Genomic DNA, 60948 nt, shown 5'->3' on the forward strand with positions numbered 1-60948 from the left:
ATAAGGCTGAATAATAGTCCATTATATGCATATACCACATTTTGCTGAATGGATAAATCCATGGACATTTGGGTTGTTTCACCATTTGGTTATTGCAAATAATGCTTCTGTGAACACAGGTGTACACATATCTGTTCGAGTCCCTGCTTTCAATTCTTTTGAGTATATACCCAGATGTGGAATTGCTCAATCATATGGGAATTCTATGTTTAATTTTTTGAGGAATCACCATACTGTCTTCCACAGCAGCTGCACCATTTTACATTCCCACCAGCAATGCACCAAGGTTCTAACTTCTCTACATGCTCACCAGCACTTGTTATTTTCTGGTTTTTGATTGTTAATGGGTGTGAATGTGGACAGTTCTTGCTTGGGGTCTCTCAGGTAGCTGTAGTCAGATGGTGGCTGGGCTGAGATGGCTGCAGAAGCTGGGGCTGGTGGGCAGTGCTCCCTGAACACAGCCCCCATGTGGCTAGTTCTGGCTTCCTCATGGCACAGTGACCTCAGGGTAGTTGTACTTTTATATAGCTTCTGGCTTCCCCAAAGGGAGTATTCTAAGACACAGGAAGTGGAAGCTGCCAGTGTCTTAAGATCTAGGCCTAGAATCTGGCATGAGGTCACTTTCACTGTATTCTTTAGTTAAGTTCTCAGAAGTCTGCACAGTTTCAAGGGGAGGGGACATGGAGGCTACCTCCCAAGTGGAGGAATGTCAAGGAATGCCAAAGAATTGGTTCCCATCCTCAGTCGGCCCGACCAAATCATCACAGTGGGGAATCATGGTCTCTCATGAAGCTGAGTCACAGACCTGAGGTATGTTGGTTGCAGAGGATCCCAGATCCTCCTGAGGAAGTTCCCTGTGACGTGGCTTCAAGTGTATGCTGCAGTTTTCTTCCAGGTCTTCCCTAAAGAGACAGGCATTCACTGGAGAAGGGGAGATATTCATCCTTCCAGTGTGCTACTTAATACTGGATTTTGAGTTAGCACGTGTACTTGGATATTCAAAATGCCTTTGTTTCTCCTGCTTAAGGTAGGGGCTTCTGGATATTAGAGGACTGCAGGAGTTGTGGCCCAAGTCCTCACAGTGGGCTCACAGGTCTGCAGACATGCTAGTGGTTATTCCCCCATTCCTAAATGTGTCATTGGAATAGATGTCCTCAGCAACTGGCTCCTGCCATGTGGGGTGAGGGCTTTTATGGTTGGACAAACCTGGAGGAAACTTCTTCATTAAGTGAGTGAACCCAAAGCCACTCCCCACCCCTGAAGGGACAAGTCACCAACAGTGACTTGGAAAGTGAAGAAGCGCTGATTCTGATCACAGCCCCACTGACAGTCGCCTAAATAGCCTGTGAAGAAGGTAGCTGAGTCATGGGGAAATCACTGCCGGATTTACAATAATCAGGTTGTGGTTCCAACTGCAAGTGCTGTTATGGTAATTGTGGCTTCTCTACTGGAGCAACTGGCACAGCTTCTGGCACCTGTCATGCAGCTATTTATCCAGAAAATGTTCTTTGTCCATGACAATTTGCAAGGAGCAGGAACATATCAGCACTTTAGCTCTTTGCATAGCCTTGCAGAGGTTATCTTGATGTCCTAAGGAATGTCACCTGGTTCTTTGCAGAGGTGACATCATACTTTACAGACTGGGTTAAAAAGATAGGAAAGTACTGTCGTTAACAGTTGAATACTCATGTCGGATTGTTACAGAACTTTTCAAACAGCACATGAACCTTCAAAAAACTTTTGTCCTCACACTTGTCTTAGTTGGCCTCTCCGCAGCCTCTCACACTCTTGGCCACTCCTGCATCCTGAAGCATTCTCTTCCACTATTCTCAGCACACTTGGCCCTGCTGGTTTGCTTCTTGGGCTTCCAGGGGTCCTTTGTCATTCTCCTCCACAGATAAGTCTTCAATGTGGCAATTATATGTTGGGGTTCCTGTGCTTAGTCCTAAACCTCCCAATCTTCTCCCTTTGCTAATTTCATCCAGGTCCATGACCCAATGATCTTTGGCATACAAAATTTGCCAATAGTAGACATTTTATTTTCACACTTTTTGCACCCAGTTCTACAGTCTCTTCCTGAGTTTGTGGAATCCACCATCTTTGAGGCAGAAATATCCTCTCCTATAGAAACTTAAAACGTTATTTGTTTTTCCAGCCTTCCCTGCAGCCTAAGTATGGACACATGACCAAGGCACTGCCACGGTTTTTTTCTTTTAAGCTTTTTTTTTTTTTTTAAGACAGTGTCACTCTGTTAGCCAGGCTAGAGTGCCATGGCATCACCCTAGCTCACAGCAACCTCAAACTCCTGGGCTCAAGCAATCCTTCTGCTTCAGCCTCCCAAGTAACTGGGACTACAGGCATGCACCATCTTGCCTGGTTAATTTTTTTCTATATATATTTTTAGTTGTCCATATAATCTCTTTCTATTTTTAGTAGAGACGGGGTCTTGCTCTTGCTCAGGCTGGTCTCAAACTCCTGAGCTCAAACGATCCACCTGCCTCGGCCTCCCAGAGTGCTAGGATTACAGGTGTGAACCACTGCACCCGGCCTCTTGCACTGTTTCTTGTGCAAAAAGTATCCTTAGAGATGGCCAGCTAGACTTAACATCTTCTAATTCATCATTCCATTCCTGTCCTTCTAAATCTCCATGCTGGGTCCAAAGTCCTACTCCACTCATCCAGGGATTGCACTTTCTCTATGGTCTCAAAAAAGACACTTGAAACTTAAGTCTATATCCCAAAGATGAAAAGTGGCACAGTAGCAATTTCAATCCCTAAGTCTTAACATTATGAGCTTTCACCCATGGCAGAAAACTCAGATTTACGCCCACATGTAACCTCTTTGAGGATAAGCTGGACTTGGAACAGAAAGTGGTGTGGTAAAGAAGGAGTCCCAATTAACTTGTCCACTTTGTCCCCAAATGGAGGTAGGAAATCACTGTTTTAGCTCCTTCCCAGACTCCAAATTGCCTTCTTTTTTTTTTTTTTTTTTTTTTGAGACAGAGTCTCATTTTGTTGCCCGGGCCAGAGTGAGTGCCGTGGTATCAGCCTAGCTCACAGCAACCTCAAACTCCTGGGCTTAAGCGATCCTACTGCCTCAGCCTCCTGAGTAGCTGGGACTACAGGCATGCGCCACCATGCCCGGCTAAATTTTTCTATATATATTTTTAATTGTCCAGATAATTTTTATTTCTATTTTTAGTAGAGAGAGGGTCTCGCTCAGGCTGGTCTCGAACTCCCGACCTCAAGCAATCCACCCGCCTCAGCCTCCCAGAGGGCTAGGATTACAGGCATGAGCCACCGCGCCTGGCCAAATTGCCTTCTTAAAGTCAGGTCTGACCCAAGTGCAAGGCAATAAAGGGGGTAAGAGTTTAGGCTCTTGAGCCTGTCTGCTCTGGGTTTGACTTCCAGGTGTGTGGCCCAAAGCAGGTGGCCTAACATCTCTGAGACTCATTGGCCCAGTTTCATAAATGAAGAAGTTAATAATTGTCCCACCAGCCGTAGCTCTAAGTGAGAGAGATAACATAAATGAAGCTCTTAGCTCAGCTCCTGGAACATGGTTAATGCCAGCCAACTTTTATTGAGGACTTATCACCATCACCAGTAACTAACCAATAGACACAAATGGGAAACTAACGCCCAAAAAGGACGAGAAAGAAAAGGCGTAGAACCAATCAAGAGGGAAACAGTAACATAAACTTGCATGGTGCTTTCAGGCTTAGAGAGCACTAGCACAGACGTTGCCTCATTTATTCTGGTGAATATAGAAAAGAGGCAGAATAGGCACCATTATTCCCATTCTACAGGTAACAGAAACTGTCCAGCGAACGTGGATGTATTTGCCCAAGGCCATATGCCCAGGCAGCACAGAATCCAGAACTGGGGTCCAGATCTTCTGCCCCCAAATCTGCCAGGCTAAGTTGTTTCCCACTAAAAATTGTGAGCTCCCTTCTTCATAACCTTCGAGGGCCAGCTTTGTAACCAGCCAGCTCTGAAAGCACGCTCACTAGTGAACAGCAGCCCCCGGGCAAGGCCAGAAAAACCTTTCATGGGGAACCTCATCCTGGCTTCATGTCCTGCAGCTCTTCCGTATTCGACAGGAGACAGACAAGATCCACTTCAAATCTACCTGACACCTTTTCCATCCACCCCACTGGCCACCAGCCCTGCCCAGGGGACGGGAACTCTGGAACAAGTTCATGGAACCATTTCTTAAGAAAACTGGTGATTTTTGAGAATAGGTTAAATGATAATGAAAAAAGTCAAACTTAAAAAAAAACAAAACAAAACCCAAACACCACCAACATAGTAACTTAAAATACAACAGGGACTGGGTGTCTTTTGAGATTAAAAGTGAAACGTTTCTTAGAAAATGACTATTGACTTGATACCTGAGACTGCAGCACAATCGCTAGTCTGTGCCCTCCGGCTTGGGTCCTTTTTGACTGACGTCATAATGATTTGTGATCCTAATGTCTCAGAATGGAGTCACTCATATTAGGTGGCATTACGCCCACAGTAAAATTGCTTTTCTTTACTGATAAACGTATGTGAGCACTGAAGTCACAGTAAAGCTGTTTTTCTTCAAAGCGATAAATGTATGATAGACTAAGGCGACAGCGAACACACTACCGAGAATGCTAAAAGCAGCAAGAGACTGGCAGCGTCCGAGGTGCCTTTGGACTCTGCCCGCAGGAATCCTGAGCGGCTCCTGCCCGCTGGGCGCTGAGCCGCCCGGGGACTCGCGACCTCGCTCCGTCCACGTGCCAGTGGCGGGTCTCCCGAGCCTCCGGGGGCTGCGTTGCCCGCGACTCCTGCCCTGGATGATTGAATTGTGAGTGTCTGCTTGGCTGTGTGGGAATTGCTGGTTGGCTGTCCAGTCCCTGCGCAAGCACCTCCAGCAGGACGGTCAGTGAGCCCCCCAGCCCCCCGAGCCCGAGGAGCGTAACAGGGAAAATGACACCGGATTGACTCCTCCTAGACCTCACTGAAGCCTCCTAATTAAGACCCTACCTCTATTTCTCGCCCCTCTGTGTCACTGTGCTCATGAAAATAAGTCTCTTCAGAATACTCTCAATGTCATTGCCCTGTGTTCAAGGTCTCTGGCCTGGCATTCAAAACTCTACAGCTGTATCCCAAATTAACTCGCGGCTTGCTTTCTTACCCCTTTACCACACGACTGCAGCCACACAGCTCTCCCAGTGAGGGCCTCTGCTTAAATGGCAGAGTGTTTCCTAAGTCCTCTGACATTCTCCCCCTACTCCAAAAATCTGTGGTCAAGTACATTTGAGAAATGTTGCTTACTCTATCCCACCCTTAAGGAATTCAAATGCACATTGGTATATTAATCCTGCAGTAAAGAGCTATATTTAACCCTTTTATTCCCAGGGTCTCCCAAACTTACTTGACCATAAAGCCCTTTTTGCAGATAACACCTGCAGAACTGTTATTCCTTGAAACACTTTTTGAGAAACACTTGCATAGTGTTCAAATTTCCTTACCTTTTCTGGGCCTAAAGTGGCCAGTACCTATAGGATTATTGTGAGGATTAAAATGCTTAGCACAGTGCAGGGCACACAGGCTCAATAAATGGTAGCTTTACAAAATTTTTTTTGAAAAAATAATACATGCAACAAAGTGCACAAATCTTAAGTGAACAGCTCGATGAGTTTCCATATTAATATGTGTACACAATCATATAACCACCGCCCAGATCAGGGTATAGAACCTCTCTAGCACACCAGATGTCTCCCTCAAGCCCCCTCCTAATAATCCATAGCCCCTCATTATTCTTGCTTCTGTCATATGGAAGAAACCATAGAAATTCTGATCTTTTGTACATCTGGCTTCTTTCACTCAACATTATATCTGAGAAATTCACCCATGTGTTGCATGTAATAGTCCAGTCAATTGTATACCACAATTGTGTATACATTCTTGGGTTGTTTGCAGTTTAGGGCTGCTATAAACAATGCTGCTATGTACTTACTTACTCCTTATGGGTACATACCCAGAAGCAGAACTGCTGAGTCACAGGGTGGGTGTATGTTTCTGTTCAGTAGAGAGGCAATTGTCATGTTTACCACCACCCCTCCAAGGCACACTCCAACCACTGCCAACCTTTCCTTAACCACTGCAGGGTGACCAACCCTCCTGGTTTGCCCACGATTAAAAGGTTTCCTAGGACCTGGAACTTTCAGTGCTAACACCAGGAAAGTCCCAGACAAACCAGAATGACTTGATCACCTTACCAGCAGTCTACAGTGCACTCTCTTCCTCTATGTATCTTGATTGATCATTTGACACTTAATGCGAAATAGTATGGACTTTTTGGGTAGGAGTCTCCCCACCTACAAAGGTTTCTTGTTTTACATCTTTTACTCTCCCACAACACCCAGTAGCACAGAGCACTCTTCAGATATGTCACTGGGAAACACTCAGACATTATCATAGGAATATTTAGTTACGAGACTTAGACATTAAAAAACACTTCTGAAGTCAACTCTAAGCATGTAAGCAAAGCTATATACTTCCCATTTTTCAAATGAGAAAACATTCACAGAAAGGTTAGTTACGTTATGTTCAAGGTCACATGGCTAATAGGTGGTAGAAGTCAGAAGAAAGGAATTTTCATACAACTCTAGATATTCAAACCTTGGCTTTCTGTAAACAGGGCCACCAAGCAACAATGTAACAACTGTGAAGAAGTTAGATCAAGGATTAGCAAATCTGTCTCTAGACTTGAATATTAACCAGACACCATCATTCTTGCAGAATACCAAAACAATGTTAAGAACCGATGATGCAGGGCACAGCCCACAACCTGTGTTCTCTGAATAGTATTGAGGTACTACTGCTGCTGCATACCTTCCCTCCCTTATACCAGTAGTTAGTCCTAGCAGCACCTTAGAATACCCCCTCTACTGGGGGCGTTTTTAAAAATCATCTATGCCTGGACCGATTCCAGACTAGTTAACTCACAACCCAGTGGGTACGGGGTTGGGGGCCGGGGCTAAACTAAGTATTCTCTTTGGAACCGCACCAAGTGCTTTTAATGTGCAGCAGCCAAGTGCTGAAAAACATCATCCAATACTCTAGCCTTGTGTTATTTTATCAAGCTGGCATGGAAAAGGAGCATAAATGTGCTGAAATAATGCTCCCACAAGCTTGGTCTTTAGACCAAGCAATAATGGGAGACTCAGACTTACATGCACCCGCAACCAACCCCATGAGTGACCCATTTGTTTGGGTGAGGTCAAGGGTGATCAGCAAATAAAATTCTACCTTACTAAGAATTTGTGAGCTCACCATGCTTGTATACTTCTGGAGTTCAGCTTTTACTACTTTCAGGCCAGGTGGGTTGACAACTTTCTCATTGAAATGCTGGAAATAATCTTGGTGTGTGGCTCTTCAAAAGCCATTTTGAATAAAATTGGAACAATTTAGCAAGCAATTAAAAACTCATTAGAATCTTTGCATTACTTTCATGGCAAGCATAATGCATGGTAGGTACTTGTGAATATTATTGCAACATCAAATATCCCTAATTTATAGTTGACCCTTAAACTACATGCAGCTTTCTAGGTGATAGCTGTTGATATTTTCCATTAAGGCTTTTAGGAACTCACGTACTGTTTTATTTTAGAACTCTCAAAAACTTTTTGAAGGTGTTAGGCTTACTACCATTGATGTGGCTTCCAGGACATTATTAATAAGGTGCTCCTGCACTTAGATTTTCTTCAGTGCTTCCAAGGTACCAAATGAGCTGCAGGGAAGATGAGCAGACAGTTTAACACTTTCTGAAGTAATATTAAGCTTTACAGCACTAGAAATCTATTTAATTCCCTGTCATTGCTTCTAAAATGCATTTCAAATCTGTTGTCATTGGTAAAATGCTCAAAGTCACTGGAGAATTATTTTTGACTTGGTGTTTATGTACAAAATTGTCCAGTGAGACAAATCCTCTCCAGTGCTGAAGGAAATTAACATTTTGGCTTTTCAACTTAGTATCGATATTAAGTTAGAGCTTACAGTTCCCTGGGGTCTTTCAATCTTAGGGGTTTAGAAAGGCTAACAAGATTTTCTATTCCTTGTTTTTAGAAAGTCACATTGTCTTGGACACAGCTTTCCTCTAAATCACATTTTCTGTTCTTTTAAATAACATTTTGTTAAGACAAGTCACATAATTCTATATTACATAGATGTCTCTTAATTTGAAAAGCAGAATCAGCGGCTGTAATTTGTTATTTAATCAGTGTAAAACGCTTCTGTCCAGAATGTAATTGACTGTTCAGCAACTGACAGGGGAGGTTTCCGCCAGGCTCTGTGGAATGCAATGACTTGACTTGCTGATGGCGTTGTGCTGCAACAGGCGAAGAACACTCACCCCAAAGCTTTTCTGGAGAGGAGGCCGATATGACTGGTGAGACAAGTGTTCATACTATGAAATTAACTGCATGATGTCATGTGGAAAGATCTGAGAATAAAAAGCAAACACTGACAATATAAAGCTACATCATTTTCCCCAAAATATGAATGTTGGTCTACAGGTACTTTTCTATAGTATTTGTTACACCTAGAAGGCTTGAAAAAAGAGATTGTGTCTCTTTCCACAACCAGTTTTTGAAGACACAGAGGATGTGGAAAGTGGCAGGAATGTAGGAGGCTCTCAGAAGACACTGCTTTAGAGCTTGTGGAAATGTATGAATACCTCATTCAGCCAGCAGTTTTGATTCTATAGATTCTAAAGACAATCTCCGTAGAACATAGAGGTGGAATCATTTAAGGTTCACTCACGGGGTTGGTTGTGGGTGCATGTAAGTCTGAGTCTCCCATTATTGCTTGGTCTAAAGACCAAGCTGGTGGGGGCATTATTTTAGCACATTTATGCTCCTTTTCCGTGCCAGCTTGATAAAATAACATAGGGCTAGAGTATTACACGATGTTTTTCAGCACTTGGCTGCACATTAAAATCACTTGGTGCACTTCCAAAGAGAATACTTATGTTTATGTGAGTTAACTAGTCTGGAGTCAATCCAGGCATAGATGATTTTTAACAGCAGTTTATTTTTGCAGAAGACCAGCAAACTCAAAGACACAGTAATAGAAATTATCCAAAAAGAAAAAAAGATTGAAAAATGCATAAAACATCAGTGACCTGTGGGCAAAATAAAAAACAGAGTAACATGCATATAATTAGAGTCAAGGAAGGAGAGAAGAGAGAAAAGGTGGAATAGGAAATATCCAAAGAAATAAACTCATACAGTGAAAAAGTACAAAAAACTCCTTGCAGAATAAACATAAAAAAACCATGCACGCCGGGTGTGGTGGCTCACGCCTGTAATCCTAGCACTCTGGGAGGCCAAGGCGGGAGGATCGTTTGAGCTCAGGAGTTCGAGACCAGCTTGAGCAAGAGTGAGACCCCGTCTCTACTAAAAATAGTAAAGAAATGATCTGGACAGCTAAAAATATATATATAGAAAAATTAGTCGGGCATGGTGGCACATGCCTGTAGTCCCAGCTACCTGGGAGGCTGAGGCAGGAGGATCGCTTGAGCCCAGGAGTTTGAGGTTGCTGTGAGCTCCGCTGAAGCCACGGCACTCTAGCCCAGGCAACAGAGTGAGACTCTGTCAAAAAAAAAGAAAAACAATGGAAAGACACATGATAATGAAATTGCTGGCCAGTGATAAAATGAAACTCTTGAAGACATTTTTAAGACAAACAAAAGCTGGAAGAATTCAAGTGTCAGCAGACTTGTACCAAAAGAAATGATAAAGGGAGTTATTCAAGTGGAATAGGATATTAAATAGAAATTTGGACCTATACAAAAGAATAAAGAACACCAGAAATGGTAAATATGTTAATATTCTACAAGATATTTTAAAATCTTTTTAAAGGATAAAAGTTTATAACAAAAATATTAATAACAGCAACATATTGAGAGGTTTACAATATATATAAAGAGTAAAATATATGACAACCTTAGCACAAGGGGAAAAAAAAAGCAAACCTTAGCATAAGGATAGAAGGTGGGAAATGGGCCTTACATATAAGGTGATAAAATATTCTTAAATATTTGAAGGTAGTATAGATATATTATAAACCCTAAAGCAGGGGTCAACAAGCTCTGGCCACAGGCTAAATCCAGTCTGCTGACTATAGTTCAGAAGCTAAGAATGGTTTTTACATTTTGGAAAAGGGTGGGCAGGAAAGGAGATAAGAAATTATATATATCATACAAAGCCTGAAATATTTGCTATCTGGTTCTTTACAGAAAAGAGTTCCTGAGTCCTGCCCTAGAATAAGATTTCTCCACCCGTGGCACTATTGACATTTTGAGCCCTTATAGTGGGGAGTTGTCCTGTACATTGTAAGATGTTTAGTAGCATACTTGGTCTCTACTCAATAGATGCACCCAACCCCCAGTTGTGACAACTAAATAGGTCTCCAGACATTGGCAAACATCCTGGGGGAGGAGAGGGGGAACTGCCTCCAGCTGAGAACTACTGCATTAGAGCACAACTAAAAAATTTTTTGATTAAAAAAAAAAAGGGTATAGCTAATAAGCCAATAATAAAGATAAAAATGATTCCTTTAAAAAAAAACTTTTTAAACCCTCGATCCAAAAGAAGTCAGGAAAAGAGAAAAGGAGAAAAGAGATTTCTCAGATAAAACATAAAAAACACAAACCAGGAGGAGAAGATGGGCGAAAACCTACCTAACAGGTACAATAAACACTATCTCCATGATGGGCACACCTATAACCCTGACTTAAGCACTACAAAACTGATCCATGTAACCAAAAACATCTATACTCCCGTAATAATTTGAAATTAAAAAAAAAAAACAACCACAAACCGTAGGAAAAAATATTGATAAACTAAACTTGATCAAAATTTAAACTTCTGCTCCTTAAAAGATACTAAGAAAATAAAAAACCAAGCCACAGACAGAAACTATTTGTAAAACACACATTTGATAAAGAACTTGTATCTAGAATTTAAAAAAACTTACAGCTCCAGAAGACAACCTGATTTACCGGGGGGAAATACAGGCAAAAGATTTGAATAAATACTTTACCAGAGATATAGAAATAGCAAATAAGCATATGAAAAGTTACTACACATCATAAATACTAAGGGAAATCCAGATTAAAACCATAATGAGCTATCACTGCATATCCACAGAATACTTGAAATTTAAGAGACTGGCAATAACAAGTGTTGGCAAGGATGTGGAGCAACTAAAAATTTCTTATACTGCGGGTAAGAATGCAAAATGGGACAGCCACTTTGGAAAACAATTTGGAACTTTCTAATAAAATGTGCTCTTACTATATAGCCCAGCAATCCCACTCAGTTATTTACCTCCAGAGAAATAAAGTATATGTTCAGATAAGAACTTTTACCCAGATATTCTTAGCAACTTTAACCACAATAACCAAAAACTACAAACAACCCAAGTGGCCCATCAACTGGCAAATGAATGGACAAATGCTCAATATCCACACAAAGTCAATTAAAAAAAAAAACACTACTGACACATGAAACAACATAGGTGAATTTTAACAGCATTATACAAAGTTTGAGATCAACATAAAAGGCTATATGCAAAGTCATTTCTTTTATATGTAACTATAGGAAAGGCAAAACTCTCAACAGAAAGCAGGTCAATAGTTGCCAGGTCTAAGTGTTGGAGGAGGGGACTGACTGCAAAGGAAAAGGATTGAAATTTTAAAGGTGACAAAAACCTTCAAAATTGTGATTGTGATGGCTGTTACACAACTGGATATATTTGTTAAGATCCAGATGTTGTATACTTAAAGTTGGTGATTGTGTTTATTGTATCAAAAAAAAACTGATAAAAGCTGATTTTTTTTTTAAACTCAATAGCAAGAAGCTATTAAAAATAAGAATGGAGTGGGAGTGAGACTACATTTTCCCCGAAGTAATTACTAGGGAAAACAGCTTGCTACTTTAAGATGGCTGGGAAACAGTCCTTCTGGTCAAGTTTGATTGGGTGCGAGTGATTGGATCCTTGTAGCAGAATATACATTTACCTGGAGATTACTAGTGAGGAGTATTTAGGCCAGAGGATGGGCAGTAGACATACATGAGGATTTAGTATGAATCCAAGTAATTAGGGAAATAATGGATGATTCAATGGACAGTACCAAGAGAACTCTCTAGACACTTAGAGAAAAATAGTTCTATAACATACAGTATACAAAACCAAATTACAGATGGCATAGAAATATAAACAAGATTATAAATTTACTAGAAAACAATATATTTTTAAAATCTTGTGATAAGCCCTATGTAAACAAGTCACAAGATCCAAAAAAGTAGTTCTGACTACAATTAAAACTTAAGTAAAACAGGCTGGGCGTGGTGGCTCACGCCTGTAATCCTAGCACTCTGGGAGGCCGAGGCTGGAGGATTGTTTGAGCTCAGGAGTTCGAGACCAGCCTGAGCAAGAGCGAGACCCCGTCTCTACTAAAAATAGAAAGAAATTATATGGACAGCTAAAAAAAAATATATATATATATATACATATAGAAAAAATTAGCCGGGCATGGTGGCACATGCCTGTAGTCCCAGCTACTCAGGAGGCTGAGGCAGAAGGATCGCTTGAGTCCAGGAGTTTGAGGTTGCTGTGAGCTAGGATGATGCCACGGCACTCACTCTAGCCCGGGCAACAGAGTGAGACTCTGTCTCAAAAAAAAAAAAAAAAAAAAAAAAAAACTCAAGCAAAACAAAATACCATAAACAAAGCTCAGACAGCTCAAGAATATATTTCATACTTATAAGTATATATATTGATATGAGTATATTGCACAAGTATGTTACTTATTTATTTTATATATAAAAGGCATATATATACTTTTAGTATTAAAGGATTAAAAGCCACACTACATAAAACTCCTATACGTCAATAACAAAGTCAAACAACTCAGAATAGGCAAAGGATATAAACAAGCAATTTTCAAAACAATAAATATAGCAAATGATTAAATAAATCAGATAATAGTAATCAAACAAATAACAAATTAAAATGTTTTTTCATTCATCAAAGAAGCATTTTTAAATTTTAAATTGACAATATTCGGTGTTACAGAGCAACAGTCCCCAACCTTTTGGCACCAGGGACCGGTTTTATGGAAGACAAGGTACAGAGTTTTGTAACTGCCATAAATTCAAAGTCACACTTAGGACAGACCATAAGGACAGGACACATGGTAACCCACCCAACACAGAAGACCATCCTTTTCCCACATCAGTGTTTTCATCTCAAATGTCAAATCCACATCCCTCCAGAGCTCCCTCTATACTCCTTATACTAAGTCATCTGAGATGTTTAATTTTTCATGATTGAGGCAAAATGTATTCTACATAACTTAAATAAGAACATATTAGGCCTATTTACCAATAACTGATCACATGAATAAAAATTAATATAAGATTATATTTAAACTAAAATAGAAATGAAATCTGAAAAACTAGCATGCTATAAAAGGAACAAGGACGGTATTAACTTTACTTACCTAGCTACATTATCATTCTCTTGACACTCTAGCAAGTTATAAGAGAATATACAAAATCTAAATTTCAAGGTAAAGTAGAAATTCAATTGGAAAACTAATTTGATAAAAACAAAAACATTTGACGAAATGGTTTTTAATCAATATCTGGCTAAAGCTCATACACAGTTAATCAGCATTGCTTTATAAACCTTGCAACAGGATTTTTAAAAAGAAGAAAAAAAAAAACCCTACATTGGTCAAACCATAAATCTAAAATAAATCTTTCCACATTTAGTAGCATCTGAAAAATAAGTTATTATTTATTCAAATTTAAGAAACAAACATAACCACACTTAGTGGAAAAAATGTAATATTCTTCTGAAACACTAAAAAGATACCAAAATATTATGTGTTCTTCAAACGTTCACATTTGCTACATATGGCCCATATGGGTTTGGAAAAATATAACAAGATTCAATTTTATTTACTTGATCACTATAATTTTAATCAGTCACATATACTCTTAAGTCACATATACTCTTAAGATAGAAACACTTTAAAAGCTATGTTTTACAATATGATACCAAGAACATGTAGCTGACATAGGTTGTATAGTAATCATTTGGACTGTGTAACAAATATGATCAAAATACTGTTATGGTGATAGAAAAATACTTTCTTTTTAATCATTCACATTCACCAACAGTGAAAATGCTCTACATACACATTAGCTCCGAACAACACATTTCATTCTGTATCAAAGCTGCTATGCTATCTATTGCTATTTTGACGATTGCACGGTTCAACATAAAAATGCATCCCACTCAGATTCTCAATAAGTCTGATTAGGCAGATAACTTCCCAATCATAAAAGCAAGTATTTTAAGGCAAGTATTATACAAATACAGTGTGGAAATCAGACTTGCTGTAATTAGGATTAAAAGACAACTCTAAGAACACTACACACATGACACCTATTGCATTGTTATGCACTTGTCTTGCATTCTCAGCCTTTCCTTCTCCTCTCTGAAGTGCTAGATTAAAGTGTAACTACACCAGAAAGTTACTAACAGGCTTACTATGAGAGAACCATGTGTTTAAGAAAGCAAGCCATTCAGATAAGAAGTCTCTAAATATTTTCTATTCTATGTGTTTTTATGATCTTTCTTATAAAGAGAGAGTGCTTTACATGTAACACCTGCAAATAAAAATAAACCTGCATTTCACTCAAGCCCAATCAAATATATCAAATATAAAATACACACATAAAGCAAACTACAATGGCAGCAGTGATTCTTAGGGCAGCATGTATAAAATCCAATATTTTGCTATCTGTTTACATCATTGTGGTCAGAAAAGAAATGTGCCAAAACTTCCTTTCCCATTCCACTTAAACTGGTTCCCCACAATTCCAACAAACATTTCCTGTGACATTAAGTTGTCATCAGCTTCTGTGATCCCCAGTTCACTCAACCTCTTCTTCTTCATCTGGCCTTTTTGTGTGGAGGCAGCAACTAGTTCATTTATAATTTCACAATTTCCCTCAACTTGCTCAGAAAGATCAGCTCTTGCAGAGAGCTCCATTTTGCCAGCTGCACACTGAATCAGCTCTTCTAGATCCACTCTTTCAGTTGCATCTCCCTCTCCACTTGTCTGAATTTTAAACACTTTACTTTCTGGAAAAACAAACAAATTATAACAAATACAGTTAAATATATAAACTAACTCAACTAAAACATATATTTCTTACATCGTCTGTTAGAGCTTTGAAATTTTTCTGCCAAGGATTCCTGCTGTCATTTAACTGGATTTTACAAATTCTTTGCCAAAAGAATCTCAACAAGCAGCTGCCTTGCTCTTCAAGCTAAGGTTTCCTGACCCTCATACAGGATCACCAATTTTGAACTCTTTGTTTACCCTTTCCATCCCAGAATCTCATTCACACAGACAAGTTCTGGATATGCACTATCTGCTAAGCACTGTTTTAGGAGCTAGGATGCAAAGGTTAATAAGACAGTGCTACTTTTTTTATTTTTTTCCTTTTTTTTTTTTGTTTTTTTTTTTCTTTTTTTCCTACCTACTGTTATGAACATAATTGCTACTTTTTTTAAATGAACTCCTAATCTAGCAGCTAATTCTAGATGGGCCCCATGATCCCCACTGGTGTTAACTTTCATGATTGTTAATTGGCAAAAGGATTTTGCATTGTAATTTTGCAATGTAATTAAGGTTACCAATCAGTTTTCTCCAGCTGGTTGCAGAAGAGGAGGTCAGAGAGATTCGAAGCACGAGAGATTTGCCTTAAGGGAAGCACTCTGTTGCTGAGGGGGCCACGTGGCGGACCTGAGAGCAGCCTCTAGGAGCAGAGCGTGAACCCCAGCCAGCAGCCAGCAAGAAAACAGAGACCTCAGTCCTACAACTTAAAGGAATGAAATCTGCCAATGAATGACATTAATGAGTCTGGAAGCAGAGTTTTCCACCAGAGCTTACAGATAAGAATCCTGCCCAGCTGACATTTCATGCTGTGAGGAAATAACGAACTCACAGATATAACTGGAGCTTATCCTGACGGATGACAAGGACTACTCTTTAAACTGCTTTAAACTTTCATCACCCATATAGATGTTTAATGATTCTCTCTGACTGAGATTTAATAGTGATCTGTGTCATGGTTTGAAATTCACTAATTTTGACTAAGTTTGCTCACTGTTGCTGCTAAAGGCAGGTGACACGGAAGCATTTACTTCTACCAATAAAAAACAGAGCGAAACTCCACTATGCCCTTCAGCAAACACAGCCTTCAACCCGGCACGTTCATTTCCTCGCCTCCATCCTCAACAAACGCCAACAGAAGCCACCATTGCTGTCATATGCCCATCCTTGTTCTATACATGCACAGACACCAAGCATGACAAAAAGGGAACCGTATGACCACAGAAACCACACACTATCAGGGTTTTGAGTGAACAGTTGAACTAGTTGATCTTGAAAGTTTCTTTTACCTTGAGATTCTATAATGTTACGGCTTTACCAAGCTTTTCTCTCTCCATGCCCATGCATATTCTAGCCATTGTTTTTAAGGAGGGGAGAAAGATTCAGATCCTTAATCAGAGTTTAATGTTGAAATAAAGTAAATTAGATCAGTTTTTATACAAAAAATTACTAAATATAGCATACCTTCAGTTCCATCTTGGGCATTTTCTTGCAGGTCAGAGAAAATTGTAGGTTTCACTAAGACAACACCATAACCTTCATTATTATGTACGATGTTATTCACCATGGATATTTTGGGGATGTCATAATGCTCATCTAAAAAGTCCTATGACATTGAAAACAAATGTTTTAAGGAACTGGCATATTCAACACTGCCTGCTTTAAAAATCTTTTTTCATGCTATTATAAAAATAAGGTGGAAAAATTATGCTTATTAATATCTTGTAGCACATTTTGAGTTGAGTGACATAGTAGTCCTCTGTCATTTCTGCAAATCTATAGGCAACACAGTATTCCCTATATTATTAAAATTTATATACTGTTTATGCTTTTCAAAATCTGGAAACAGAATTCAACGTGGGAATTTAAGAAAGCATATTTTCTTAGGTGAAATCATTCTAACCTTTGCAAAGAGGGTGTTTCAGCAGATACTCACCTTAATGAGGATCCCTTCCTTGCAGTGATGGATCCCATTGTCAGTCAGGACACACTTACTCCCAGGGTATATTTCTATACCAGCACCCTATAAGTTACAATTTGAGATAATGACAATCATTTCTTAAAAGGCAGGACTATAGGAGGTTTATTACAATCACTTCCTAGCCTTTAACACAGTATAAATGTAGACCACAAAGGTAAAGTGTTTTTTTTTTTTTCTTTTTTTTTTTGAGACAGAGTCTCACTCTCTGGCCCGGGCTAGAGTGCCGTGGCGTCAGCCTAGCTCACAGAAACCTCAAACTCCTGGGCTTAAACGATCCTTCTGCCTCAGCCTCCCGAGTAGCTGGGGCTACAGGCATATGCCACCATGCCTGGCTAATTTTTCTTTTTCTTTATGTTTTTAGCTGTCCAGATCATTTCTTTCTATTTTTAGTAGAGACGGGGTCTCCACTCTTGCTCAGGCTGGTCTCGAACTCCTGCCTCAGCCTCCGAGAGTGCTAGGATTACAGGCGTGAGCCACTTCGGCCAGCCAAAGATAAAGTGTTTTATAGATAAGTTTTGTTAGGTATTTTTAATCAACATTTCGATTTGTTCCATTTCCAGAAAATTGTTGATCATTTACCACTTTCAAAAACCACACACACCCACGCAAACACTGGCTTAGAGCGTCAACATTTGATTCCTCTTCCATTCTCTTTCATTCTAGACAAGTCAGTTTTCTGATTCTGCCAAAAAAAAAAAGTTATTTAACAATCTTGTTCAAAGATGCACTTATGTAAAATGGCCATTCTCTCAGAGATACTCAATTAGTTGGAGAACAGAATTTGAGCTTAGTAAAATATTGGAATTTGAGGGTAGAAACAAGACTCATGTTTTTAAAAACACTCCAGGTTTAAAATACCCCAACCCAACTTAAAAATCACTTCTGAGTTAAACAATGGCCTCCACTACTACGCATGTTAAAATTAGAAGCTAGTTCAAGTGTCATTTAGACAGAATAATGAGAAAGATTCAAACATGGTCCAATTCTGTCACATCGTCCCCTGGCACCACATGGTACCAACAAAAAAGTAACAGTAATAGGAATAATTTATTTCCTAATGCTACGCGAGACCCTTTGGGAAGCAAAAATGATTTACTCAAACCTCTATAGTTATAGTTACTTAAGAAACCATTTGGAAATAATTTAATACACAATATCATAAATGAAGAAGAGTTGCTATAACAATTTATGACACATCTACCACATGTATTAGGTTGGTGCAAAAGTAATTATGGTTTTGGACCATGAATTTTAAATCATTATACTAGGCTGAAACACATCTTTATTAATTAAAATAGGAACCATTACAATCAACACATTTTTGCCAATGAGAAATAAGTTTGTTTATTCCTGTAGTGTAAAAATTTGTGCTTCGGGATTCAATGAACTCTTGGAAAGCATTTTCTGCATCCTGCTGGTTGTAGAAGCGTTTTCTCTGCAAAACATTGTTAAGATGCTTGAAGAAGTCGTAGTTGGTTGGTGAGAGGTCAGGTGAATATGGTGGATGAGGCAAAACTTCGTGGCCCAATTCATTCAACTTTTGACGCATTGGTTGTGCCACGTGCAGTTGGGCCTTGTTGTGGAGAACTGGGCCCTTTCTGTTGACCTATGCTGGCTGCAGATGTTGCAGTTTTCAATGCATCTCGACAATTTGCTATGCTCGCTTCAGCAGCACATATACTAAAATTGGAAGATACAGAGAAGATTAGCATGGCCCCTGCACAAGGATGACACGCAAATTCGTGAAGCATTCCATATTTAAAAAAAAAATCTGCTAAGCATACTTCTCAAATGTAATGGTTTCGCCAGGATTCAGAAAGCTGTAGTGGATCAGACTGGCAGCAGACCACCAAATGGTGACCATGACCTTTTTCTGGTGCAAGTTTGGCTTTGGGAAGTGCTTTGGAGTTTCTTCTCAGCCCAACCACTGAGCTGGTCCTTGCCAGTTACTGTATAAAATATACTTTTCCTCCCACGCTACAATCCAATCAAGAAATGGTCCGTTGTGTTACATACCAGAAGAGAAGGAGACACTTCAAAACAATGATATTTTTGATTTTCGGCCAGCTCATGAGGCACCCACTTATCAAGCTTTTACACCTTTCCAATTTGCTTCAAATGGCAAATGATCATAGAATGGTCGACCCTGAGTTCTTCAGCAACTTTTCGTGTCATTGTAAGAGGATCAGTTTCAATGATTGCTCTCAACTTCCGATGGCCGGCCACTGCACTCCTCATCTTCAAGGCTCTCGTCTCCTTTGCAAAACTTCTTGAACCACCACTGCACTGTACGTTCGCTAGCAGTTGCTGGGCCAATGTGCTGTTGATGTTGCCAGTTGTCTCTGCTGCTTTATGAACCATTTTGTTTTCTTCTTTTTTTTTTTTTTTTTAAGCCAGTCAAATTTAGCAGTGTGGGGTTGTAGACTAACCTTAGTGACACTAATGTTAATAAGTTCTGATAACCCACTATCATCGGACCAGTCTTTATGACCCATTTTGAACTCAAATAAGAAAATTGCTTGAATTTGCTTTTTGTCTAATGTCATTTCCATAGTCTAAAATAAATATAAACAGCAAGTAATAAGTCATTAGCAAAAAAAACCATAAAGGGAGAAATTGTGCATTAAAATGATGTATAACATAAACACATTTATTTAAGAATGTATTCCAACATCAAAGGGCAAATTTCAACAATGCTAAAACAGCAATTACTTTTGCACCAACCTAATATGTTAATTTTCTAGGAGTAGTAATATACCATGAGAAAACATTTTTTATTACTTCTCCCTCTACATATGACTGGACCATATGTACACACCAACCTAATTCTTCTGCGAAGAGGTTTTTAAAAATTTGCTAATTGGGCCCTCAGCTAAGAGATTTTCAGTTTGGGATTATGTGCAAAAAAGATTTCAGGATGACTACACTAAAAATACATATATAACAAAATAGTTAAAAGTAAATATCAAACTATCAGGAATCATGTAAAATTTAAAAAGGAGAATAATTTAAACCAGCTGTCACCTAGCAAATGATATATTCATAATCCAAATATATTATGAACAGATAATTTGGCAATTAAAAAGTAATTGAGGAGACTCTCAATTGAGCCACTTCTGGGACAATGGAGTAGAGTCCCTAATTCCTCGTGCTAGCTACAACCAAAACCATAGGCATTATACCAACAAAGCAGTAAGGTTCCTAGGTTTTCTTTTTGCTTCATAACCCCCAGACTTGGAGCTAACGAAGCTGACAATCAAAATTTAAAAAAAAAAAAATTAAAATAAGAAGAAAATCACAAGGTTAAACATTCAAAATTATAGGCATTCATTTGTAATCAAGTTCTTTTGAAATTGCTTTGTATATGGGCAGCTCTATGTAGCATACTTCAGGGGAGAGTGGCAGCCAGGATTTGTTTTTTAATGATATTTAATGATTTTTCCCTGGGAGTCAGCTAGCAAGATTATATATGTGGAAGTGCTTCATAAACTGTCAAGCACTGCTGGGAGTTAGCTACGCTCCCACCAAAACAGGTCCCAGGCAGGATCGCTGCAAGAGATTTGGAAATAATAGAAATAGAGAAATAATAGAGACAGAGAGTCAGGGGTCCTTCAGCATTCCCGTGAGCTGTGAGGCCCTGAGTGAAGTCCCGCATCAGTACTAATTGGTGCAGCAACTAGTTGCCAGTGGTTACAGATTTATGTGTACATGTCATTCATTTAGGTTTCAAGGCTCCCCAAAAGTTTCTAGAGTTCCCTTAATTCTATCTACGTGAGCAATCGGTTACAAAATTTTTCTAAGATAAACTTCTAAGCCCTAAGTTAAGAATACCTAGCTGAATATACAAGGTAAAGATAAAATTGTCAATTAGCAGAAAAGCTAAACAGAAATATAGAGGCTATATATTTCTTTATCTAGTTTCTCATCAACTGAGACATGTTGTCAGGAGTGAAGTAGGAACTGTCCTTGAGGCTAATTGGTTTCAGCTGCAGGTGTCTGCCGGGCTGGCATTCTTTGATCAGTCCTTAACCTGTGAACCCATGCCAGAGTTCTGTCTTACACAAGCATCAGGCGCTGGGCTGCAGGTCTTGAAATAGGCGTCGCCCTGCATATGCCCCTGACTGGTGAGATGCCCCTCTGTTGCTAGGCAGCTTCTGGTCTGTGAACTAACACGCTCATAGATTCCTTCAAGGCAAAACCCTGCAAAACTCCTGAACATTACATGTCTCCTATCTGCCAACAAAGCACTATAAAATGTGATGTGGCATCATCATTACATGTTGAACTCTTACTGAGTGTTCACCATGTGCTTATACTGGTTAGCTGAATGTTCTAGACATTTTTAATATCTTGTAAAATGAGTAAAAATTCTTAAAAAATCCTCATAACAAAAAAAAAAAAAAGAAGCTGACAATCTAGTCTACCAACAGATACAGACCAAAAAGCCCCAAAACACTGCTCTGTCTAGCCAGAGGACTAGGCAATCTAGAAAGACAGAAAACTAAAACTGTCAGACAACAATAGCTCTATTCCAGCCAAACACCATAGAATAAAAGTGGCCGCACCCCCACCTGTGCCAGCAAAGGTCAAGAGAGGACAGTAGACTTCCACTCTCTCAAGGTTATAACCAGGTACCCAACACCCCCACTGGTGTGGTGTCAGAGAAGGCCAAACAAGGAGCCAAGACTTTCACCCCCACGAACCAGTTATGAGGCATTCCCAACAGCAGTGTCAATGAAGACTACATGGAAAGCCTGGACTTGTACCCCCACCTGGCAACAAGGCACCTACCCCCTCTTCGCTAGTATGGTGTCAGAGCAGGCCTAGTGGAGATTCTGGACTCTCACTATTGCCCACTGGTAATAAGACCATCCTCATACATCAGTGTCAGTGGAGACCATATGGGAAGCTAGAACTCCCACCCCCACCCAGCAGTAACAAGGAGCTCTCCCATCAATGGAAGCCAAGGGGGAACTATGACTTCTACCTCCATCTGGGAGAAACAAGTGTTGCCCTCCCATCCCCCACCTTGTCTCCTCCTGTAGTAGTGTCAGAGAAGCCCAGTTAAAACAGAAGATCTAGACTTTCATAACACAATACAAAATGTCCAGGTTTCAACTGAAAATCACTTGTCATATCAAGAACCAGAAAGATGTCAAAGTGAATAAAGACAATCCATAGATGCCAAAACCAAGATGTCAGAGATGTTAGAATTAACTGACAATGATTTTAAAGCAATCATGATAAAAATGTTTCAACAAGCAATAATGAACATACTTAAAACAAATGAAGAATGCTCAGTGAAGAAATAAAAGATATAAAGAACCAAGTGGAAATTTTAGAACTGAAAATGTGATAACCGAAATAAAAAGCTCAGTGGATGTGTTCAACAGAAGAATGGAAAGAAAAGAGGGAAGAATCCATGAACTGGAAGATACAACAATAGAAGTTACCCAATCTGATAACAGTGAGAAAATACACTAAAAAAGAAAAGTGAACAGAGCCTCAGGGATCTGTTGGACTATGACAAAAGATCCAATATGCATGTCATCAGAGTCCTAGAAGGAGAAGAGAAACAGAGTGAAGCTAATACTTGAAGAAATAATGACTAAAAGCTCCCAAATTTGGCAACAGATATTAAATCTACAGATTCCAGAAGATGAGCAAATCCCAAACAGGGTAAACTCAAAGAAATCTATGCCAACATACATCATAATTAAACTTCGGAAAGCTAAAAAACAAAGCAAGTCGAGTGCATCTATGAAAATTTTACACCTTACCTACAGCAGAAAAAAACGTGATTGACAGCATCAGAAACCACAGAGGCCAGATGAACGAGGCACAGTATTATTCAAGGGCTGGAAGAAAATAACTATCAATCCAGAATACTATACCAAATGAAAATATTGTGCAGGAATGCAGAGGAAGTCAAGACATTCTAAGAAGAAGGGAAACTAAGAGAATTTGTCACCAGCAGACCTCCCCTAATAAAATGGCTAAACAAAAAATAAATGATAAAGGAAGGAATCCTAGAACATCCGAAAGCAAAAAAAGAACACAGTAAGCAAAAATATAGGTAAATATAATAGGCTTTCCTTCTCTTGAGTTTTCTAAATTATGTTCGACATTTGAAACAAAAATTATAATATTCGTTTGTGGTTCTAGGTGTATGTAAAAGAAATATTTAAGGGGGAACGGGGGAGGAAAAGAAAAAGAAGAAATATTTAAGACAATTATAAACAGGAGATGGTAAAGAGACATGAAGAGAGGCAAAGTTTCTATACGTCACTTGAACTGGTGAATGATGACACAGGTAAACGGTGATATTATGTACATATAATACCTAGAACAACCACTAAAAAAGCTATAGAGAGATATAATCAAAAACAAATGAAATTCTGAAAAATGTTCAGGTAGCCCACAGGATGACAGAAAAAAGAAAATCGAGAATGAAAAGTAGAACAAACAGAAAACAAAAAATAAAATAGCAGATTAGAGATTTAACATCAATTAAATGTAAATAGTCTAAATATAACAATGAAAAGACAAAGATTGGCAAAATGGATTAAAAATACGACCCATCTATATGCTGTCTACAACTCACTTCAAACAGAATAATACAGTCAAGTTGAAAGTAAAATGATAGGGAAAAGATATATTATACCAACATTAGTGAAAGGAAATCAGGTATGTCTGTATCAATAACAGATAAGGTAGACTTTGGAGCAAAGAAAATTACCAGAGACAGACAGTAATGTTACATAACGATAAACGTGTTGATTCTCTAAAAAGACACAGCAATCCTAAATGAGTATGTGTCAAATAATAGAACTGCAAAATATGTAAAGCAAAAACTAACAAAAAGACAAAAACTTGAAAAAGATAAACAAACAAATCCACAATTAGAGACTTCAACATTCCTGTCTTAATAATTGATAGAACAGAAAATCAGAGATATAGAAGAACTCAATACCTCTATCAACCAATTTGATCTAGTTGATATTTATAGAATACATCCACCCGCCTCGGCCTCCCAGAGTGCTAGGATTATAGGTGCGAGCCACCGCGCCCGGCCAACAACAAACTTCTAAACTCTACATGGGTCAAAGAATGAAAATACAACATATCAAAATGTGTGGAAGACAGCTAAAGCAATGCTGACAGGGAAATTTACAGCATTAAATGCGTACATTAGAACAGAGGAAAAGTCTCAAATCAAGAATCTAAGCTGGCCGGGCGCAGTGGCTCACGCCTGTAATCCTAGCGCTCTGGGATGCTGAGGCGGGAAGATCGCTTGAGCTCAGGAGTTCGAGACCAGCCTAAGCAAGAGCAAGACTCCGCCTCTACTATAAATAGAAAGAAATTAGCCAAACAACTAAAAAATAGAAAAAAATAGCTGGCATGGTGGCACATGCCTGTAGTCCCAGTGCCTGTAGTCCCAGCTACTTGGGAGGCTGAGGCAGGAGGATCCCTTGAGCCCAGGAGTTTGAGGTTGCTGTGAGCTAGGCTGACACCACAGCACTCTAGCCTGGGCAACACAGTGAGACTCCGTCTCAAAAAAAAAAAAAAAAAAAAAAAAAAGAATAAGGGAATACTACAAAACAATTCTATACCTATAAATGTGACAACACAGAAGAAACGGTCCAATACCACAAAAAGTCACAAGCTACCAAAGTTTATTCAATATGAAATAGGTCACTTTAATAGCCCTGTAACTATTAAGGAGATTGAATTCATAATTTAAAAACTCCCAAAAGAGAAATCTCCGGGCCCAGATGGTTTCATTGGAAAAGTCTATTAAACATTTAAAGAATTACTCCAATTCTATACAATCTCTTTTAGAAAACAGAAGAGAAGGGAACACTTCAGAATTCATTTTATGAAGCTAGTATTACTGCTACTGAAACCAGATAAAGAGATATAAAATGAATTATACACCATGACCAAGTGGGGTTTATTCCAGGGATGCAAGGCTGGTTCAAAATTTGAAAATCAATCAATGTAACCTGCCATTTTCTTCTCACCAATAAGAAAAATAATGTGATCATGTCAATCAGTGCAGAAAAAGCATTAAGAAAAGAGGCCGGGCGCGGTGGCTCACGCCTGTAATCCTAACTCTGGGAGGCCGAGGCGGGTGGATCGCTCGAGGTCAGGAGTTCGAGACCAGCCTGAGCAAGAGTGAGACCCCGTCTCTACCAAAAATAGAAAGAAATTATCTGGCCAACTAAAAATATATATACAAAAAAAAATTAGCCGGGCATGGTGGCTCATGCCTGTAGTCCCAGCTACTCGGGAGGCTGAGGCAGTAGGATCGCTTAAGCCCAGGAATTTGAGGTTGCTGTGAGCTTGACGCCATGGCACTCTAGCCCGGGCAACAGAGTGAGACTCTGTCTCAAAAAAAAAAAAAACCACAATGAGATATTACTACACACTTTTCAAAATGGCTAAAATAAAAAATAGTGAAAACGCCAAATGCTGTCGAGGATACAGAGAAACTGGATCTTTCAAACATTTCGAGTAGGAATATAAAATGGTATAACCACTGTGGAAAACTCTGGCAGTTTTTTATCTTTAAAAAAATTTAAACATGCAACTACCACATAACCTATAATTGCATTCCTGGGTACTTACCCCTAAGAAATGAAAACAATGTTTACACAAAATCCTATACACGAATGTTTAGAGCAGCTTTCTTCACAATAGGCAAAAACTGAAAACAATCTAGATGTTCTTCAACAGTGAATAAACAACCTGTGGAACAACCACACATTGGGCTACTACTCAATAATAAAAAGGAAGAAACTAATGGTACACACAACAACCTGGAGAGAGCCCCAGAAAATTGTGCTAAGTGAAAAAGCCAATCCCAAAAGGTCATATACTGTGTAATTCCATTTTTATAACATTTTTGAAATGATGATATAATAGAAATGGAAAACAGATTAGGGTTTGCCAACAGAGGAGGAGGTTGGTAGGAAAGGCAAGGGGGTTTGGCTGTAAAAGGGCAACATGGTAGGAGGCAGGTGAGGGATGACAAACTACTTAATGGGTACAACATACATTATTCAGGTGAGGGTTACACTACAAGCCCAGACTTCACCACTATGCAATATATCCATGTAACAAAACTACACATGTACTCCTTAAATCTATACAAATTAAAAATAAAAATAAAAAAAATTTAAAAGTTGAAAAAGAGGGCAACATGCCAGATCTTTGTGGTGATGGAAATACTCTTTAACTTCACTGAATCAATGTCAATATTCTGGTTGTGATATTGTAGTAGTTTTACAAGATGTTGCTATTGGGGGAAACTGGTAAAGGCATACATACAGGATCACTCTGTGTTACTCCTTAAACAGTATGTGAATCTACAACAATCTCAAAAAGTTAATTATGAATAAAGCAATTGAGCTTTGTTGCAAAATTGTTTACAAAGTTATAATTTTAAGGGTCTAAACCTCTCTTAAAGTTACCATAAAGTAATTGTGAGATTTATTCTCTTCCTAATCTATGTTTTGAAAATGCTACATAAGAACCTTGTACAATTGAGTTTGACTGACTTAGTAGATACGTGTCTCAGTGTCTTTGAAGAAAGAGAACAGGATTATGTGCTTCCTCTTGGTCCCATATTTTTTATATGCTTATCTAGAACTTAAACCCAAACTACTTCCCCATAAAGACAGGAGCTTATCATACCTTGGCACCATACAAATCCGAGTTCTTCATTAAAAATTCTGCTGATGTTCGTACTGTGACTCCTGTAGTTTCACACTGCAGTACACAGTTTTCCAACGTAGTCTTACCACGGTGAATGACTATGAGGAGAACATACAGTTGACTGCTTTAAGTAATGTGCCTTTTCCAGTATTAAAGATAGCCTAAGCCGGGCACCATGGCTCATGCCTGTAATCCTAGCACTCTGGGAGGCTGAGACGGGAGGATCGCTCAAGGTCAGGAGTTCCAGACCAGCCTGGGCAAGAGCGAGTCCCCATCTCTACTAAAAATATAAAGAAATTAGCTGGACAACTAAAAATATATAGAAAAAATGAGCCAGGAATGGTGGCGCATGCCTGTAGTCCCAGCTACTCAGGAGGCTGAGGCAGGAAGATCGCTTAAGCCCAGGAGTTTAAGGTTGCTGTGAGCTAGACTGACGCCACGGCACTCTAACCTGAGCAACAGAGAGAGACTCTGTTTCCAAAAAAATAAATAAATAAATAAAAAATAAAGATAGCCTAGAGCTGATATTAGATGTAGTCTAAATATTTCTCAATAATTATCATTAAAACTTTGGTATCTGAATTACAAATTCATAAAATTTAGAACAATGACTATTTCGAGTTATTTTTTAAAATCTAAAAGCAACATTCTTAAAAAAGAAGGACCTGATCTCAGAAGTGCAAAAGCACTTTCATTATCAAAAACAAGTATCAGAGAGAAACTTTGCTGAGTATCTTGGAAGTAAGAAAAAGACCCCAATTCAAGAAAAGGGATACAGAACCTAGGAAACAAACAGTAGTGCAATGTGAAGATAGCTCGTTTCAGTCTTATTCTAAATTGAATACAATGAACACAGACCACAACATTAGAATGTTTTAAAAGAAAAAAATGATCGCACAGAAAAGAAACTAATGTTAAACTAACAAATTTTCAAAAATAGGCTGAACTATTTTTCACTTTGGGTTAAGTTTCCCAAATTATCATGCTATGTACATAAGTAAGTAATTAAGCAGCCTTCCATAAACAGACATTCCTCAGAGATGGGTTCTAGACTACCACAATAAAGCAAATAACACAATAAAACAAGTCACACAAAGTTTTTGGTTTTCCAGTGCATATAAAAGTTATGTTTACACATATTATTGTCTGTTAAGTGTGCAATAGCATTATGTTTTTCAAAAAATGTACACATCTTAATTTTAAAATACTTTATTTTGCTAAAATATGCTAATGATCATCTGAGCCTTTAGCAAGTTGTAATTTTTTTGCCTCACATGTTGATAGCTACTGACCGATCAGAGCAGTAGTTGCTAAAGGTTGGGATAGCTGTGGCAATTTTTTAAAATAAGGTAACAAGGAAGTTTCCCATATCAATTGATTCTTCCTTTCATGAATGATTTCCCAGTAGCATGTGATAATGTTGTAATAGCATTTTACCCACTGTAGAACTTCTTTCAAAATTGGAGTCAATCCTCTCAAACTCTGCCACTGCTTTATCAATTAAGTTTAAGTAATATTCTAAATGCTTTGTCATCACTTCAACAATGTTCACAACATCTTCTACTTCACCAGGAGTAGATTCCATCTCAAGAAATCACTCTCCTTTCATCCATAAAAAGCAACTCCTCATCCATTCAGGTTTTGTCATGAGATTGTAGCAATTCAGTCACATTTTCAGGCTCTAATTCTAATTCTAGTTCTCTTGCTATTTCCACCACATCTGCAATTATTTCCTCCACTGAAATCTTTAACCTCTCAAAGACATCCATGAGGATTGGAATCAACGTCTTCCAAACTCCTGTTAACGTTGATATTTTGACTTCCTTCCATGCCTCGTGACTATTCTTAATGGCATCTAGAATGGTGAATCCTTCCCAGGTTTTCAATTGACTTTGCCCACATCTATCAGAGGAATCACTACCTATAGCAGCTACAGCCTTATGAAGTATATTTCTTAAATAATAAGACTTGAAAGTCGAAATTACCCATTAATCCATGGGCTGCAGAATGAATGTTGGGTTAGGCATGAAAACAACATGAATCTACTTGTACATCTCCATTAGAGCTCTTGGGTGATCTGGTGCATTGTCAATCAGCTTTTGAAAGGAATCCTTTTTTCTGAGCAGTAGGTCTCAACAGTAAACCACGCTATAAACAGATGTATGTCATCCATGCTTTGTTGTTTCATTTATAGAGCACAGGCAGAGTAGATTTAGCATAATTCTTAAGGGCTCTAGGACTTGGGGAATGGTAAATGAGCACCGGCTTCAATTTAAAGTCACCAGTTGCATTAGCTCCTAACAAGAGAGTCTGTCCTTTGAAGCCTGGCATTGACTTCTCTCCAGCTATGAAATTCCTAGATGGTATCTTCTTCCAGTATAAGGCTGCTTCATTTATATTAAAAATCTGTTGGTTAGTGTATCCACCTTCACCAATTATCTTAGCTAGATCTTCTGGATAACTTGCTGTAGATTCTATATCAGAACTTGCTGTTTCACCTTGCACATTTATGTTATGGAGATGGCTTCTTTCTTTAAACTTCTTGAACCAACTTCTGCTAGTTTCAAACTTTTCTTCTGCAGCTTCCTTACCTCTCTCAACCTTCACAGAATTGAAGAGAATTGGGGCCTTGCTCTGGATTAGGCTTTGGCTTAAGGGAATGTTGTGGCTGGTTTAATCTTCTATCCAAACCACTAAAACTTTCTCCATATCAGCAATAAGGCTGTTTCACTTCCTTATAATTCATGTGTTCACTGAAGTAGCACTTTTAATTTCCTTCAAGAACTTTTCCTTTGTGTTCACAACTTGGCTAAGTATTTGGTACAAGAGGTCTAGCCTCTGGCCTGTCTCAGCTTTGGACATGCCTTCCTTACTACTAAGCTTAATCATTTCTAGTTTTTGATTTCACATGAGAGACTTGCGATTCTTCCTTTCACTTGAACACTTAGAGGCCACTGTAGGTTTATTAATTGACCTAATTTCAATATTGTTGTGTCTCAGGGAATAGGAAGGCCAGAGGAAAGGGAAAAAGACAGCAGACTGACTGGTCGGTGGAGCAGTCGGAACACATACAATATTTATTGATTAGGTTCACCATCTTAAATGGACACAGTCCATGGTGCTCCAAAACAATTACAGTAGTAACATCAAAGATCAGTGATCACAGATCAGCCTAACAGATATCATTAAAAAGTCTGAAATATTGTAAGAATTACCAAAATGTGACATAGAGACACAAAGTGAGCACAATTTGTTAGAAAAATGGCATCAATAGACTTGTTCAAAGCAAGGTTGTCAAAAACCTTCAATTTGTAAAAAACTCTGTATCTGTAAAGGGTAGTAAAATAATGTATGTCTGTACTCGTGAGTGGCATTTCATTAAATTTTATCTTCCATAGAAAGTTTCCCTTCAAAGTCTAGAACAAATCATATACCAAACATTCAGATACTTACTTAAGATTCCTTCTACAGCATCATGCTGAACAAATTTTATGCATGAGACTTTAATATCTGCACCCGTGCAATCCACAAAAGTGTCACCTTTGCCCCTCTTTTCTATCACAATATCATCTGGTAGACCATATCCTAAGGAAGAGAGCAAGAACACTTAGGATGGATGAGGGGAAATGTCTTAACACAAAAATGCTACAACAGATATCTCTAGTTCAAATGACTCCAGATGATAATTTAACACCAGTCAATCCAGTTGCAATTAAAGAAAATCTAATTATCTCCCCATATATCCTATTTAATTTAAACCAGGGTAATCAATTTTTAACAATAACAACTTCCCAAGTGGTCCCCATATCAGGAAGACTACCCTGCCATCCATCTCAGACCAGCTCAGCACTAAATTCACTTATAAAACTGCTATAAAAAATAAATAAATAATCCTAAAAACTTAGATCTGGGTCAAAGGGCTTCTAAGCATTCAACCCTTTTAAGTTTTATCTCTAGGATTCTATGATTCTAATATAAATTACATTTGAATAAACCGAAGCATTTTCCCAAGATTATCTAATTTTAATAGGCTCTTAAACAAATTGACTTAAAATCTAACAAACTGACTAAAACAACTGTAGCTACTAGAAAAACTGAACTACTCTGTTAACCAATAAAAAAACGTCAGATCTTGGCTGGGCACAGTGGCTCACACCTACAATACTAGCATTTTGGGACGCTGAAGTGGGAAGATCGCTTGAGGCCAGGAGTTTAAGACCAGCCTGCACAAGAGCTAGACCTCGTCACTACAAAAAATAGAAAAATTATTGAGAAATATTTAGACTACACCTAATATCAGCTCTAAGCTATCTTTATTTTTTATTTATTTATTTATTTATTTTTCGGAAACAGAGTCTCGCTCTGTTGCCCAGGTTAGAGTGCCGTTGGCGTCAGGCTAACTCACAGCAACCTCAAACTCCTGGGCTTAAGCAAGCCTTCTGCCAAGGCAAGAGAGTGAGACTCTGTCTAAAAAAAAAACAAAAAAAAAAATAAGAGCAAGCAACAAACCTAAATAATACTAAAATTTAAAAAAACATTGCTGGGAATTTTTTTTATATATACTAGAAATTAGATTTCCTTTACATAAACCACCTATAATCTGAAAAGGATGCTTCTTCCTAATAGTTTTTTTCCTATATGTGCCTATAAACATCTTCCCAACATGTATACTGCTGTAAAGAACCATAAGACAAGTTATTCAAATACTGGGTCAATTTGCTTTAAGCTTTTAATAACCTTAATGTTTCAAGGCAACCCATTTTAAATCAAATGGGCTAAAATCACATTCTCGGAGCTTCAACAAGATTGGTGATTTACTTATTTACTTAACCATATCATACATTCAAGTTTGGTTGTGTGATCTTCCACACTCACCTTCCAACTCAATGGAGTCAGCAATGGAGAATGTACCATGTACCACGTAATGGCCAGGACAAACAATAACAGTGTCACCTTCATAGCAGGCATTTATAGCAGACAATGGATCCCTATGGAACTAGAAAACAATGACAACACATTGCAAATACACCCCCAAAAAGCAACTAGTCCAGGTGTCTTCATGTCTCACTTTGAAAATGGAGCCAAAACTGCATATTGAAGTATCTGCTTTAATAGTGCACTGAGCCCAATGTATGCTTGGTAAGTGACTACTGCTGATAAACGGCAGGGCTCTATTTCCCATTTCACAGAAAACCATCTCAGAAAGCTCCCATAAACCCTTTGTAGAATTCAGGAAAACCTGCAATAAATGAGAAGAAAAAGAGCCACCTGGAGCAAGAAACTCTCCTTTACCTGAATTTCTGTTTCTTCTTCATAAGGCTCCTGGCAAAGCCTGTCCCTGAGCAGGGAACGCAGTAGACCAGTCGTTATGGTAGAGGAGACCACATGGGTGACCTTCGAACCACTTGGACGGATGCCCTTTGCTTGGATATTAGAATTTTTCTGATAACCAAACACATACCTTAAAGAAACCAAACAGAGCTACCAGTTTTCAGTAAGACGGCTAGTGAAAACAAGATTCTAACTAGCTAAGATAACAAGACACACATACCTCAACAAAGGATTCTCAATGAGTTTTAGCTTTTGTTTCAACTGTTCCATCTCTGAATACAATTTTAACCCTTCCACCATGGAGATATTTTCCTGCTCAGAATCAGAGTTACAATTTGATAAACTGCTTCTCAGATTTAAAAATTTTCTGTAACTCTCCTCACATTGAGACAACAGGTTCCGGTAGTCAACAATAAGTCCTGAAGGAACTCGGTCTTCAAGAATATCATAATGCCTGAAAGTTTAAAAGCAAATTGAAATCCATTGCCATTCAGGCACATTTTCCTACCATTAGGACTGCACATCTAGTCCTCAAAGACCAAATAAGAAAAATGTTTTATGGTATATAACTCAGTCACATGTTAAGTCTTTCTGATAGCACTCTATTATTAATGTAAGTAGAAGCCACTGAAAGTTTGAAGCACTATTTCATTAAGATCACTAATTTTTCTTCTATTGAGAAGTTGGTTATTTTTGGTCTTAGATCCAAGCATTTGTGTTTTAGAAACACTGAAAGTTCACGTTGCATAATTTGTAATCATTATTTAATAAGAAATTCCTTTCTTCTCATATATTAGATTCAAAATCTTAAGAAAGGAGTGGCAGACGGCAATGTGGGAGTGAGGGTAGGAAGGGAAGTATCTCAAATTGTTTCACAACAATATTTAAGATTACCATATTTATAGGATCAAATATTAGAAATGATTCAAATCATCTGTCTGTCCTTGCATTTAAAGCACTATGGCACAAAATTCTGAATATTTCCTCAGAAATATCATTAGAGAATTTCAAAAACATAAGCCTTCGAGATTCTGAGAAAAAAAAAATAAAGCTGTCATTACTAAACTAGAGCATGATTAAAACAAAATAACCAGGTACTAGAAAACCTTATTAGCACTTTAAATTTATTAATGTATATAAACCTCTCATATATAAAGACAGAACAAAAAATATTTCTAGATGTAATAAAATAATTTATAAATGTACAATCAAGTTGATGGGTAAAAATTAATGGATTTGAAAATAAAGTACAATATTGTCATTACCTATAGTTAAAATAATTGCTTTATTTCTCAGTAAAATGTATATTGACTAGCTATTCCTTAGGTCAGAGCTTCTCAACCCTGGCTAAATATTAAATCACCTGGGGAGCTTTTAAAAATACAGGTGCTAAGGCCCCCATCCAGACCAATTAAATTGGTCTCTAGAAGTAGGTAATTTTTAAAGTTCCCTAGAGATGCTAATATGTAGCCAAGGTTGAGAACTATTGCCTTAGACGATGTTTTTTTAAACTTAGTCATGCTCTGAATAAGATAGGAAAAAAAAACCAGAACCACATCCTAAACAGATTGAATTACATCGAGTTATGGTGAACATTCAAATATTTAAAATGAATAAAAAATGCTTTTTTCCTGTTTTTCAAGTAAATGAATTAGGTGAAGACTGAAAAGCAAAGATTTTGTCTGCTTTAGTTAATCCATACTCGTTTAAAAATATTCCGCTTTGCAAACAACAAACTGGGGACCAAACCACTGCTCTATTAAGTTGCAAAGATTATGACTCAAATTTTAAAATAAGTTTCTTAGCATTTCCAATACCCATGCCAGTTAGCTTATTTCTTATTATAATAATACTTTGTAGTCTAGAAGCAATGAACCTAACATCTGTGTCTCAGACACCTAAGTTCTGAAGCAGTGTGTTTTGAATTAGAAAGGAAAACATTTACTGCACAGTGCAAAATCAAGACTGTATGGTTTGGCCAGGCGCGGTGGCTCATGCCTGTAATCCTAGCACTCTGGGAGGCCAAGGCAGGAGGATCGCTCAAGGTCAGGAGTTCGAGACCAGCCTGAGCAAGAGTGAGACCCCGTCTCTACTAAAAAATAGAAAGAGATTATCTGGACAACTAAAAACATATAGAAAAAATTAGCCAGGCGTGGTGGCGCATGCCTGTAGTCCCAGCTACTTGGGAGGCTGAGGCAGAAGGATCACTTAAGCCCAGGAGTTTGAGGTTGCTGTGAGCTAGGCTGATGCCACGGCACTCTAGCCAGGGCAAAAGAGCGAGACTCTGTCTCCGGGGGAAAAAAAAAAAGACTGTATGGTTTGATTCCTTTTAAATCTTGCCTGTTGCTAGCTCTAATCGTATCTTAGCCCAGGGACCTTTTTAAAGAATCTGCCCAATTTGACAGCATTCCAGTCTCCCCATCAAGTACCATAGTTTCTTCCCCGTAACTATAACAATCCCTCCCTTATGATTTCCCATCTTCCAGTGACGAACAAGGTACGTATGTAAATTATTTCTTCTTGTTAGCATGTGCACGGCTGTCAAATCAGAAGACACTTTTTTTCCAAGTAAAAATCAAATTTGCCAGGAGCACATGAAATTCACCTACCATTACATTTCACTTCAATCAAAACCAATCATTGCTCTTTAAAAGCAAGTGTATCAAATCTAGAAAATATTCAATCTTATTGAAATTCTGGGATTTTATTGAATACACTATGGGAAAATAGGAAATGCAAAATGGGAAAACTGGAAAGCTAAATAGAAATCACAGCGAATTTATGAAGAGCTGAAATCAGACAGACATAATTCTAAAGCAAGTAGAATCATTAATCAGACTTTCATATATTTCTCATTTTATTTACTATTTAAAACACAAGAAATCTACTAAATCAAATTGGGTTCCACAAAAATATAAAGCCTTACTGCCTTTGCTTATATCATGAAATCATCTTTCACACAGGGAAAAAAATTATCTTCTACAATTTTTTTTTTGGAGTGTGAGTTATAATAATCTTATTCTTATTGCAGCACTATGTATTAAATCACTGCTCATGAAAACAAGAAAAAAAATGACTGGTCATAGAGCACCATCTAGTGGTTTAATTTAGGTATTTTTGAGTGGAAGCGGTTTTGCCTGCCAAAATATAAATTAGAAGAATGTATTTAGGTATTTTGAAAATTTTTATTCACTACCAATATTAACTATTTAGTATTTTCATCTATTTGGCAAATAAGATTTAAGGCAAGAACTTAACTAAACATCCTGAGATAAGTCTGTTACTTTAGCCTACTTTATTTTACTGTAGAAACTTAGAGTAAAGCCATATTCTTTAAAAAATTAAAGCAAAAAAGTCTTCTATAATTCAAATAATTTCAGTTTTCAAACAACTGTCTTTTTTTTGTTTTTTTTTTTTTGTTTTTTTTGAGACAGAGTCTCACTCCGTTGCCCGGGCTAGAGTGAGTGCCGTGGCATCAGCCCGGCTCACAGCAACCTCAAACTCCTGGACTCAAGAGATCCTTCTGCCTCAGCCTCCCAAGTAGCTGGGACTACAGGCATGCGCCACCATGTCCGGCTAATTTTTTCTATATGTTTTTAGTTGTCTGGCTAATTTCTTTCTATGTTTTAGTAGAGACAGGGTCTTGCTCTTGCTCAGGCTGGTCTGGAACTCCTGACCTCAAGTGATCCTCCCACCTCGGCCTCCTAGAGCGCTAGGATTACAGGTGTGAGCCACCGCTCCCGGCCGAAAGAATCATCTTTGAATTTAACAAAGGACTTTTAACATACTAGCTCAATTGAATTTTATTCAGATTTACAAAATAGTGAGCTATTAACTTAGATGTTCCTGAACTTCTTGCTTTTAGACTCAGTCTATAAACACTAAAAGCAGTGCTCGCTTCGGCAGGACATATACTAAAATTGGAATGATACAGAGAAGATTAGCATGGCCCCTGCGCAAGGATGACACGCAAATTCGTGAAGCGTTCCATAAAAAGAAAAAAAAAAAAAACACTAAAAGCATGTGTATGTGAACTTGTACAAGTTTCATTTAGTAACTTGTCAAAGGGTTATACTATTTGTACATGGTCTATTTCTGGCTATGGAACCCTGGAGTGTGCATGTGTATATCTCACACAGGTAAAATTAAACCATGGATAACTATTTTTCCAACACGTATAAGGTCAATAACACTTACAATCTCAATCGAGGTTCGACACATCTGACAAAATAATCGTACTCATCCTCCTCTTCTTCATCCCAACTCCTCCAAATGTTTTGGTAGAAAAACCTGAAAAAGAACTTAGTATTGTTCAAATTCAATCACTGGCTCAAAATATTAGGATTTTAGAGGTAGGAGAGCTAAAGAGTAAATCAAAACAACCTTCATATTCTTAGAGAATGTTGCATATTTTCTATGGTTGATGGTCATGAGTTACACAAGATAGAGATCTCTTTGTATCATCTAGAGAAGTGTACCCACATTAGTTTTGTTAGGACTTTCTTTTTATCAGACGAACAATTTATTGACTACCAGTAACTAGGTGAATGTGAGTGCCATTTGTTGAGATAGAAAAGACTGGGAGAGAAACAGGTTTGGGGTTGAAAATAAAGAGTTCTGTTTTCACCGTGTTCAGGTTGACATGCCTATTTGACCTCCAAGTAAGTGATGTTAAGTATGCAGATGAATATACAAGCCCAGAGCTTAAGGAAGGGAAAGGTGAGGGCTAGAGACATTAATCTGGGAGTTGTCAGCATATTGATGAGATTAAATAGATGAGATCATCTAGGGACATAATATAAAGCAGTAGTTCTCAACCCTGGCTGCATATTAGACCTCCCTGGGATGCTTTTAAAAATTGATTCCCTATCCCAGCCCAATAAATGAGAATCTCTCAGGGAAGAGAGGTCAGTATCCATATTGTTTTAAAGCTTCCCAAGTGATTCAAGAATTTTTTTACTATGGAAAACTCTAAATATATATAAGATCAGAGAAAATAGTATCATGAATACCATGTATCCATCACCCAGCTTCAACAATTATCAACTCATAGGCAATCTTATTTCATCTCTACCTCACCCATTTACTGTCTGCTCTTCTCCCCCAACCATACTAACACTGGATTATTTTGAAGCAAATCTTAGGATTACCAAAGCATTCATAAATTTTCAGTATGTATCCCAAAAATAAATCTTTATACAAAAAAAGTTCTAATTCCTTAATATTAGCAAATATCCAGTGTTCAAATTTCCCTAATTGTCCCTTTCACTGCTAATTTATAGTTGACTTGTTCAAATTAGGATCCAAACAAGGGTCAGCTGTTACATTTAATTAATATATCTCTTGGCCAGGAGTGGTGGCTCACACCTATAATCCTAGCACTCTGGGAGGCCAAGATGGGAGGACTGCTTGAGGTCAGGAGTTCTAGACCAGCCTCAGCAAGAGCAAGACCCCATCTCTACTAAAAACAGAAATAAATCAGCCAGACAACTGAAAATAGAAAAAATTAGCCAGGCTTGGTGATGCATGCCTGTAATCCAGCTACTCGGGAAGCTGAGACAGGAGGTTTGCTTGAGCCCAGGAGTTTGAGGTTGCTGTGAGCTAGGCTGACACCTTGGCACTCTAGCTCTGGCAAGAGTGAGACTCTGTCTCATAAATAAATAAATAAATAAATAGTAATAAATTTTTAAAAAATTAATATATCTGTTAAATCACTTTTATTCTGTACATTATCTCTCCTTCTTTTTTTCCTTGTAATTTATTTATTTATTTATTTTGAGATAGAGTCTCACTCTGTTGCCCTGGCTAGAGTGCCATGGCATCAGCCTAGCTCACAGCAACCTCAAACTCCTGGGCTCAAGCGATCCTCCTGCCTCAGCCTCCTGAGTAGCTGGGACTACAGGCATGCACCACCATGCTCGGCTAATTTTTTTCTATATATTTTTAGTTGTTCAGCTAATTTCTTTCTATTTTTAGTAGAGACGGGGTCTTGCTCTTGCTCAGGCTGGTCTCAAACTCCTGAGCTCAAACGATCCACCTGCCTCGGCCTCCCAGAGTGCTAGGATTACAGGTATGAGCCACCGCATCGGCCCAGTAATTTATTTAATAGTTTCCCACACTCTGAATTTTGTTGATTACATCCCCATGGAGTCATTTAACATGTTCCTCTATTTCCAGTAAACTGATGATGAGATCTAGAGACTTCGTGGGCTCCAGGAAAGATTTTTTGGCAAGAATACTTCAAGGGAGGTATGACATACTTCCAACAGAAAGCACCTAGAAAGCACAGGTCCTTGTTTCGTTCGATGTCTTGTTTTCATGTTGATGAGAAAAAAAAAATCAATTTCTAGCCGCAGCCACTGTCTGCGTAGAGGTTGCATGTTTTCCCCATGTCTGCCTGGGTTTTCTCTGGGTACTCCGGTTTCCTCCTACATTCTAAAGATGCACATGTTAGGTGAATTGGCATGTCTGAATTACCCCAGAGTGAGTGAGTGGGGGGTAGATGTGCGAGTGTGCCCTGAGAAGGAATGGCATCCTGTCCAGGGTTGAGTCCCACCTGGTGCCCAGAGCTGATGGGATAGGTTCTGGCCACCTATGACCCTGAACTGGAATAAGCGGGTTGGAAAAATGAAGAAATGAATCAACACAAATTATTGTCAAATAAAAATCCATAAAGTATACAATAATCATACAAATGCATGACAATAAACAATACAGTACAAATCACCCAGTGAGCTTGCCATGGCTGTTGCGAACAGCGTGGTGGCAGGAGGTGCTCCTTATGATTTTCACTTTGCAAACTTTTATTCCTTGACTTAATCCACCACCACTTACTGATTTACCACAAACTGGGTAAATAATTATCTTGTTTTTATTAATCTTTCTTAAATGTATAGCTCACATTTATTTCAAAGTTTAAGATTACAAATGTTTTAGGTCTTTATTTAGAAATTTGCTGGAGTAAGAGGTGGAACAAGATGGCTGAATAGAAATCTCCAGTGATTGTCCTTCTGCACAAACACCTAATACAGCAACTATCCACACAAGCAAGCACCTTCAGAAGAACGAAAAATCAGCTGAGTGATTTTATATCAAGGAAAGAGGCACATCAGAGGGTAGATAAGACAGTTTTGCATTGCCTATGCCACCCCCCCATCCCCCAGCTGTCCGCCACCCCCACCTCCAGCAGCATCCTGAGTGGAGAGAGAATCTGTGTGCCCAGGTAAAGGAGAGAAGTGATTATAGGGCTTTGCATCAAAACTCAGGGCCACCCTGGCACAGGGCAACACAGCACAAGGCAGATTTCTGCCAGTGCCCATGGAGGGAGCATTTTGACCAACCTGGCCAGAGGGAAATCCTCCGACTAGAAGCCTGAGTTCCCACTAGCCCCCCCATCACTGGCAGACAAAGAGCAGCTTGGGGCCTGGACTAACCTCATAAGGCAATCAGGCCACAGGGCTGCAATCCCTGGGTAATTCCTGTGACTGTGCTGACTCAGAGCCAGTGGACTTGGGGTGTACATGACCCAGTGACACACCAGCAGCTGCAGCCAAGCCAGTGCCTGTGTCACCCCTCCCCCAACTACAGGCAGTGCAGCCCACGTAGAGTCTTCTTCCACTTGAGGAAAGGAAAGGGAAGAGCTCAGAGGACTTCATTCTGCAACTTGGATACCAGCTCAGCCACAGTAAAATAAAGTGCCAAGTAGACTCCTGAGTGCTGAGTCTAGGCCTTGGTTCCTGGATGGCATTTCTGGACCCACCCTGGGCCAGAAGGAAACATGCTGCCTTGAAGAGAAGGACCCAGTCCTGGCAGGATTCACCACTTGCCAACTAAAGAGCCTTTGGGCTTTGAATAAACATCAGAGGTAGGCAGGCAACAGTCACCACTGGCTTTGGGTGAGACTGGGCTGGCTTCAGGTATGACCTGGCGCTGGTAGCCACAAGGGAGTGCCTCCGTGACTCCTCCCCCAACTCCAGCAGCCCAGCAAAGAGAATAAAGGAAGAGAGTGAGAGACTGCCTGGTAATCCTCTTGTATCTCATAAAAGCTTACCAAAGCGGTACCAATAGGAGTCTGCAAGAATCACAACATTTCTGGGCTTGGGGCACCCCCAGTGCTAATATGGCGGCAGTGACCAAAGACTTAAATCACAACACTCAATCCCCTTGAATATCTGGAAAGCCTTCTCAAGAAGAATGGGTTCAAACGAGCCCAGACTGTGAAGATTAAAATAAATATCAAACTCTGCAATGCCCAGACATCTACGAACATCCACAAGCATCGAGAACATTTAGGAAGACATGATCTCACCCGACAAACTAAATAAGGTACCAGTGACCAATCCCTGAACAATGGAGATAGTGACCTTTCAGATAAAGAATTCAAAATAGCTGTCCTAAAGAACCTCAATAAACTTCAAGACAACACAGAGAAGGAATTCAGAAGCTTATCAGAGAAATTTAACAAAGAGATGGAAATATAATAATTTAAAAAATCAAGCAGAAATTCTAGAGCTTAAGAATTCAATTGACAAATTGAGACATGCATCAGAGTCACTCAACACCAAAACTGACCAAGCAGAAGAAAGAATTAGCAAGCTTGAAGATCAGGCTACTTGAAAATACATAGTCAGAAAAGAAAAAAGGATAAATAAGAATGAAGCAAGCCTACAAGATCTAGAAAATATCTTCAAAAGAACAAATCTAAGAGTTACTGGCCGTAAAGACGTAGAGAGAAAGATTGGGGTAGAAAATTCATTTAAAAAAATAATAACTGGCTGGGCGCAGTGGCTCACACCTGTAATCCTAGCACTATGGGAGGCTGAGGCGGGCGGATTGTTTGAGCTCAGGAGTTTGAGACCAGCCTGAGCAAGAGCGAGACCCCGTCTCTACTAAAAATAGAAAGAAATGATCTGGACAGCTAAAAATATATATAGAAAAAATTAGCCGGGCACGGTGGCACATGCCTGTAGTCCCAGCTACTCGAGAGGCTGAGGCAGGAGGATTGCTTAAGCCCAGGAGTTTGAGGTTGCTGTGAGCTAGGCTGATGCCACAGCACTCTAGCCGGGGCAACAGAGTGAGAGACTCTGACTCAAAAAATAAAAAAAATAAAAAAATACAATAAAAATAAATAAATAGATAAAAAAAATAATAACAGAGGCCGGTCGAGGTGGCTCACGCCTGTAATCCTAGCACTCTGGGAGGCCGAGGCGGGAGGATCACTCGAGCTCAGGAATTGAAGACCAGCCTGAGCAAGAGTGAGACCCTGTCTCTACTGAAAAAATATAAATAAATTAGCCAGACAACTAAAAATAGAAAAAAATTAGCTGGGCATGGTGGTGCATGCCTGTAATCCCAGCTACTTGGGAGGCTGAGGCAGAAGGATTGCTTAAGCCCAGGAGTTTGAAGTTGCTGTGAGCTAGGCTGACACCAAGGCACTCTAGCCCAGGCAACAGAGTGAGACTCTGTCTCAAAAAACAAACAAAAATAATAATAATAATAAACAGAGAACTTTCCAAACCTAGAGAAAGATATCAATATTCAGGTACAAGAAGGTCATAGAACACCAAGCAGATTTAACCCAAACAAGACTACCTCAAGGCATTTAATAATCAAGCTCCCAAAGGTCATAGATAAAGAAAAGGTCCTAAGGGGAGCAAGAAAAAAGAAAAAGATAACATACAAAACAGCCCCAATATGTCTGGCAGCACACTTCTCAGTGGAAACCTTGTAGGCCAGGAGAGAGTAGCATGACATATTCAAAATGCTGAAGGAAAAAAACCTTAACCCTAGAATGTTATATCCTGCAAAAATATCCTTCAGACATGAAAGAGAAATAAAGACTTTCCCAGACAAACAAAAGCTGAGGGATTTCATCAACATCAGACCTGTTCTACAAAAAATGCTAAAAAGAGTTCTTCAATCTGAAAGAAAAGTACATTAATGAACAAGAAGAAATCTTCTGAAGGTACATAACTCACTGGTAACAGTAAGAACACAAATACAGAATACTCTAGTGCTGCAATTGTGGTATATAAACCACTTCTATCTTGAGGAGGAAGACTAAAAGACAAACCTATCAAAAATAACAACTTTTTGAGAGATAGACAATATAAAATGAAATGGATGGAAACAACAAAAAGTTAAAAAGTGGGGCAGGGAGATGAAGTTAAAGGGTAGAATTTCTTATAGATTTATCTTTGCTTGTTTATTCATTTCTTTGTAAGCAGAGTTGTCATAGGTTTAAAATAATTGGTTATGTTTTTTGCAAGCCTTGTGTTAACCTGAAATCAAAAAATCTACAACAGATACACAAAAAATAAAAAGCAAGAAATTAAAACACAGAAAATCACTTTCAACAAAGGAAGATGGAAAGGAAGTAAGAAAGAGAGGACCACAAAACAACCAGAAATCAAATAACGAAATGGCAGTAAGTACTTACCTATCAGTAATAATATTGAATGAAAATGAACTAAACTCTCTAATCAAAAGACATACAGTAGCTGAATGCATAACAAAAACAACAGCCAACTATATGTTGTCTGCAAGAAACACACTTTACCTATAAAGACAAGATACACATAGACTGAAAACAAAGGGATGGAAAAGGATATTCCATTGCAAATGGAAACCACAAAAGAGCAGGAGTAGCTATACTTCTAGCAGATAAAATAGATTTCAAGATAAAAACTGTAAAAAGAGACAAAGAAAGTCATCATATAATGATAAAGGGGTCAATTCAACAAAAGAATACAACAATTCTAAATATATATGCACTCAACACTGAATTATCCATATACATAAAACAAATATTATCAGAGCTAAAGAGAGCTAGACCGCAGTACAATAACCACTGGAGACCTCAAGACTTCACTTGCAGGCAGTACATTGAGCTCCATAGAGACAGTGCCGGGGCAAGTGAGAGCCGGACGGGCACTGGGCGACTCTGTGCCTCGCTGAGGAAAAATAACTAAACATGGGCAAAGGAGATCCTAAGAAGCCGAGAGGCGAAATGTCATAGGCATTCTCTGTGCAAACTTGCCGGGAGGAGCACAAGAAGAAGCACCCAGATGCTTCAGTCAACTTCTCAGAATTTTCTAAGAAGTGCTCAGAGAGGTGGAAGACCATGTCTGCTAAAGAGAAAGGAAAGTTTGAAGATATGGCAAAGGCAGACAAGGCCCGTTATGAAAGAGAAATGAAAACCTATATCCCTCCTAAAGGGGAAACAAAAAAGAAGTTCAAGGATCCCAATGCACCCAAGAGGCCTCCTTCAGCTTTTTTCTTGTTCTGTTCTGAGTATTGCCCTAAAATCAAAGGAGAACATCCTGGCCTATCCATGGGTGATGCTGCAAAGAAACTGGGAGAGATGTGGAATAACACTGCTGCAGACGACAAGCAGCCTTATGAAAAGAAGGCTGCAAAGCTGAAGGAAAAGTATGAAAAGGATATTACTGCATACTGAGCTAAAGGAAAGCCTGATGCAGCAAAAAAGGGAGTTGTCAAGGCTGAAAAAAGCAAGAAAAAGAAGGAAGAGGAGGAAGATGAGGAAGAGGAAGATGAAGATGAAGAAGATGATGATGAATAAGTTGGTTCTAGCGCAGTTTTTTTTCTCTTGTCTATAAAGCATTTAACCCTCCTGTACACAACTCACTCCTTTTAAAGAAAAAAATTGAAATGTAAGGCTGTGTAAGATTTGTTTTTAAACTGTACAGTGTCTTTTTTTGTATAGTTAACACACTACTGAATGTGTCTTTAGCTAGCCCTGTCCTGGTGGTATTTTCAGTAGCCACTAACCTTGCCTGGCACAGTATGGGGGTTGTAAATTGGCATGGAAATTTAAAGCAGGTTCTTGTTGGTGCACAGCACAAATTAGTTATATATGGGGATGGTAGTTTTCTCATCTTCAGTTGTCTCTGATGCAGCTTATACGAAATAATTGTTGTTCTGTTAACTGAATACCACTCTGTAATTGCAAAAAAAAGTTGCAGCTCTTTTGTTGACATTCTGAATGCTTCTAAGTAAATACAATTTTTTTTATTAAAAAAAAAAAGACTGCACTTTCAGCATTGGACAGACCATCCAGACAGAAAATCAACAATGAAACATTGGGCTTAATCTGCACTACAGACCAAATGGACCTAATAGATATTCACAGAACCTTTCATCCAACAGATGCAGAATTCACATTCTCCTCCTCAGCTCATGGATTATCCTCAAGGATAGACCATATGTTAAGCCACCAAAAAAGTCTCAAAAAATTCAAAAAATCTGACATCAAACCAAGTATTATCTTTGACCACAATGGAATAAAACTAGAAATCAATAAGAAAAGAAACATTGGAAAATATACAAACACATGGAAATGAAGCAATGTGCTTCTGAATGACAAGATACACATAGACTGAAAACAAAGGGATGGAAAAGGATATTCCATTGCCAATGGAAACCACAAAAGAGCAAGAGTAGCTATACTTCTAGCAGATAAAATAGATTTCAAGACAAAAACTGTAGAAAGAGACAAAGAAAGTCATCATATAATGATAAAGGGGTCAATTCAACAAGAGAATACAACAATTCTAAATATATATGCACTCAACACTGAAGTATCCATATACATAAAACAAATATTATGTTTGAGGTCAATGAGGAGATTAAGAAAGGAATTTAAAAATTTCTCAAAACAAATGACAATGAAAACACAACATATCAAAACCTAGGGGATACAGCAAAAGCAGTAACAAGAGAAAGTTTACCGCAATAAGTGCCTACATCAAAAAAAGCAGAAAAGCTTCATATAAACAACCTAATAATACATCTCAAAGAACTAGAAAAACAAGAGAAAACCAAACCCAAAATTAGAAGAAATAAAGATCAGAGCAGAAATAAATGAAATTGAAACAAAAAACAAATCAATATAAAAGTTGGTTTTTTGAAAAGATAAACAGACACACCCTTTAGCTAGACTAAGAAAAGAAGACCCAAATAAATAAAATCAGAGATGAAAAAGGAAACATTACAACTGACACTGTAGAAATCCAATGGATCATTAGAGACTACTATGAGCAACTATATGCCAATAAATTAGAAAACCTATAAGAAATGGATAAATTCCTAGACACAACCTACCAAGATTGAACCAGGAAGAAATCCAAAACCTGAATAAACCAATAACAAGTAACAAGATAGAAGCAGTAATGAGTCTCCCGTCAAAGAAAAGCCCAGGACCTGATGGCTTCACTGCTGAATTCTACAAAGCGTTCAAAGAAGAACTAAAACCAATCTTACTTAAACTACTCCAAAAAATCAAGGAGGAGGAGATACTCCCAAACTCATTCTACAAGGCCTGTATCACCCTGATACCAAAACCAGACAAAGACACAACAAAAAAAGAAAACTATAGGCAACATCTCTGAAGAACATAGAAGCAAAAATCCTAAACAAAATATTTAGCAAACCAAATTCAAGAACACATTAAAAAGATTATTCATCATGATCAAGTGGGATTCATCCCAGGGATACAAGAATGGTTCCAGCGATGTGATACATAATATCAATAGAACAAAGAACAAAAACCATATGATCATTTCAACTGATGCTGAAAAAGCATTCAATAAAATTTAACATCGCTTCATGACAAAAATTCTCAAAAAACTGGATATGGAAGGAAATTAACCTGAATACAATAAAAGCCATATATGACAGACCCACAACTAGTATCATACTGAATGGGGAAAAACTGAAAGTCTTTCTTCTAAGATCTGGAACAAGACAAGGATGACCACTTTCACCACTGTTATTCAACATAATACTGGAAATTCCAACCAAAGCAATCAGACAAGAGAAAGAAATAAAGTATATACAAATTGGAAAGGAAAAAGTCAAATTATCCTTGTTTGCAGACAATATAATCATATATCTAGAGAAACCTAAAGACGCCACAAAAAAACTATTAGAACTGATAAATAAATTCAGTAAAGTTGCAGGATACACAACTATTATGTACCCATAATTTTTTTAAAAGAGAAATTTGCTGATGTTTTTATAACCAGAAATATGCCCTAAGAACTTTAACTCTTGTTTACATCAATTAGGCTATGATAAACTTTTTTTCACTATATGTTGTTTCACTTAAAATCAGTTTCCAAGAACCTATTCACAGTGTTAAGTGAGGACTTACTGTAATGCCTGGCCATCTCTGTTTGTGAGGTTAAGTGTGATCAATGGATTCAGATACTGTCAGCCTGATCCCCCCTGCTACAAAGTTCCCTATCAGTTTTTTACCTAATGGTTAAAGCAGTCATTGATGATCACTGCCTACCACTTTTATTTCATTAGTGATTACAAAATACTGATATTCTGATTCTATCTTTCCTTCTTCATGTACTGGTTGGAACACATCTATCAGGAAAATCCCCAGGTGATTCTAACATGTTCCCAAGGGTGATTAGAGAAAGAACAGTAGAGAGCCTAGGAATGTTCCCTAGGTAACTCCAACATTCTAAAGTTTGAGCATGAGAGCAAGAGCTGGCCAAGATGACTAAGACAGAACCAGCAAGATACCGATTGAACAGTGGTATTGCAGAAACTGAGAGGAGAGTGAGTTAAGAAGATGGGAATGGCCGGGCGCGGTGGCTCATGCCTGTAACCCTAGCACTCTGGGAGGCCAAGGTGGGTGGATCGTTTGAGCTCAGAAGTTCGAGACCAGCCTGAGCAAGAGCAAGACCCTGTCTCTACTAAAAAAATAGAAAGAAGTGATTTGGACAACTAAAAATATATAAAAAAAATTAGCCGGGCATGGTGGCGCATGCCTGTAGTCCCAGCTACTCGGGAGGCTGAGGCAGGAGGATTGCTTGAGCCCAGGAGTTCGAGGTTGCTGTGACCTAGGCTGACGCCACGGCACTCTAGCCAAGGCAACAGAGCAAGAGTCTGTTTCAAAAAAAAAAAAGAAGATGGGAATGATCAAACAGCTAGAATATGGTCAAGAGGTTATTAAACAAGATGAGATTAGAGAAGTGTCAGCTGCATACACTAACATGGACATCTTTGGTGACCTTAAGCACAATTTCAGTTGTGAAGCCAGGGTAGAAGCACTACTGGATGTGCAGAAGTACAGACTGTGACTATGTATAACTTTCAAGAAGTTCTGCTGTGAAAGGAAGGAGCACTGAAAATGAAGCTATCTCTTAATTCTTGTAGATTAGGCTGTCAATCTCTTCACGCTCTAGAGTCTTTCTTTTAAAAAATGATCCTAAGCATGCCTCTTCTCAGTAAAAAGTCTGCTGGCTCCCTGCTAGACTCAGAATGAAGTCCTGAGCTGGGTAATATTACATGGATTCATTATCTGACTCTAATGCACCTCTCCTGCCTCTGAGCCCTCATACAAAACTTCTAGTTTCACAGGCTCTTTCAAACCTCCATGTAACATGCTGGTCAGGCTGCCAGAAGTGCCTCCCACTTTCTCCACCTGGCAAGCTTGTATTTACATTTCATAACTCAGCTCAAACATCATCCTCACCACTCATATCTGCACCTTCTCCAGTGTTTACTCCTTCAAGCCAGAAACCTGGCAGTCAGCCTTGACTTCTCCCATGTCCACTCACATCTCCTCATCCCCCATATCCACTCGGCCACCAAGTTCCACTTTCTCAGTAAGCCTCTGTCCGTCCTCTCCATGTCCCCACTCTAGTCTCACTTGCCTCTTAACTGGCCTCCCTATTCCATCTCCCTCCATTCATTTTCCACACAGCAGTCCGAATGAACCTTTTAAAACACAAAGCCTTTCAGCTTTTTAGCTTCTTAAACCCACTGAGCTCCTGAACCTGCTCCCTCTTCCACCCCTGCCACCCCTTTTACCTGGCTAACCCTTCAGACTCAAGTTCAAATGTCATGTCCTCCAGAAATAATCATGGAACAGCAACCTGACCTAGTCTTAGAATACTGTAATTCTTCATAGCATTCATTGTCATTTCCAATCACATATATATCTTTGTATGATGTGGTGTCTATTTCATGTACCAGACATACCCCACCCTCAACTAAGGAACTGGCACTCAAATATGTATTGAATCAACGAGCAAATGAAAACCCTCATAATTTGACCTTCTCTGGGCACTGACTAGAATCTGAGCCCCCAAAATGAAGAGGAAATTTAACCAGGCTCCTCTTCAAATAACATTACCAATTCTAGATACTTCACTTTCTACCAACTTCTATACCCAGTAGGAGATATTAGCTTCCTGATTACTAATTTCCTAAACTTATCAGTTATTCCTTTAGCTTCAAATGCTTCAATTAACAGACTTTTTTAAAATGAGAGAAATATAAAGGAGTTAATTTGGTTCTGGACAGAAACCAGTTCTTTACATTCATATTGCTTGGCCTAATACTGAACATCCAGGGTTAAATGTTCTTGCACACAATTAGAAATTGTCCATAAGATGCTGGAAGCACTGAGACACCCTGCTTCTTTGTGCAGTATTCAAATTAAGCTCAACAAAACCAGGTAACTCACTAATGGTATAGAAATTAAAAAGTACTTTTTAAACTACAAAACACCAAGCAACATTATTAACATTATGATAATTATGTATTATCCAGACTTCCAGTTCCTGGAAGTCCATTTTTAAATAGCTAAAAGTAAGCCTTCTTTAGTGACTATACTTATATACAGAAGATCCAAAAGAACTGTGTCAGGATCTGATAAAAGATTTATCTGAAAAATGTTTTTAAATCATACTTATTAATCCAGGTATGGGCTTGCTTTCTCACTTATGGAATAAGGGGTCCACTTGTACAAGGGGAAATAACTATGCCAAAAAAGGCTGAAAGGCATGAACACGTGCCCTAAGGATCCTGGAATCAGCCTGAGAAAACATTTTCTTTGACTAGACATATGCTTAAAAAAATGTGTATTAGTCTGAGCAGTGCACACATCATTGTATACAACCATCTTCACTTTTTTCCCTTTCCTCTTTCTTTCTGTCCTCTTAATTCTAATTTACCAACCATAAGCCTTAGCATCCACAATGTTTAAGGCAGTTTCTAAATATATACAAACCAATTAAGAATCCCATATCTGTTGTTAACATTTAGGGAAACCAGGTGAAAGATAAACAGGAATTGTTTGTACACTTGACCCTTGAACAACATGGGTTTGAACTTCACAGGTCCACTTCTAAGTTACACCGAATGTGCTTGCCTCTCCTGCCTCCCCTTTCACCCCTCCACCTCTACCACCTCTAAGACCAACCCTGCCTCTTCCTCCTCCGCAGCCTTTAAGCTCAACTTAAAGATGAGGATGAAGACCCTTGTGATGATCCACTTCCACTTAATGAATAGTAAATATATTTTCTCTTCCTTATGATTTTTCTTTTTCTTTTTTGGACAGAGTCTCACTCTGTTGCCCAGGCTAGAACGCCATGGCATCCATCATCCTAGCTCACAGCAACCTCAAACTCCTGGGCTCAAATGATCCTCCTGCCTCAGGCTCCCAAAGTGCTAGGATTACAGGAGTGCGCCACCACGCCTAGCAATGATTTTTCTTAATAAAATTTTTTTTCTCTAGCTTACTTTACTGTAAGAATACAGTATAAATACACATAAAATGTGTTAATTGACTATGTTATCGGTAAGGCTTCTGGTCAACAGTAGGCTATTAGTTAAGTTTGGGGGGAGTCAAAAGTTATACTCAGATTTTTGACTATGTAGGAAGATGGCACCCCTAAATCTTGCATCATTCAAGGTTACTATTTTTCCAGCTTTTCTGTAAGTTTGAAATTATCAGAAAATGATTTAAAGCATTTAAAAAAAATTTTTTTTTTTTTTTTGAGACAGAGTCTCGCTTTGTTGCCCGGGCTAGAGTGAGTGCCGTGGCGTCAGCCTAGCTCACAGCAACCTCAAACTCCTGGGCTTAAGCGATCCTACTGCCTCAGCCTCCCGAGTAGCTGGCACTACAGGCATGCGCCACCATGCCCAGCTAATTTTTTCTATATATATTTTTAGTTGTCCATATAATTTCTTTCTATTTTTATTAGAGACGGGGTCTCGCTCAGGCTGGTCTCGAACTCCTGACCTCGAGCGATCCACCCGCCTCGGCCTCCCAGAGGGCTAGGATTACAGGTGTGAGCTACCGCGCCCGGCCAAAAATTTTTTTAATTTCAAAAAGATTCTCCTATCTTTGAATATTTTAAAATATTACAATGACCAAGTTTACAGTTTGAGTTTTAACTCTGGGTCTAACAGACCAGAACTACTTCATTTCATCCAAACTTTCTATCCACAAGATTATTTTTTTTATTTTTATTTTTTTTGAGACAGAGTCTCACTCTGTTGCCCGGGCTAGAGTGCCATGGCATCATCCTAGCTCACAGCAACCTCAAAGTCCTGGGCTCAAGCCATCCTCCTGCCTCAGCCTCCCAAGTAGCTGGGATTACAGGCATGCGCCACCATGCCCAGCTAATTTTTTCTATATATTTTTAGTTGTCCAGCTAATTTCTTTCTATTTTTAGTAGAGACGGGGTCTCGCTCTTGCTCAGGCTGGTCTTGAACTCCTGAGCTCAACGATCCACCCGCCTCAGCCTCCCAGAGTGCTAGGATTACAGGCGTCAGCCACCGCGCCCGGCCCACAAGATTATTTTTATCAACTTCTCTTCCTACCTGACATGCTCAATTGCAAGTGCTGTCTGGTCAAACACTCCAGAATCGTCATATACCACCCACAGCTCCTGCAGGGGCAACCGATGTTCCTTCAGATTGAGGAGCTCGTTCATACACTCCAAGGTAAAAGTGCTCACTTGAGATTCACAGAGGTATGGTTCGGCAAGCCTCACCACTACCTTCAAGGCGGAAAAGTCCACATCTGTGACCTGAAATTTAAAGTAATGTGACTTAACACATGGAAATCAAAATTAGGATACACAGATAAAATACAACTAACAGCCTGAGTTTTTTAAAGCATGAAATGGGGGCGAGGAGGCTTCTTCCATAATATAAAGGATAAACAAGACAGGCTTGGCTCCTACCTTCATGGAGCTTACATTGTATCAGGGAGATAAATAAACAAGATGCTGAGGAGTAGAATAACAGAGAATGACAGATAATAACTAACAGGGGTGGTAATCTGATTTTGCTGGGATGGCCAGGAGAAGTCAACTCTGAGCTGAGAGGGGAGAAAAGGAAGCAGCCATCTAAAGAGCAGGGAAGGCACAAAAGGCAGAGACAAGCTTAGCAGCTGGAGGAGCAGAAAGGCAGTGCCTCTTGCTGGAACCAAAGGGAGGAAATGAGCGAGAGGCAGGCCACAGAGCAGCAAGAGACGAGGTCGGGGAGAGGGGCAAGGAGATCAGGACATGAAGGGCATCAGAAGGAGCTTGGATTTTATGTGTTCTCTGGGGCGATGAGAAGACATACAGCCAACACTAGGTAAATGCAATGCATTAGGACTTTCAAGCAAAGAAATGGCATACTTCCCTTTTAAAACAATGACTTTGCTTTTAGGGAATTGATGGAGGGCAGAAGGAAGCACTATTATAACCAAATTAATAGGCCTGAGCTTCAAAAGATATTAGCATAACCCAAAATTTAAAAATTCACAAGGAACAGCTGCAACCCACTGCCTCGTACATAATCACTGCAGTATGTGATGTCCCCATTTTCTGAAGGAGCTGTAGCAACAACTTGCATTCACACTCCCTGGTTTAACATTTTAGTTTAACAGCGGTTTTTTGTGGTCTAGTTAACAAACACTGAGAAAAATTCACAGCTGTAATTAGAGTGCAAATTTAATGTAAAAGGCTCAGTCAGTTGAAAAATAAGATTGTTTTTACTTTCTGCAATGGGACACTTTATCAAGAGATTAACCACGTATCGACAAATTTGCTAGGCAACAAATGGGCTCTTTAAAATGCCTCTGGAGCTACTTAATAGGCTAAAACTAAGAAGGTAAAAAATTAATTGAAACTGTTATTTCATAATTAGGCCTCCTTATTTTTTAAATGATCTCAAATACCTCCTCCACTTCATAGGTTTATAATCTAGTTCCCCTTGCCAAAGGACACTGAAACTTAAACCACCTTAATTCCCTGATAGTTTCTCTTCACTTGCCTTTAAAATTTGTGGAACACTTCATACACCATGGCAATTAGATGTGAAAAACATGCTGTTTCAATCAGCTCATAAACTTTAATTAAAAAATAAGCACTTTGGCTATAACAGTCTGAAGTGAAGTGCTAGAGACAAATGTCTTAACAACATTAATTTACCTCAACCAACACCTTGAACACATTAGTGTGCCAGGCTGCCCGCCATCCAGATGGTTCAAGGACCTTCTCCAAGAACTCAGCTGTAAATTCCCTTACCTCAGAGGCCTTGCAGTCAGCTACAAACAAATTAAACACAGTAAGAATTAAGAATGCATAAAGCAGAGAGAAGTTAATAAATTCATTTCAATCCACTTTCTCAGAACCAATAACTGGCAATCTGAGGGACCGATATAGACAATCTACTTGTAAACTAAAGATAAAAGAAACAAAAAAGAGAACCTACTCACCTAAAATATAATCTTGATAGGCTCTGAATCGCTCATAGAACAAAAGTTGACTTGTTTGGAAAATTTCTGGGAAAGGAGTTTTTCCTTCTAGCACAAAACTTTGTAAACTAGTACCAGGCTTATCATGATAGCTACAATCACTGCATGAATCTTCATCTTGGAACAAACCTAAAAAAAGCAACAAAATAAGCAGACTCAACTATCCCAACTACTTCCAGTGCTTATAGAGTGCTTCTGTTTTCACATCCTTGCTTAGAAATTCCAAACAAAATACAAACAAGGATTTGAAAATGAATGTTCTACTTACCTCTATCATTATCAGAAGATACTAGTTTTCCAAACCTAAATATTTCTCAAAATCCAAGTTCTACTTTTAAACAGTAAGAGCTTAAGATCTTTCACAAGCTAGGTTTTTTTGGTTTTTTTTTTTTTTGAGACAGAGTCTCACCTGTTGCCTGGGCTAGAGTGCCGTGGCGTCGGCCTAGCTCACAGCAACCTCACACTCCTGGGCTCAAGCGATCCTCCTGCCTCAGCCTCCCGAGTAGCTGGGACTACAGGCATGAGCCACCGTGCCTGGCTAATTTTTTCTGTATATTTTTAGCTGTCCATATAATTTCTTTCTATTTTTAGTAGAGACGGGGTCTCGCTCTTGCTCAGGCTGGTCTTGAACTCCTGAGCTCAAACAATCCGCCCACCTAGGCCTCCCAGAGTGCTAGGATTATAGGTCTGAGCCATAGTGCCCGGCCACAAGCTAGGTTTTTGTTACTGTTATTCTGTGACATTTTTCGGAGGAGCGGTAGAGGGTTATTTTTCAATTCAGTGGAAACCATCCAAGTTCTCCTTCAAAGGATACAGCTACAATTTTTACTTTAGTTAGCAAGTTTTAACGGTCAAATGTCTTACAGGTTTTTTCCCAAAACAATTCCATAAAGCTGGATTAAAAGAGGGAGTTGATTTCCTATACTCCCTCTCCCTTTCAAACGAGTTGAAGCCTCCCTTTTATTTTCTACAATATCAGTCTCTCAATGGCCCCTCAATAAACGGGTGAGAGATTCTTAATAATGCATAAGGTTTATTTCACTAAGCCTACTAGGTTCTTCCTCATTAATTTCAATGACTGTGTCTAAGGAAAAGATAAGAAAATGCAAATCATATTAGCTTTGGGCTGTGTGTAATTGTGTTTCATAAGGCATGATTCAGCCAGTGGCGTATATAATTTTGTGTAATAAGATGTTTTTAATAAACGAAACGACTTCTAAATAAACAATGCTAAGGGTAGCATTTAGACTGGCAGAGTAGTTTCCATAGGTGGTTTCACAGAAAGTATTTGAAACCATTATTAGCAGCAGTCTTGCTTCCCCTAACCCCCTTGCTTTTCTCCTTCTTTCCATTTCCCTGCTCCTGCTTAGGCCACCAGAATTACTTGACCCCACAGATGACCAAAGTGTACTCAAGGATCTACCGCTCACAAACACTGATACACATGAGCCTTAGAGGACATCAATACCTTACTGGCTGTGTGACAATCTCTCTGTGCCTCAGTTTTCTCACCCATAAAGAAAAGATAAAAATAGTATGCCTACTTCAATTAAGAGGATCAAATAAATTATTTTTTAATCATTTACAACAGTGCCAACTATACACATAGTATATGTCTGTTAAAGAAATAATACCTTCAACACCATTCTTTACGGCTGCTTTGTTTTTGTTTTGTTGTTCCAGCTTTATTGAGGCATAAGTGGCAAATAAAAATTGTATATATTTAAGGTGTACAATGTGATGTTTTGATATACATGACTACCACAATAAAGCAAATTAACATTTCCATCACTTCATATAGCTACCCTGTGTGTGAGTGTAGTGAGAACACTTATGATTTACTCTCTTAGCAAATTTCAAATACACAATACAGTATTATAAACACCATGCTGTATATTAGATCCCCAGAATTTATTCATCCTGCATAACTGAAACTTTGTACCCTCTGACCAACATCTCTCCATTTCCCCCACCCCCAGTCCCTGACAACCACTGTTTTACTCTGTTTCTCTAAGTTCTGCTTTTTTAGATTCCACATGTAAATGATATCATGCAAGAGTTCTTTCTTTGCAGTGTGAACTAAAATAAAATTTTAGGGCTCACCCCGCCCCCACCAGCTGACTGAATGGACCCCCTCACGGCCAAAGGAATATCCTAAAACTAAACTGCCCGCCAGGAGGAGGGAGGTCAGACAGGCCTTATCATGCCTCCCTCCCTCCAGGGGGACATCCTTTGTAACCCATTAACAGGCCTAAGGGTATGCAAGACAAACCTACAGGTCCTCAGTACAGGTCCTCAATCTACGCAACAAGTATATGTCCCTTGGCTCATCTCTGATAAACAGCTCCTTATGTTGAAACATTCCAAGCCTTTAGACAAAGCTTCATGTCTTTACCCAATTACAAGCCAAAGAATCTTCAAACCCACCTATAACCTGTCAGCCCCGGCTTCGAGATGGCCCACCTTTTCGGGTCAAACTAATGTCTGCCTCCCACGGATTGATTTATGACTTTCCCTGTAACCCCTGTCTCCCTGTAATGTATAAAACCAACTGTAGCCCAGCCACAGCGAGTCCACCTGCTCAAGGCCTCTCGGGCGTGGCTCCGGGTCATGAGCCTCAAATTTGGCTCAGAATAAATCTCTTTAAAATTATTTTACAGAGTTTGGGCTGGGCATGGTGGCTCACACCTGTAATCCTAGCACTCTGGGAGGCCGAGGCGGATGGATGGCTCAACGTCAGGAGTTCGAGACCAGCCTGAGCAAGAGTGAGACCCCATCTCTACTAAAAAAATAGAAAGAAATTATCCGGCCAACTAAAATATATATAGCAAAAATTAGCCGGGCATGGTGGCACGTGCCTGTAGTCCCAGCTACTCGGGAGGCTGAGGCAGTAGGATCGCTTAAGCCCAGGAGTCTGAGGTTGCTGTGAGCTAGGCTGACGCCACGGCACTCACTCTAGCCTGAGCAACAAAGCGACACTCTGTCTAAAAAAAAAAAATTATTTTACAGAGTTTGGCTTTTTTTCCGTTGACAGCAGCGACTTTGAAAATGTTACTCTTCACACATCATTTATATTTATATCTTCACCACAAGCAGAACCGTTGGCTCTGTCTTCCAGATGGGAAAACTGAAGCCAAGCCACTTTTGCCAGTTTGAAAGGTTAGCAGTATAATTATGTCACAGCTATGTTTTTCTCACTTCACAGGACTCTTTCCACTACACAACACAACGGAAAGTGTTAAAGTAAAAACGTGAACCAGCTTAAACTGTCAGAAAAAAAAAAATAAAGGAATCTCCACAAGGAAGTAGACAGGACATAGACTTAGGAGACCTGGGTTCCATTTCTGGACTCCGTCCCAAGTTGGCTCCCTTAACTCTGGGCATGTCGCCTGCCCTCGGTGCACAGGAAAGCTGTCAAGGCCAAGGGTTCAAACTTTTTTCTTTTTCGGTAAAGGGAAGTGTGATTCGGGGTCGCCTTTGAGATGCAGATGAAAAACAAAAGATGAATGTGCTCAAAGTTCCCTGAAGCCCACCCAGGTTGGCAATCCCTGGCTCCACCCCACTCCCTCCGGTCTCAGGAAGCCCGAGGCCAGAGAGCGCGGGCAGGGAGCGGCCCCCGGCGCCTCCCGACTGCGGCGTCCTGGAGAGGGTCCCGGCCTCGCACAGCCGCCCCCGCCGCCCCGGCCAGCGGGTTCGGAAGGCCCGTCACCCAGGCGCCCTCCAAGTGTCCCGACGCCCCAGACCACCGCCAGCAGCGGCTTCTCGGGCGGGTGCTCACCTTCCCCCTGGGGCGCCGGCTCCTCCTCGGCCGCCCAGCCAGTGCGCCCCGGCGCCATGGCCTCCGACTCCGGGCCCCTACCGGTCAGCATTCCGGCAGCCATTTCAAATTCCGCGGGCGGCCGCCGCGACCAATAACGTGATGACGCAGGCGCTTCTGATTGGATAGACGGGCCTAGGCTTTCGGACCAATTAGAGCCCGCCCCCTGCAGCCTCCACCAGTCCTGCTGACAGCGCCTCGGCGCCATCTACTGGCCAGGCGGACCGCTGTTCTCCACGTCCCTGGTCTTTGGCTCACCAGGACAAACTTGGACAAAGTTGAATTGGAACATAATTTGGGATGATTTTCGAAAAACTAACAAGTCATGCCTGGAAGTGAGGTATAGTGGAAAAGACACTGGATTGAGAGTCAAAAACATAGTATTTAGACTTTTTTCGGCCATTATTAGTGATATTACCTCAGCAAGTCATTTCACCTCTCAGAAGCACATCTTCAACTGCGACAGGATGTTGGCCTAGGTGGCCCCAAAATGCTCACCACCAAAAATCAGTTTCTCTCTTTCCCTCTCTCTCTAATACACACACATACTGCGTATTTTCAAAGAATGTCAGATTACATTTACTAAGTAAATTTACTAATTTGTATTAATCAAAGGCAGCTACAACTTCCGATAATAGCTAACATTTACTGAGTACTGTGTGCAAGAAACCCTCCTGCATGCTTTACTTGCATTACCTTATTTAATCTTCAAAACCATCCTGTGAAACGGGAACTATTATTATACCCATTTTACAGATGAGGAAATGGAGCCTCCAAAAAGTTAAGTTGCTTCTCCAATCTAACCCGCAAAACCAGGATTTGAAACCAACCAGACTCCAGAAGAAACCCTTTAATGCCTCTGCCAGGCCATTACTGCCAGGACAGGTTAGCAGGACACCAGGTAGGATGAGTCCACAGAAGGCCAAGCACCTGGCCGTGACAGTTAGCCTGTGGGGTATTTCCACCTACTGCTTTGAAGGATCTGAAGTCTCTCAGATCCCTTATGGCTGAAACAAAATGAGCCAGGAGAGGTGATTGTGGAAACTACACGTAATTCAACTAGCTTTTCCAGGAAATAAGATTTCTTTGACTCTTGTGTGCAGAGTCTGACCTTACATTTATTTGTTCACTGAACAAATATTTATTGGGCACCATGAGATAAAAACACAGAAAAAAATAAAATCAAGACTAGCAACAGGCCTTGAGGACTAAGCTAGCCTTCTCATAATTCTCCTCTTGAACCGCCCTGCCCACAAACCTCACAACTGGCAGCATTTCTCCTCACTCACTTCCCTCAGCACCGAGGGCAACAGACCTCTCTTCTCATTCAGTTACCAAATATTTCATCAACCATCAAGATATCACCAAAGCCAGTGCTTCTGGAAAAGTCTTAGAAAGAAACAGGAGGCAACAGAGTCAGAGACATAATACCGATGCTGTTGCAAACTCCATTTAAGGACAAATTATTTTACAAGCTGGATAAATTTACTATACACAGCCCTTCTCATCTCCAAACCTGTGTCAATATTTATTCACCATTTGCTCAGGCTACATCAAAAGATTTTAGGGTTTTCTCCTAAGTGGAGACCTTTAGGAGCACATATTTCTTGGCAGTTTGCTTTTTCTGCTCCTCCCACTTATCCTAAAAACAGGTTTTTTTCCCTTCCTGCTTTCCAATCCCTCTACTTGTGACCCATCACAACCTTCCACCTGTCCTAAGGTGGTGTGTCACCTGCTATTGCCTGTCTTTTTTAATATCTTTGCTCTCTTTCTCACCACTGGGTTCTTGCAGTGTATCTACACATGGACTCAAAAATACCTGCTTTCCTTGAAAAAACTTCCCAAAGCCCAGCTACAACCTTGAGATATTGCCCTCATTCTTTCTTTCTCTGTAGCCCCAAACTGCTCAGTAGTGTTGTCCCTGTCCTACTTTCTTGAAAGCCAGTAGTCCCCTCCTGAGGCCTTCGCTTCACCCCTCCTCATCACCTCCGCCCTGCCGCAGCAGTGACTCTGCTGACCACCGGCCTCTGTAGTCTTTCCTCCCTGGGCCTCTGGGTCCTCTCTCTCTAGGTCCTCCTAGTTCTCTGACTATAGTACCTTGTCAATTGTAGTCTGAAAGTATTAAATGGAAAATTCCAAAAATAAACAATTCGTAAGTTTCAAGTTGCGCACTGTTCTGAGTAGCACAAATCATTCCTTTGTCCAGCATATCCACACTGTATATTCTACCTGCCTGGCATTCACTGTCAGGGCCAAGAGAAAACTTCCCCTTCACCATCTGAAGGTTTGCTGAAAATCAGTTGACAAAAGGCAGGTCCACAGAAGCACAGACATACAAATTTATTAACATGCATGGGCTGGGGAGAGGATCCCAGTGATTACCCACCCCACCACGCAACGATGTATAGATTGTTACATACTCTTCTTTTCAGGGAAAAGGGAGGTGGAGGGAGTGTGGATAATTTTAGGGGAGTAGTAAACGATTGGGGGAGAGGGGAATTCAACGGGCTTGAGAACATACAACGGGCTGGCACAAAGTGTGTTGGGCCTGCAGAGCAGACAATGGTTTGTGACAAGTCTGTACAGATGTGTTGGCAGACTTCAATCTTTCTTCCTGCTATATGATTTCAGTTAATGAGAACTCGGGGAAGGGACCAGCAGCAATTGTTTTCTTCTTTGACAGGTCAGGACATTATGCAGATAAGAGAACTTCGGAGAACAACTTCATCCTGCACTTTGGGAGAGACAGAGGATTGAGAGACAGGAGGGGACAAGGAAGGTCAGAGAGACTTCGAGGCTTCTTTTTCAGTTCAACATGTCAAAGTGCCATATTTTGGGGTATCAATTTCTGGGCCCCAATATCTCTTAGTAGCCATCTTATCAGATCAGAAAAACATAGTACAGTATATACAGAGTTTGGTACTCTCCATGGTTTCAGGCATTCACTATGGGTCTTAGAATGGATCCCCAAGGATAAGGGGGTACTTACTCCTTCCTGTCCTCATTCCTCTTCCTGCATCTCAGATTTCCTAAAGCTGGGTGATTGCCAAGGCCATATACTGAAGAGGGTCTAGTGTGGGCTGTGGCAATCACTGTGAACACGCAGGAATAGAGATTTGCTAACTCATCTGACAAATAATAAATATATACAGTGCAGACTGTGCCAGACATTGTTCTGGGTTCAAGGGAAACAGGGCAAACAAGGCAGACAAGTTTACAGCCTAGTGGGGATACACAATAAACAAGTAAAAGATTCAATTAACAAGCAAATTCCAATCATAAAAATACTAAAAATAAAATAAAATTTAGCCATGTGACAGAGAATGATGAGTGAGGGGGACAAATTCCGATTTTTATGAAAAAACATGATTTCAAACTGTTAGCAACTAATTTTTTAAAAAATTTAAACACTATGCAAGCCAGAAAAACTTTATTTCCCAGGTCAAATTGGCCTATGACCCACCTAGATTGCAACCTCTGTTCTAAGCCCCAAGTACTCACAGAATAGTCCAGGGACTAGGAGCTTATTCGAACTGCAGAGTCTCCCTGACTACAGACCTGCCGGGGTCAGAATCTGTGTTTCCAAAAGATCCCCAGTCCCCACGTCACATCACTCACGTTTGATGCAAAGGCCTTTAGAACTCCCCTCTCCCAAGGCTGTTTGGATGCTCACATTCCTGCTGGAAAACTTGACCTGGGACTCTTGCCTGTGATTCACGCTCACTCTGCTGCAAAGCCAGACCCACGTGCAGCCTGTCAGCCACCTCAGACATATCTCACCAGGTCCCACCCGCCCTGCCACAGCCTGTGTGGCTCACCACCATCTCCCCCGCAGGACAGCATCTGGGCAGTCACCTACTCTACCCCTGCCTCAAAAATTAATTGCTCCCCTCTGGCTGCGCCTAGTACAGGAGTCTCACACTGCAATGCCCAGGAAGGCCAGGGAAGCGACAGAAAGCAGAGAAGTGGGCCCTGGTATAAGTCCAGGGGGAAGTGGTGGTTGTGGACCCAGTGTTGCCATGGCAGCCTTTCAAAAGAAGCCAGAAATCTAGACTTTTGTGAGAAATATCCTATATTAAAATGCTGGCAACAAGTTTGTAAAATTTTAAACACCATGCCAGCCAAATAAAACCTGTCTGTACACCACAGCTTGCAACCTCTGAGACCCAGTCCACTTATTACATTGTATCAGAGACTGTGAATTCTTTGAAGGCAAGAACCATGTCTTGTTCCTCTGTGTTGCTAGTACCTACTAGTAAGCCCAACTTAGCAAAGGGAAAAACTAAT

General features: G+C 39.6%; 1 protein-coding gene, 2 non-coding genes and 1 pseudogene across 4 annotated transcripts; 3 read left to right on the forward strand and 1 right to left on the reverse strand.

The window, feature by feature from the left end:
- Nucleotides 1-14182: 14182 nt before the first annotated feature.
- Nucleotides 14183-56762, reverse strand: SHCBP1 (SHC binding and spindle associated 1). Its single transcript, XM_045533337.1, has 13 exons — nt 56623-56762; nt 52806-52973; nt 52519-52634; nt 50918-51126; nt 36464-36556; nt 32487-32720; nt 32228-32396; nt 31811-31931; nt 30389-30520; nt 26915-27033; nt 17171-17257; nt 16699-16840; nt 14183-15197 (listed from the first exon to the last, which is right to left on the reverse strand). The coding sequence occupies exons 1-13, from the start codon at nt 56723-56725 to the stop codon at nt 14872-14874; spliced, it is 2019 nt and encodes a 672-aa protein (XP_045389293.1). The 5' UTR covers nt 56726-56762; the 3' UTR covers nt 14183-14871.
- LOC123625570 lies at nt 18872-18977 on the forward strand. Its single transcript, XR_006730576.1, has one exon. It is a non-coding gene; the product is annotated as a U6 spliceosomal RNA (small nuclear RNA).
- LOC123625572 lies at nt 36157-36263 on the forward strand. Its single transcript, XR_006730577.1, has one exon. It is a non-coding gene; the product is annotated as a U6 spliceosomal RNA (small nuclear RNA).
- Nucleotides 43157-44304, forward strand: LOC123625136 (annotated as a pseudogene). The gene has a single exon (XR_006730411.1). The product of XR_006730411.1 is annotated as a high mobility group protein B1-like (transcript).
- Nucleotides 56763-60948: the final 4186 nt, after the last annotated feature.

This window comes from Lemur catta, chromosome 20 (assembly GCF_020740605.2).
Source record: "Lemur catta isolate mLemCat1 chromosome 20, mLemCat1.pri, whole genome shotgun sequence".
In the NCBI taxonomy this organism is placed as follows: Eukaryota; Metazoa; Chordata; class Mammalia; order Primates; family Lemuridae; genus Lemur; species Lemur catta.

What these genes read in the sequence shown, in the direction of transcription:
- SHCBP1 (XM_045533337.1), bottom strand. Translation starts at nt 56,725, where the DNA reads ATGGCTGCCGGAATGCTGACCGGTAGGGGCCCGGAGTCGGAGGCCATG. An exon ending in CTTGCAATTGAGCATGTCAG is followed by an intron (nt 36,557 to 50,917) that starts GTAGGAAGAGAA and finishes GTTCTTTTTCAG; the next exon opens with GTTTTTCTACCAAAACATTT. An exon ending in AGGAAGGGATCCTCATTAAG is followed by an intron (nt 16,841 to 17,170) that starts GTGAGTATCTGC and finishes TCAATGTCATAG; the next exon opens with GACTTTTTAGATGAGCATTA.